This window comes from Vipera ursinii (genome assembly GCF_947247035.1).
Source record: "Vipera ursinii genome assembly, chromosome: 1".
Lineage (NCBI taxonomy): Eukaryota > Metazoa > Chordata > Lepidosauria > Squamata > Viperidae > Vipera > Vipera ursinii.
Window position 1 is genome coordinate 194,341,801 of NC_139512.1, and position 72,089 is coordinate 194,413,889.

The 72,089-nt window shown below is 40.7% G+C and overlaps 1 protein-coding gene across 1 annotated transcript; it reads left to right on the forward strand.

Annotated features, from left to right (window-relative positions):
• The first annotated feature begins 36,368 nt into the window (after positions 1 to 36,368).
• Positions 36,369 to 47,459, forward strand: LOC310644958 (serotriflin-like). Its single transcript, XM_083370302.1, has 7 exons — positions 36,369 to 36,519; positions 38,892 to 38,953; positions 40,990 to 40,993; positions 44,538 to 44,686; positions 45,863 to 45,957; positions 46,338 to 46,426; positions 46,920 to 47,459. The coding sequence occupies exons 2-7, from the start codon at positions 38,894 to 38,896 to the stop codon at positions 47,045 to 47,047; spliced, it is 525 nt and encodes a 174-aa protein (XP_083226428.1). The 5' UTR covers positions 36,369 to 36,519; positions 38,892 to 38,893; the 3' UTR covers positions 47,048 to 47,459.
• Positions 47,460 to 72,089: the final 24,630 nt, after the last annotated feature.

Consider the following 72,089-nt stretch of genomic DNA (forward strand, 5'->3'; position numbering starts at 1 on the left):
CTTAAAAATAATACTGATACAAAATGAATGGGATTTTAAAGTAAATCTGCATAAAATACACCCTAGCAGAGCTAAATCATGTTTAAGAACAGTTTTTAAGAAATCAGTTTAACTTTTCAAGTGAGTAGAATGCCTTTAAAAGCAACAAATGCATTAAATACGGAAAGTAAATCATTACTGCTGGAAGATTTCTGTATGCCACAAATTCTTTATTGTAAAACATCTTTATTTTATCAAATTTATATTTTATTTTGTAACTCTGGGCTGAAAAATGACTTATTTCAGAACTGTTGGAAATTTAATGTACTAATGCAGTTTAATATTACAAAATTATAATACTGGAAGGGGCATAAATATTTCTGCCCTTTTTATTTCAGCTTCATGTGCCAGAAGCAATTTTTCAAAAGGCTTCTTTCATCTCCAAGCAATGATAAAGTGAGAGAATTTTCTGTTCAGGAGCATTTTTTAAATCTACACTTATTAATCACTGATAGAAAAAATTTTCTTTTCACACACATGCGCACCAGTTTTATGTGATACAATTCAACTATCTTGGTAGTATAATGGATATAGATGGGGGAACAGAAGGAGATGTGAAATGCCGAATGGGTAAAGCAACTGTGGTCTTCCAACAAATGGTTTCAATATGGACCATGTCTGCTATAAACTCAGCAACAAAGATCAGATTATTTAATTCCATCATCATACCGACTGCCATCTATGCCAGTGAGACCTGGAAATCAATAACAGGAATTATTCATAAGATCAATGTCTCCCAAAAAACGTTGTTTCAGAAGGATTCTTTGTATCTCATATCAGGACCATGTAACAAACAAGGAAATTCTACAATGAAGTAATTCCCAAAGACTCTGCGATAGTAACAGAAAGAGAAATGAGCTTTGCTGGGCATGTGCTCTGCATGAGTTAGCAACATTCAGCAAAAAAAAAATCCACTGGATACCACCAGATGGTTGGAGAAAAAGAGGAAGAAAAAAAAACCCTGGTGCAAAACATTTCAGGAAGATCTGAAAAAAATCAACCTTAAATGGAAGGATGCAGAGATTGTAGCTCTGAAAATTGTGGGGAATACTTGTAGCCCAATAGGCTTAGCACAGGACATGATGATAGGAGTTCAGTAGTGAGTAAAATGGGGCTCATGGGTTTTGGTATTTTTTTTTATTCCCGTTTATCTCCCACCCTTCTCCAAAGACTCAGGGCGGCTTACTCTAAAGCACAAACCAATGTGCTTAGCAATAGCCTTCATTCTATGTAAATGCCTGCTTATTAGGGCTTTCGCCCCCCTCCCCCAAGCGGCATTATTACAAAGTCAGCTTATTGCCCCCAACAATCTGGGTCCTCATTTTACCTACCTCGGAAGGATGGAAGGCTGAGTCAACCTTGAGCCTGGTGGGACTCGAACCTGCACTAATTGTAGGCAGCTGGTGTTACTTAAGGAGGCATTAGCCCACTGCTCCACCACATAGTCACTATGGAGGCAACAGAGCCACTGGATGCAGCATAGTGTGAAGAAGTATACAAAATCTCTTGCTGCCTGCCTTATCTTCCTTGTAGAGTGCTGGTTCAGCTCAGAATGCTTACAGCTGTGTCTGTAATCAGTGCCTCCCTGATATCTCTTCCCAAGCACACCTCTGAAAGAGGAAGGGAAGCCCAAATTACTTGTGCACATGGGAGCACATCCAACCCAATCTCTTTTCTATCACATAATGCTCAACATCCAAAGGCCTGGAGTCTAAAACATACGAAGAATGGCTACAGGGCTTGGGTTTGGCTAGTCTAAAGAAAAGAAAAAATAGGGGAGACATGACAGCAATGTTCCAGTATCTGAGGGGCTACCACAAGGCAGAGGGGGCCAGGTTGTTCACCAGAACCCAAGGGGGAAGGACAAGAAACAAGGTTGCAAACTGATCAAAGAGAGAAGCAACCTGGAATTAAGGAAAAGCTTACTGACAGTGAGGACAATCAACCAGTGGAACAGCTTACCCCCAGAAATCGTGGGCGCTCCATCACGGGATTTTAAAGAAGAGACTAAATATACACCTGTCTGAGATGGTATAGGTTCTCCTGCTTGAGCAGGGGGCTGGACTAGAAGACCTTCAAGGTCACTTTTAATTATTAACTGTACTGGTTTCTCTGATTCCCTTCTACTTTCTGATATGAGCTTTTGTATTCTGAAATGTTATGACAAAATGAACAGCTCCTTTTACTTCAAGTGGCTGAAACTTAAAGAATAGCCACTAGATGGCAGCCCATCACTTCTTTTATTTTTCTGTAGGCAGAAAAGTTAAGAGGCCTACATAGTTTGTAGAGCTGTCAGAAGAACAGAACCCTGATAACTGATCCACAGGTATGTATGAAGTCATGCTCTTTTAAGTTAGCCTTTCATTGAACTGTGGTTAATTTTCTAATAAGGAAAATAAAGAGGAGTAGGAGTGTAAAAAATTCTCAGTATGGGTTCCACCTGTTACTGTCAGCAGGGAACAGATTCCCAAAGATCCATCGTTTCCTCCTCAAAAATTACATTAAAAAGTGCATACTTGGAGAATATAAATCCCAAAAAGAGTTTGAAAAAGGTGCATGTAAAAGAGTGCTAAATACTTTCTGCATACAATGCAAATATTAGGAGTAATTAGGTGTAATACACACACACACGCACACACAAACAAAACGTATTATCTTTTGGAGCAGCAACATTTTGCAAAGCAAGCAAAATAAGAACTAAGAATATATGCAAAGTTAGAAACAGTAACTTACAGCCTGCCTGTCTGGTATTTGGGCACATAGTTAGGCTGCTAATGAATGCACACCAAAAAAGGGCCCTATGTTAGCATTCAGTAAAATACCAGTTTTGAAAATATATTGTGATCTGTTCTTGTACAGTACAAGATAGAAACCAGCTCAGAGTTATGCAATATTCTCTGCCACTTCCCATACCTTGGGAGAACCTCTTTCACAAATATTAATTCCTTGGTTTGTACAATTTTTTTCCACATTTCATAGTATCTTAAAGAGATAGGGAGAAAGTACTGCCTTAAGCAATTTAATTTTATGTCATGCAAATTATTCCTTCTGAGCATTCAATTCAACTGTGTATAGGTCAGTGGTGGGATTCAAATATATGAACAGCCGGTTCTCTGTGTGGATGCTGCTTCCGGAATTCCATTGTGGGCCCGGGCAACAAAAATTTAGCATCTGGTTTTGCCGAACTGGTACAAACCTGCTGATTCCCACCACTGGAATAGGTACATAATTTATATTCAATAATCCAGAAAGGAAAAAAATAGTGCTGCATACAATTGATTTTAAAAGCTTCAGTCAGCTGGAACTGGATAAATCCAAGCACAGGCTTGTGAGTAAGACTCTGGTTTCTAGTCCCACCTTGGGCACAAAGCCAGCTGAGGAAATTTGGGCCAGTCACATATCTCAGCCCTAGGAAGGAGACAACAGCCAGTCACTTTGAAAATGCCAAAAAAATCTCCAGGTAATCTTTGAGAACCGGAAACAATTGAATAGGAGACACACAAAAAAACCTTCATGGTATATGCGGACAGAATATGTCTGCATAAAAAAGCATGATTGCGTATTTACAATATTTATTTAACGTACCATCACTGGAACCGTAACAAAATCATCTTTCTTATTCACAATGTCCATGTGCAAATTAATATCTGTATGTGGGTGTCTAATTTGACTATAGACTCCGTATGGACCTGAAAATTACCACCAGAGAGTGCCCTGGCATTCATAGGCAAAGGAAATGACTTTTTCCATCATATACCGGAGAGTGCAAAATATATCGACTGCTCTAGTTTTTATATTATTCTTACTTTTTTAAAGTGTTAAAACAGTGCAATAAAATAAATGGTAGCTTTATTAGAGATAACACTTTTCCCCAGAGCTAGAAATTAATCAGTACTGGAAGAATTTAGTGTTTATTTTTGCATATGTTGTGACATGCTGATTTACAGTGTAAATATAGTCAAAACTGCCTTGAAGCTCCATTGGTTATCTCTTAGCAGGACACAATTTGTGATAAGGAAGGTCTTCCTCCACTATATAATCCCTCAGTCACATGCATTGATCTTAAAGCATTTCTTGCATTAGGAAAAACCAGTTGACAGGCTAGGAAACTTATTTTTAACATAATGAAGCATTTCTTTCTTCAGAAATGTAAAATCCCCACCACACAAACTTTGCAATTTCTATCCTTCAAATTAAGAATTACACACTTGGGCTACTCTGTTTGAGTACTGTAATTTATTTATACCTAAAGAACCATAAATATTATAGGTAAGATAATAGATGCATTTCACATATGATGATGATGAGTCATGAAGCTCCTTTTAACTCTTAGCAACCACACAGAGACATTCTCTAGGGGATCTGTTCCCAACCTGTTCCTTCAGGTCTTCCAATGGATACCATCGTAACTGAACTCATCTACCTTGCTGGTGCTCTTCTTTTTTCTTCTACTATTCCCAGAATTATAGGTTTATGCAAAGAACCAGGTCTTTGCTTAATGCATGCAAAGAATCATAGTTTGAGCCTGATTTTTTTGCGTGTGCATTGAGTCAGAACTCTGGATTGATTTGTTCAGCCATACATTTGTTTATTTTCTTCCCTATCCAAGACATTCTCAACAGTTTTCTTCAGCATCAAAATTCATTGACATTTTTAAGGCTGATCACTATATCTGTTATCATTAATTTGGTCCTTCTTTATATTTAATCTTAATCCTATTGTTATTCTCTCCCCCTTACATTCATTGCTACAATTTACATTGTCAGTTACATTGTCAGTTACAGCATAGCACAGTTTATGTAGAAGGTTTTTTCTCCAGTATTAAAACCACGCTCGTCTTCTTTCATTCCTGAATTTATATTCCACATATAGGTTGAAAAAATAAGGGTACAATTCATGAGAAAATTAAGGTGCTGAACTTAGGCAGAAAAACCAAATGCATAGTTATAGAATAGGTGATACCTGACACAGCGGCAGTAACTGTGAGAGGGATCTAGGTGATCTCGTGGACCATCACTTGATGTCAGAATCCAGTTACGGTATATTTCATTTCTATCTTCTCTGATTTAAAACCAGTCATACTAAAAAAAGGGGAGGTGTATGCATGGGGGTTTTACTACTTACAGTTCCTGTATTCACTACAAAGTAACCTTTTGTTGATTCACTTCGGGTCTGCTAACCATAACAATTTGGCCATCTGCCTTTCATCTTATGCCCCTCTGAAGCTCTTCTCTTTACCGACAGTGAGGGAAAAGGGGAGGGGGAAAGATGCAACACCTGGAATCTGGGTAATAAGAGGATTGAATGATCATGCCAATAGAGCCAGACTTATTGTGTAGTGGGTCCGACGCAAGAGAGACGCCAGCCGGTGTGTGAGTTCAGCTCTTTATTGGAAGGGGAAGTGAACTGAGGAATGAGGGCTACCTGGCCTCTTTATATACCTGGCCAGGTAAGCTAACAGCCAATGGGGTTGGCCCTAGGTTTCCCGCCGAAACTGTCCAGGCCAACGCCCCCTGATGGCTGTTGCTATGCAGATGCCTGCATACATAACACCCCTCCCCCCTTAGAGAAGACCCACATTGCCTGCATACATAACAAGACTGATGTTACTTTTCCGGAAGTTGACACCTAGAAATCTGCCGGTTTGAATCGCCCGGAAGAACTGCGGGGTGGGGGGCTGCTTGGGAACACTTTAAAACATTGAATGGTGGGGGGGATCCCTCAGATCTTGTCTAGCATGCCTTCAGTCAAAAAAACAAGGGCAATTCAGAAATATTTATTATTTATTTATTTATTTATTGCATTTATATACCGCCCTTTCCCTGAGGACTCAGGGCGGTTTACAGGGAATTAAAATCAACCATACAAAAGTTAAAACCCAATTTAAAAAAAAATTAAATCGACCCTGAACTAATTAAAACCCCAATTAAAATGAATGTCTCCTCAGCCTGGGCCCGAGAGCTCAAAGAGCCAGGTCTTCAGGCCCCGGCGGAATGATCGGAGGTCGGGAGCAGTCCTCAGCTCCACTGGCAGCTGGTTCCAGAGGGCAGGCGCCCCCACTGAGAAGGCCCTATCCCTGGGTGTCACCCGCCGGCAATCTCTTACCGGCGGGACCCTGAGCAGACCCTCCCTGTGGGAGCGCACTGGGCGAAGGGCATTTGATGCCGGCAGCAGGTGTTCCCTCAAATACCCCGGACCCAGGCCATGTAGGGCTTTATAGGTGATAACCAGCACCTTGAATTTCACCCGGAGGGCAACCGGAAGCCAATGCAGCTCGCGGAGTAGAGGTGTTACATGGGAGTATCGGGAGACCCCCATTACAACTCGCGCGGCCGCATTCTGCACCAGTTGAAGCCTCCGAGTGGTCTTCAAGGGCAGCCCCATGTAGAGAGCGTTACAGTAGTCCAAACGGGAGGTCACAAGCGCATGAGTAACTGTGCGTAGGGCATCTCGGTCCAGATAGGGCCGCAACTGGCGCACCAGGCGAACCTGTGCAAAAGCCCCCCTGGTCACGGCTCCTATGTGATCTTCAAAATTGAGCCGTGAGTCCAGGAGGACGCCCAAGTTGCGAGCCCTATCAATGGGGGGTAACACCTCACCCCCCATCGTTAGAGGTGGAATAACTTGGTTAACCCGAGATGCCGATATGCACAGCCACTCAGTCTTGGCGGGATTGAGACGAAGCCTGTTTCTCCCCATCCAGACCTGAACCGCCTCCAGGCACCGGGACATCACGGAGAGGGCATCGCTGGGTTGGTTCGGGGTGGAAAGAAAAAGTTGGGTATCATCAGCGTACTGGTGATACCCCACCCCGAAGCCACGAATGATCTCGCCCAGCGGCTTCATATAGATGTTGAACAGGAGAGGCGAGAGAACCGACCCCTGAGGGACTCCACAAATGAGAGGCCTCGGGGCGGATCTCTGCCCTCCCGTCAACACCGACTGCGAGCGGCCCTGGAGGTAGGAGGAGAACCACCGTAAAACGGTGCCTCCCACTCCCAACCCCCTGAGACGCCGCAGCAGGATACCATGGTCGATGGTATCGAAAGCCGCTGAGAGATCTAATAGGACCAGGACAGAGGAGCAACCCCTGTCCCTTGCCCTCCAGAGATCATTCACCAGCGCGACCAATGCCGTCTCCGTGCTGTGTCCGGGCCTGAAACCCGATTGGTATGGGTCCAGATAATCAAATGCAGGTTCAAATAAACCTGCATTTGGTTATCAATGACAGACGCTCACAGATACAGAACTTTTATTATACACATTAGAAAACTACAACATTACAAAAACATCCCAACAGAACTGCTTCAAAAATTCTTGGGTGCATCTAGGTTCATGATAATGCTCACCCACGCACCACTAGATGCACCCAAGAACAGTTCCGTTGGGATGTTTTTGATCACCCCCTTACAGCCCAGATTTGGCACCGAGCAACTTCTACTAAGGAATTTCAAACCTTGTAAGACGTTATGACAGGTGCCTCAATTTGAATGGCAATTATGTCAAACCCGTAATGTATTGTTGTATTTTTCTAATGTGTATAATAAAAGTTCTGTATCTGTGAATGTCTGTCATTGATAACCAAATGGAGGTTTATTTCCGAATTGCCCTCATAATAGAAAATGAAGAAGCTAAAGTGCTCTGGGACTTTAGAATTCAAATAGACAAGCATCTGCCACAACACCCCAGACTTAACAATTGTCTGTAAAAAAAGAAGTAAAAGTCTGGATAATGGTTACTGCTGTGCTTGGAGACAACAAAATAGAAGAAAAAGAACTGAAGAAAAAGCACAAAGTGGAAAGATATGCAAATGAACAGAAAACTCAGACAAGACAGTAAAATAACGATTGCATTGAAAACAAATGGGAGGGGGGATAAAAAGTAAGAAAGGGGCATAATTCATCCTTTGGGTAAAAAACTAGGTCTTTAGGGTTCTTTGAAATACCAGTAGGGAGGTAGCCATTTCAATTTCAAGGGGGGAACTTCTTTCCAGTGGGAAGGTGTTTTTTTTTAAGTTCCATTTATATCCCGCCCTTCTCCGAAGACTCAGGGCGGCTTACAAGCTTAGCAGTAGCCTTCATTCTATGTATATGCCTGCTTATTAGGGCTTTCACACACACCCCAAGCGGCATTATTACAAAGTCAGCTTAATTGCCCCCAACAATCTGGGTCTTCATTTTACCTACCTCGGAAGGATGGAAGGCTGAGTCAATGTTGAGCCTGGTGGGACTCGAACCTGCACTAATTGCAGGCAGCTGGTGTTACTTAAGGAGGCATCAGCCCACTGCTCCACCAAGGCTTTTGCTACAGAGAAGGTGTGCTTCCATGTTCCAAAGGACGGCATTTTGTAATCAGTGGAATCCAGAATATGCCACCCCTCCTAGACTGAAACGGCTGTACAAATACTATGGGAAACTGGCATATTTACTTTATTTTTAACTACTACTCCTGGTATGTAAAGTATATTTTATTGTTTATTTTGGCTTTCCTCATTGTCTACCTCCATTCTTGGATAAAATATTATGTTGCTTTTGTTCCTGTTTGAGCAAGAGATCCATTTTCACAGGGAAGTCTTTTTTTCCTCATATACATTTTTGCCATTATTATTAATAGTTGGCAATCCCTCAGGCTCAGTAGTATCTTTCCTGACCTACACAAGAGATATGGCCTTCTTAACTTTCTCTTACAATAACCATTATTTTCTTTATGGTTTCTTCTTTTTGAATGAAGTCCAATATGTTCTTCTGTAACATAAAGGCGTTGTTTGTCATCTCTTAAGATATTTATCTTTCCTTGGCTCTGAAAATCAGTGCTGAATAAAGTATAAAGAATAAAGTTTGTTTGAGTTAAAGAACAAATACGGTAATCCTTTTCCAAAGAACTGAATATAATCTAGGATACAGACATTAACTGATGGAACATTTTTAATATGAAAATTTATGGTTTGTGGATACAGCATTTCTTCTTTGGTGTTTTAATACAACCACCTATTTTTTTCATTATGCTATAACATCCAGCACAGGGAAAAAAACTATCATCCGTGGCACCTTTCAGAAAGAGATTTTTAAAGTAAGTGAAGTATTTCTACAACCCATTCATACATTAGAATTCTTTATTTCACTATACAATTATTTATAAGGCCTTCCAGCATATAGATCTCTTAAGATCAAGGCAACAACTGATTAGCAAAAGTTGGTAGGAAAACATAGTAGAAGTTATGTAAGCATCATTATTTCACCCATCTGGCTTCATGAAGAATAACAGAATCAGAAGGGATTTTGGAGGTCTTCTAGTCCAACTCTATGCTCAAGCAGTAAACCCTATACTTGCTATATTGGACAAATGGTTATCCAATCTCTTCTTAAAAACCTCCAATGTTGAAGTACCCACAACATCTGGAAGCAAATTGTGTAGTGTATGCAGGTTTCACCTCCTGCATCGGAACAGAACGGAAGGAATGCATGAGATGTCCCAGGATGGTCAGGCTCAAATGGCTCAGGCAGGTCCAGCTCCCATGGTCCAGGTCAGTCAAGCCCCCATGGCGCCGGTCAGTGTAGCCCCCACTTTTAATAGCGCTCGCCCCGAAGAGTGGGAGGCATTCGTGGGGCAGCTAGAATTTTACTTCATCGCCAATAATATTACTGAGGACAGGATCAAGACAGCCATCCTGCTCAGCACATGTGGGAAGGACATTTATCAATTAGCTGTGGGCCTGTGCGCGCCCACAGCCATCAGGGTGGTGAAGTATGATGACCTTATGGACAAATTAAATCAGTATTTTAACCCACACGTCGGAAGTGGCATGGACGTTCGAATTCGAAAAAAGGAACCAGCGGCCGGGGGAGTCAGGGTCTGCATTCATGGCTGCAGTCAGGCAGGCGGCTCACCTATGCAACTTCAACGATTTAGAGAGGAGATTGCGGGACCGAATCGTTTGCGGGCTCAGAGATCAAAAATTGAGACAAAAGCTGCTGGCCAGACCGGGTCTAACCCTCAAGACGGTACAAGAAGAGGTATTGGCCTGGGAGCTAGTTGAGAAGCCAGAGACGTCCGACGCCAGCCGCAGGAGCCAGGGAAGCACCATGCATCAGATGCACGGGGCAGAGGAACCAGCGAGGACGAACTAGCGACTGAAGTAGACGCGGTTCATCTAAGACCCCCCCATCCATCCGGATGGCACGGAAGCCCAAAAGGACAACAACCAGCATCAACACCAGCCGCCAACAGCCAGGACAAAAGATGCTCTGTGCAAAGGCTGCATGTCCCAACAGAGATGTGCCATTTGCGGAGGGAACCATCACCGTTCTACATGCAAATTCCAGGGGGCCAAATGCAGAGCGTGCGGCAAGACGGGACACATCACGTCCGTCTGCCGAAGCTGGAGTAGAAACGTGTTACACGAGGTGGACGCTGAAACTCACCTGCCGGCAGGTACTGGGGATCCGAAGTGCAGAGTGCCTATCAGCTATACCAGGAGCAGATGGGCGGTTTGTAACATGGGGGTTCTCAATCCCTCACCCCCAAAATTAAGCTAGAGGTGCACCTCCAAGGGGTTCCATGTAAAATGGAGCTGGACTCAGGCTCCGCAGTCTCAGTCATTTCACATGAGCCTTATAAGCTCATTTGCAGTCGGAGCAGCCAGCGGGTTCCCTTGAGGCCATCTAGCATTACCCTTACTGATTTCCAGAATACCCCGATACAGGTCCGGGGGGAGGCCACTTTCTCTGTGAGGTACAGGGGGTTTCAGGGGCCCTTGGATGTCCTAGTGGTCAAGGGACAGAGAACCAGCTTGTTAGGGTTAAGCTGGTTCAAAGCACTGGGAATCCACGTCGTTGGAATTCACCAGACACAGACGCAGACACCCAGCATCGAATCTGTGTACAAGGCATTTGCAGATGTATTTGATGAGACACTAGGAAAATACACAGGTCCACCGATTGCATTCAAATTGAACCCCAACATTCAACCAATCAGAATTAAGCCCAGGAGAGTACCGTTTGCCCTTAAACATAAAATTGAGCGGGAACTCGACAAGCTAGTTGCGCAGGGGGTTCTGCACCCAGTAGAGGGGGCAGAGTGGGAGACCCCAATTGTCACCCCGCTCAAGGCAAACAGTGACGTCAGGATCTGTGCTGATTATAAATGCATGATCAATAAATCGTTGAACCCCCATGCGTACCCAGTACCCACAGTTAGCATCCTAGCATCACTCCAGGGAGGGGCCATTTTCGCCAAGCTGGATCTCGCTCAGGCTTATTTACAGCTCCCGGTCAACCTAGAGACTGCCGCGGCGCAAACAATAGTCACCCACAAGGGGGTATTCTGGGTACACCGGTTGCAGTTCAGAGTCAGTGTGGCTGCAGGCATCTTCCAGGAGGTGATGGAACGAACACTTAAGGGCATACTGGGCATCTGCCCATATTTCGATGATGTCCTCATAGCAGGGGACTCAGAGAAGGTTTTGGCAGAACGACTGCAGGCTGTTCTGGGTAGATTTCGTGCTGCTGGCCTTAAGCTTAAGAAAGAGAAGTGCTGCATTGGAGTGCCTGAGGCAGAATTCTTGGGGTTCAGGATTGACGCCGAGGGGGTTCACCCTGCAGCATCTAAGGTGAAAGTGATCAAAGAGGCCCCCACACCAAAAAACAAAGCAGAGCTGCAAGCTTTCCTGGGGTTACTTAATTTCTATCACGCTTTCCTACCCCACAAGGCTTCAATTGCTGAACCCTTGCATAGGCTATTAGATAAGAAATCAACATGGAACTGGACCAAGGCACACGGCACCAGTTTCCAATCTCTAAAAAACCTGTAGGCAAGCAACGCCACCATCACCCACTTCATAGAAAATAAACCAATTTGCATTTCTTGCGATGCTTCTCCTTATGGAGTGGGGGTTTGTTGAGCTACCTAGAGGAGGATGGCAGACAAATTCCCATCGCATATTACTCCAGGACCTTGTCAGCAGCCGAGAGGAACTACGCACAGATAGACAAGGAAGCTCTGGCAATAGTTGCTGGAGTAAAAAAATTCCATGATAGTTTGTATGGGAGGAATTTCACCATTTTTACAGACCATAAACCCTTGCTAGGTCTGTTTACCACAGATAAGCAAACCCCACAGATCTTGTCACCCAGAATGCTCCGTTGGTCCATCTTCCTTGCAGCTTACTCTTGTAAACTAGTACACAAGCTGGGCAAGGAAATGGGCCATGCAGACGGGTTAAGCAGACTTCCTCTTAACAACACGGAACCAGACCCAGCACCAGCAGCTCAAATATTAGCTATTCAGGATCTGCCAGAATGTCCTCTCAGTGCCCGAGACATTGCAGCAGAAACAACAAGGGATAGGATTTTGAGTAGGGTACAGACGTGGGTTAACACAGGGTGGCAAGACAAATCACCAGGGGCTGAATTCACGGCATTTTTCACAAGAAGATATGAGCTATCCTCACACAAGTGTTGCCTATTGTGGGGATGCAGGGTTATCATACCACAAACACTGAGAGACAGAGTCATCCACTCACTACACGAGGGGCATCCAGGGGTCGTACGGATGAAGGCATTGGCAAGGAGCTATCTGTGGTGGCCTTGACAAGGATATTGAAGAACAAGTAGTTGGCTGTTACACATGCCAAAAATCTCGGCCACCACAGCCACATGCCCCTGTCCACAAGTGGGAGGAGACACACACACCTTGGTCCCGGATACACATTGACTACGCAGGCCCCCTGCACAACCAATCATTCTTGATAGTAGTAGACAGCCACTCCAAATGGTTGGAGGTGGTGTCAGTCAGTATCTTGACCACATCAGGGACTGCCCAGGCACTCATGGGACTCTTTGCCACTCACAGCCTTCCTGATGTATAGGTCTCTGATAACGGTCCACAATTTACCTCCTCGGAATTCCAGGTGTTTTTGAAGACCAATGGGATTAGACACGTCGCCTCGGCTCCCTTCCACCCCTCCAGTAATGGCTTGGCTGAACGGGCAGTGCGCACCACAAAGGACGCATTGAAGCGCATCATCCATGGGAATTGGAAACGTTTGGCTAAATTCCTGTTGCACCAAAACACCACTCCCTGCACCACAACCGGGAAGAGCCCAGCTGAACTTCGTTGGAGAAGATGTCTCCTAACCACTCTTGACAGATTACACCCAGATAGAGTGGCGGCTCATGTGGAACACCCAAAGGTTCCCAGACAATTTACAATGAGGGACCTCATCTGGGCTAGGAACTATAGCTCCAGGGATACATGGGTGCAAGGGAAAGTAGTTGAGCGGACAGGACCAGTTTCTTACATCGTTAGGGTGGAGGGGGGTTTACAGTAGAGGAGACATGTTGACCAACTCAGGTGTCGAGCACCTGAGGGGCCCAGCCAATAATGGGCAAGAGGCCTCACTCCAACCGGAAGTGACTCAGAGTGACCAAAGAGACACAGTAAACAGGGAAATAGTTCCCAACTCAGAGGGGTTGGAGCTGTTCCAACCTCATCAACAGATGGATCAGAGTGAGGGAATGACGACACCTGGGGCCAGTCAAAGGAGGCCACTTAACCCAGGGGAGACCACACCCGAAAAACCATCATCTGCTTCACCAGCATCGGGGCAGCATAACCAAAAAATCATAAACTCAAAGGACAACATCAAGCCTGTGGGGGGGGATCCCCCTAGGCGGTCTGGCCGAGCCCACAGGCCTCCAGCCTTCCTCTCAGATTATGTATGTACTTGAGGGGGGTAGGGGGTTTTGGGTAAACCGTGTGATAGTGGGGGGTCAGGAAAAGAAGCAAATGGAACAAGGGTGTTTCCCGCCATGGGGGAAGGGGTGTTGTGTATGCAGGTTTTGCATACATGTGTGGGTCAGTGAATTAAGGAGGTGTGGAGCTGGACAGCTCCGAGCAGGAACAGCGTTCGGCGGGAAGCCAGAACAAGGGGACAGCATTCAGCGGGAGAGCAGGATTTAAAGGGATTGGCTGACCAGCCGGCAGGACGCTTGGATTTTAACCCATTGGCCAGGCAGTTACCTGACCAGGTATAAGTGACAGCTGAAATCCTTTGTTCCCCAGTTCGGCCATGTTCCTCAATAAACAACTTACTCCTGAACCTGTGTCGCCTCTGATTCTGGAACCAACACAACAAATTGTTTCACTGATTAATTGTTTGAACTATCAGGAAATTTCTCCTTAGCTCTAGGTTGGTTCTTTCCTTGATTAATTTCCATCCATTGCTTCTTGTCCTGCCTTCAGGTGGTTTGGAGAATAAGTTGACCCCCTCTTCTTTGTGGCAGCCACTTAGATATTGGAACACTGCTATAATGTCATCCCTAGTCCTTCTTTTCATTAAATTAGACACACCCAATTCCTACATATGTTTTAGCCTCCAGTCCCCTAATCATCTTTGTTGCTCTTCTTAGCACTCTTTTTTCACATTGTGGCAACCAAAACTGGACGCAATGTTTCAAATGTGATCTTACCAAAGCATTTTAAAGTGATACTAACTAACATTTCATGTGCATCTTGATTCTATCCCTCTGTTAATGCAGCCCGGGACTGTGTTGACTTTTTGGCAGCTACAGCACACTGCTGGCTCATATGATCTCCCAAACGTGCTGCTTTAACCACTACACCAAATCGGCTCTCATGTAAGCATCATAAGATTCTAAAAATGTGACTTGCAGATATACAGCATTCTTCCCAACTGACTTTGCCATTTCTTAGCTCCCAATACTATCTTGAAAATTGAGTAAGCAGGAACATGTAATAAAGTGGCAACATCTGGGAGACTGAGGAGGTTCAGGGTGGGAAGTGAGCTGTGCTAGGAAGATAGTAACTAGAGGTCTTCACAGAATGTTAGAAATAATAATAATAATAATAATAATAATAATAATAATAAGAAGAAGAAGAAGAAGAAGAAGAAGAAGAAGAAGAAGAAGAAGAAGAAGAAGAAGAAGAAGAAGAAGAAGAAGAAGAAGAAGAAGAAGAAGAAGAAGAAGAAGAAGTTGGAAGGGACCTTGGAGGTCATCTAGTCCAACCCCCTGCTAAGGCAGGAAACCCTATACCATTTCAGACAAATGGCTGTCCAGTCTCTTCTTAAAAACTTCCAGTGTTGGAGCATTCACCACCTCTGGAGGCAGGTTGTTCCACTGGTTAGTTGTTCTAACTGTCAGGAAGTTTCTCCTTAGTTCTAGGTTGCTTCTCTCCTTGACTAGTTTCCATCCATTGCTTCTTGTCCTGCTTTCAGGTGCTTTGGAGAATAGCTTGGCTCCCTCTTCTTTGTGGCAGCCCCTGAGATACTGGAACACTGCTATCATGTCACCCCTCACCCTTCTCTTCATTAAACTACACATACCCAATTCCAGCAACCGTTCCCTATATGTTCTAGCCTCCAATCCCCCAATTATCTTTGTTGCTCTTCTCTGTACTCTTTCTAGACTCTCGACATCTTTTTTACATCGTGGTGACCAAAACTGGATGCAGTATTCCAGGTGTGGCCTTACCAAGGCATTGTAAAGTGGTATTAGTACTTCACGTGATCTTGATTCTATCCCTCTGTTAATGCAGCCTAGCACTGTGTTGGCTTTTTTGGCAGCTGCAGCACACTGCTGGCTCATATTTAAGTGATTGTCCACTAGGACTCCAAGATCTCTCTCACAGTTACTACTATCGAGCAAGGTACCACCTATACTATACCTGTGCATTTGATTTCTCCTACCTAAATGTAGAACCTTACTTTTTTCACAACTGAATTTCATTTTGTTAGATAGGGCCCAGTATTCGAGTCTGTCCAGATCCTCCTGTATCTTAAGCCTATCTTCTGGAGTATTTGCTATTCCTGCCAGCTTGGTGTCATCTGCAAATTTGATGAGTTCCCCATCTATCCCCTCATCCAAATCATTGATGAAGATGTTGAAGAGCACTGGGCCCAGAACAGAGCCCTGGGGCACCCCACTACACACTTCCTTCCATGTAGATGCAGTTCCATTGAGGAACACACACTGAGTACGGCCTGTCAGCCAGCTACGAATCCATCTGGTGGTGATGCTATCTAACCCACATTTTTCTATCTTATCAAGTAGTAGGTTGTGATCTACTTTATCAAATGCCTTACTGAAGTCCAAGTAAATTATATCTACAGCATTCCTCTGGTCCACTAGTTTTGTCACTTCGTCAAAGAATGCAATAAGGTTTGTCTGGCATGATCTGTTTTTGACAAACCCATGTTGGCTTTTAGTGATAACTTTGTTTGCATAAAGGTGTTCGCTGATTTTTTGTTTGATTATCTTTTCCAGAATCTTCCCAGGTATTGAGGTCAGGCTGATAGGTCTGTAGTTTCCTGGATCTATTTTTTTCCCTTTTTTGAAGATGGGAACTACATCAGCTCTCTTCCAGTCCTCTGGTAGTTCACCAGTGCTCCAGGATCTTTGAAAAATATAGTTCAATGGTTCTGAGATCACATCTGCCAGTTCCTTGAGAACCCTGGGGTATAATCCATCTGGTCCTGGTGATTTGAACTCGTCTAGGCTGGACAGGTACTCACCATTTTCTTGCCTATCTTAACTTGCGTTTCTATTCTGTTTTTTATGGCACTGGTTTTGGTAGGTTGGACTGTTTTTTCGCTTTGTGTAAAGACAGATGCAAAAAACGAGTTAAATAGTTCTGCTTTCTCCCTGTTGCTTTTCACCTTCTTGCCACTTTCCCCCACTAATGGACCAATCATTTCCTTAACTTTTTTCTTGTTTCTTATATGTTGAAAGAAGCTTTTTTTTTGTTATTTTTGACTTTGGTCGCAAGCCTTAGTTCATTTTGAGCCTTAGCTTTCCTCACTTCATCTTTGCAGGCACGGGCTGTTTGCTGATATTCTGCCTTAGCTATGTGCCCCTCTTTCCACTTCTTATACTTGTCCTTTTTATCTTTCAGTTTATCAGAGAGTTCTTTATGCAGCCATGCTGGGTTCTTTTGAAAGCTGTTATTTTTCTTCTTTGTTGGTATTGTGCTAGACTGGGCCTTTATTATCTCACTTTTCAAAATTTCCCAAGCTTCTTGAGTTGTTTTCCCCTTTAGGATTCTCATCCATGGAATTCTTCCCAAGATCTCTCTAAGTTTATTGAAATTAGCTCTTTTAAAGTCCAAGACTCTAGTTTGGCTGTATTCTATTGCTTGTGTTTCCATAATGTTGAATTCCAATATTGCATGATCACTTCCCCCCAAGGTTCCTGTGGCTTTGACACTTTCTATTATTTCATCTCTGTTAGTGAGAATTAAATCCAATATGGCTAATCCCCTAGTTCCCTTCTCTACTTTTTGGGAGAGAAAGTTGTCTTCTAGGTTTGTCAGGAATCTGTTAGATCTTCCACTTGGTGCAGAATTTGTCTCCCAGTTGATATCAGGGTAATTAAAGTCCCCCATTACTATTGTGATGCGCTTCCTACATACCTTAGTTAACTGACTAGCAAAAAGTTCATCTATTTCCTCTGCTTGGTTGGGCGGCCTATAGTATACACCTATGGCAATGTCATTTTCCCCCCTTTTATATTGACCCAAATACATTCAAGTTTACAGTTTTCATCATTGTGCTCTATTTCTGTAGAGATAAAGTTATTTCTTATATAGAGAGCAACTCCACCTCCTCTTTTGTTTAGTCTATTTCTTTTAAATAATTTAAATCCCTCTAGCTGTGTGTTCCATTTGTGGGTTTCGTCCCACCATGTTTCTGTAATGGCAACAATATCATATCCACCCTCATTTACCTGAATTTCTAGTTCACCCTGCTTACTGTTCATACTCTGCGCATTGGTGTACAGACATTTGAGTCCTTTATGACTGACCCTGTGTTTACTTGCTATATAACTTGTGTGGTGCCTAAGTTCCCCTATTTTCTTAGATTGCCGGGGACAGTGATGTTCTGTATCAATTAACTCACTGTCCCCATTGTTTAGTTTAAATATTCCTTCAGAAAAGCTGTGAATTTATTGCCAAGTAACTCAGTCCCTTTCTTGGATGGATGCAGACCATCTCTTTTGTACATTTTTTCATTGGACCAGCTACAGACATCGTGACTAATATAACCAAAGCCTTCTCCTTTACACCACTCCTTCAGCCACATATTAAATTCTGCTATACGCTAGCCTTTTCCATTTTGCTCCTTATACACTGGTAAGACCTCTGAAAAAGTGAGCCTACAGCCTATTCTCTTCTGCCAACCTAGCAGTTCGAAAGCACGTAAAAATGCAAGTAGAAAAATAGGGACCACTATGGTGGGAAGGTAACAGCGTTCCGTGTGCCTTTGGTGTCTAGTCATGCCGGCCACATGACCACGGAGACGTCCTCAGACAAGCGCTGGCTCTTCGGCTTTGAAACGGAGATGAGCACCGGCCCCTAGAGTCGGAAACGACTAGCACGCATGTGCGGGGGAACCTTTACCTTTACCTTTACAGCCTATTCTGCTGAGTTCCTGCCCCAAGCTCTGGAAATCATTCTGCACAGAGAGTACATCATTATGGGACAGATCGTTAGTGCCAAGATGTACAATGGCATCCACATCACAGTCTTTGCTGGCATTGTTGATTATTTTAAAAATACACTTCTTGTCCCTACTGGCAGTAGCACCTGGAAGACACCTGACCTCTTTTGAAACCTCTGTATCCTTTCCTAAATTAACATCCCTTATAATTGAGTCACCAACCAGAAGGTGGCTTCTCTTTTTGGGTACCTTTCTTTTCTTGCATGACTGATGTGTAATACCTGATTCGCACTTCTCCCTGTCAGAAACAACTTCATCTCGGACCATGGTCCCCTGCTTATTTGAGTTATCACAATAACCTTGACCTGTTTCCTTAATGTCCTTGTTAAGGTCAGCAAGGGCACTGTATCTGTTATGCAAGGACACAGCTAAAGGTTTGGGTTTATGGTTCACAGCTCTCACCCTGCAGATCCCACAGTTGTCCACACTGCCCTTCTCCTGCAGGATCTTTGCGGTAGAGGGGGCTGATAGCGTGGAGGCTCAGTAGAATAGGAGGGCTGAACTGAACACCTGATTTCTGCCTGAAGAGCACAGATTACAGACCCTAGATGAATAATCTGTCCTTGTAGACTAGTAATTTGTGTACATATAGGACAGTTTCCCAGTTTGAAAAGAGTGCTGCGAAAGACAGCTGCAAAACAAGTGTTGCACTGAACTAAGCCAGACATGCTGAGATGAAAGGAATCTCAGATGCACTTGCCCTGAAAAGAGCACAAAGAATAAGAAATTGACCTATTTGAAAACCCCAAAGGATGCCTTGTGTACTATAAGTATTTCCAGCTGAGAGATTGCCAACTGACATGTTAGAGGAACTTAAACATTTAAAAATAGAAATAAATGGTATGGAAGAACATTTACACAAGAAAGCTTTCCTGGTGAAGATCAAAAATCCTAGCATCTATGGAGATAAGTAAACTGAGACATATTAAAGAATATGTTTCAGATAAATCTACACAGAATACAATGGTCCCATTCAACCTAAGATCTGCAGAAGAATCTTTTTTTTCCTTTTCATTGCTCAACAGCTGATATTAGCATTTGTAACTCAATAATTAAAGGACCAAATTACAATGCTTATTTTGTTAGGCCACTGCATTTTAAAGATTAAGGGATTTGTCTATGTTTGAATTTGAGTTCAGCCTTTTTTTATATGCAACGTACGTCAAGACAAGGGTCATGCTTGGCCATGAAATGCCATGCCAAAGGGACACACCCTCTTCCCCAAAAAAGGTGAGAGAATAGGACAAAAAACCATGAGAGGCCAAGATATATTTATAACTAGAACTTCATGAATTAAAAACAATTAATATGATTATTTTCATGGTAATTAATAGCTTCCTCTATCACAGGGGTGTCAAACTCGCAATGTCACGTGACCTTTTTTCCATTGCCAGCAATGGGGTGGGCACGGTTTTGCCACGACGCATCCGGCCTGTGGGCCGGCGGTTTGACACCCCTGCTCTACCATATTAAAAATATTATGTGATTGGCAAGGCACAAGAGGACCCGTGAGGCCTAACGCTAACCTTTGGAGTATGGAAAAAGTTTGTATCAGTTTGTAAAGTATCTGCAGTATCTATTACAATGTGCATAGAAGACACATTGAAGAAGCACCAACTTCAAACTGAAACCAGAAGGAAAAGTAGCAGGGCAAAAAACATCCCAGAAAAATCATTTAACTGCCCCAACATATCACATAAGACATATGGACAGTGTCCATTTTATTTGTTTTATTTCATTTGCTAAGATTCTGCTGTTATTAATTTGTAATATTTTTCAAATGAAACTAAGCTTGGATAATCTTATGCACGTCTTTTTTCACATGTGTTCGGTTGAGAAAGGTGATCCAGGAACTATTCTGGTTTAACAGGAATGTTAGCTAGCAGACTCAACTACTCAAGTCCAATTTGGCTTGAAAACCGAGATTTCAGAAGATAATCTTAAATTATTAATTGGCCAATTCTCATTGATGATGAAATGCCGTACATGAGCTATGCAAATATGGTTCGTTAAAACAGGATGTAGGGAATTATAATAATCTCATTTACTGATGTTTTTACCTAGCACTTAAAAATACATCTCAATAAATGTTACTTAAGTAAAAAGTAAAAAAATACATTTGTTTATAGTACACTAAGATGTCTCTATTAGGCATATCTGAATTTCTGCATTTTACTTTCAAATAAACATCACATAATATGACAAAAAATATATTGATACAGAACCATACGTATGTATGACATTTCAAAGCCAATAATTTTATAGACAGTAAGACCCACTAACTCATCAAACCACCAAACAGTGAAGAGTTTGATAGATGATAATAAGAACCTTGAATTGCACTGAGTTCAAGGTTAGGGCTCAGATTCTTCTGAAATGGGTGTAATAAACCTCTATCATATACACGATGATTGTACCTATGTAGATATTAATAGTGTTTGTGATTATATTTTTAGAAAACAATTTCTTTCTGCATAAATAGTATCAGCTGAAAATTCCAGCTTAAGAAAATACCATGTATCCTGGGAGTAATTTTGCTAGTACTTGACTTGAAAGGAAATAATGTTAATTGTAAACCAACATCAATCTTGTTTCAGCCCATCAAATCTAAATGAGTTGGCAAAGGAATGTTGCAGCAATGGTGGTGACAAAATAATTGCCAACATCTTGACTTATATTATTAAGATAGTGAATGCTTTTTCCTCAATGGAGCATAAGCCTAAGCTTTAGGGCAGCATTTCCCAACCTTAGCCATTTTAAGATGTGTGGACTTCAAATCCCAGAATACTCCAGCCAGCCATGCTGGCTGGGGTATTCTGGGAATTGAAGTCCACATATCTTAAAATGGCTAAGGTTGGGAAACGCTGCTTTAGGGGACAGAATTAACCAAGCCTTAAGCCTTAAGACATCCTGTGAGGTTTTTTGGCAAAGATCACCCCAGCCACCCTACACATATATGTGTATTCACAGAACCTGCAGAACCATGAGGGGGTGACAAAAGCATCACTGCACTGAAATGCAACTTCCACCCCTTTTGTATGCACGCCATGATATTGCATACACATACAAAGGGGTAGAATTTACAGCATGATGCCACTGTTGTTATTTGGATTCTATGGACATCTGTAAGAGAGGATTCTTCAGCTACTCACAATGAAGCTGAAGTGATGATGTGCCATGGTCTCAGAGCACCAGCTCCACCCTTTGTGTACTTGCAGAGAGCACAATAGCATGAGTGCAAAAGGAATAGTTTGTATTGTATAGTGGCAAAACACATTTCATCACTTGCCCCCTTCAGCAGAAATCTGACATGGATGAACGGAGAGAGAATTGGGAAGGGAGGATGACATATACTTGACAATTAGATAACACAAATTCCACATCTCAAGTACTTGTGTCAGATGTAAATTCGCATGGTACCATTTGCACAATGAAACTCATGTGCCATCGTTTGGGCATCTCTGTGCTTTGCTGTACACTCTCTTTCCATTTCATTTTCTGTACCTATCATTTGGTCTTATGTTTTGTTCTTTCTTAGTCATAGTATTGTCTGGGTAATAATGCTATTTACTGTATACAGTATCTCTATTAGCTTTTCTGAATGCATCTTGCCATTTTGAGGATGCTACAGGCTGATAGTTCCATTAATCTCCATTAGTTATTTTGGTGGCCAGCAATCCATTTTATAGTAGCCTCTATTAAAGGTCCTCAAACCAGCAAGAGAAGCAGGAACCTTCAAAAAATTGAGATACATTTCATTTTATAACCGTAAGATGGTGCTGATAAGTTTGCATAGGCAGCCATAGGCAATGATAAAGTGATAATAGAAGATTTGGATCCTGATCTTGATCACCAGCATGAAACAAAACAATAATTACTGAGGGAAACAATTGAAACCTATATGGAAGAATTGAATTAAATAGACTTTGGTGTTTAAAATATTCAACTAAAAATGAATATACATTTTATTCAAGTGTGCATCAGAATTTTTTTTAGATTTCACTTTTTTAATAACTTTGACTTTATATCACCAAATTCAAGAATGCAATATTGATATTTGTTATGTATGCAATCATAGTGCAGTTACCTTGAAATTTGTATTTTGGAAACTGGTTAAGGTATCAAGAAATTGCTGTTTCAACGTTTCCCTATTGAACCAATAAAGAATTTGTTCAGCAAATGCTGGTAGAGCCCTTACATACTCTGATTTGAATTCAGAAATATCAAGTGCCTGAATTTTTGAGTGGAAAGTATATAAAACTTATATTTGAAGTCAAATTATTCCTTATGCATCATACTAAGGTGAGTTTAAAAATAAAAGAGAAAATAATTTGGAAGATGAACTGAAACATTTATGGGCACAAATAGTTAAATGCCCATATTTTATACAGAAAAAGAAATACGAATTAACTGCTATAATATAACAGCAGACAGAATTCGTGCTGGCATGTTTATGACAGAGACACTGGGAAAACAGTGAAAGACCTGGCAAGATTTTACCTAACTGCTTAAAGCAGACATATCAAACACAAGGCCCAGGTGCCAGATCCGGCCCGCGAAGTGGTTTCATGTGGCCCGCGAAGCCACCCTGGAAACTGTGAGGGAACGGCCCCCACTGCCTTGGCCCTGGCCCAGAGACCCTCCTTCTGCCAGAGACCCTCAGATCTGTCCCACTCCTGCCCAGGCCCTCATGGGCACCCTTGATGCGAATGATGTAGAGCTGGCCACGCCCACCCAGTAGGCCATATGCACTCTAGCCATGCCCACCCAGGCCATGCCCACCCAGCCCCCTAAGGACAACCGCAATGCTGATGCGGCCCTCAATGAAATTGAGTTTGACACCCCTGGCTTAAAGCAAAGGAAAGATAGGGCATTGATTCCAATGATTGCAGGTCAAAAACATGAAATATATAAAACTTCAATGGGTGTTTAAAAAGCATTCAGGGAAGGATATCACACATTACACAACATTTGCTGGGTTTATTTCTTGGAGGCAGATTTCATCCCAGGAGGCAAGATGTTCCAGAGGGTGGGGCCCATGTCAGAGAAGGGTTTTCTTCTTGACCCCTTTTCCCAAGTATATAGGAAACTGCTCCATTTTTTTGCGAGGAATTTTTTCTTCTTCTTCACATTTTCCCCACAAGTTCAGGATCTGCTTTTTTCAGATCAACTGAGGGTTGTTCCATTGGTTGGAACAGGAATTAACTAACCAGCTTGTCTTTTGAGCCTGACATCATGGTTTGACAGGGAGTAACTAGCCAACTTTCCTGCCTTTCATGCTTTCTAAGGAAATTTCTTACATTGATTTTAAGAATCCCCTTTAAGAAGGCATGTGATTGTGAAGGAAGTGTGTATGACCTCTTTTCATAACTCTGCAATTTAGTCAGAGAACGGCAAAACTCTGAGCAGTCCACAAACATTTCAAATTCTGCCCTGTGGAACATTGTAGCACTGGAAGTGAGATCCTGCCTCTCTCTTCTGGGCCTTAAAACCTGGTTTTACCAGTTGGCTAGGGGGCTGCGATGGGGGCATTTTTTGATGGGGTAAGAAGAAAACCTCACTCCCATGCTGTCCATCTCCCTGGTCTTAGATTTTATTTAAATCTCCTTAATTTTGATTGTTTTTTAATTTATCATTTTACCATTTATAAGCTCAAAGTCACCTTATAGGTGAGATGGGTGGCACATAAATTTAAAAACTAAGTAAATATATTAGCATCCATTGTACTTCGGTAACTGCCTGAAGAAATAAATAATGTTAATTCAGAAATATCAAGAGTCAAAAGATGGAGAAATGGAGCAAGAAAGGTAAGGAAGCAATGAAGAAAAAGGAAGTGTGGCTTTTGATGAGAGGACTAAGTATGTTGCACAAGATGTTATTTCTGTTGGGAATATGAAGCCATTGATTGGGTGTAGCAAGAATACAATCTTTTTAACATGCTATATTTCAGGCTGTTGTTGTTGACATATTACTTTGTTCACAATTTGTTCTTCAACTGTACCATTTTATCAAACACCAGCACAATGACAGTTCCCAAAAGAGGAATTATAACATTGGAGTAGTGGTTTCATTCATAAGTTTCACAAAAGCAGATGATAAGCACGTGCCTGTAAATGCTATCTTCTCTGTTTTTTCCATGTAACATATCATACAGATATTGCAAAGCAGAAGTGATCAAAGCTCAATTTAAAAAAAAAATCAAGCAGCTATTTAATTTTTTTTTAAGAAAAAAGGGCATCTATCCAGATCTAGCTTTGCTATGGTGCAATTTTAAGAACACATTATGCTATGTTTTAGCATAACCTCAGTTGCTACTTTTTATTAATATTTATTAATATTTATTTTCTTTAATAGTGACAGAAAAAGAACAAAACACAAAAAAATTACAATGCAAATACATAAATTCACAAAGGAGCAAAACAATGCATAATAAGAGCTTTTTTAAAAAAAAAGTTAAAAATAAAGAAGCAAACTATAGAAGAAGATGTCATGGGTTAGGGTTAGGGAGATGCAGCCTCCAATCTGTAATTGAAGAGAAACCTTTGAAATACCGATAAAACTGTTCCCTGGGTCCCCAAAAGCTTCGTAATAAGCATACAGAAAGCCAAAAGGCAACTCTGCAAAACAAGTCTCTTATCTGTATGCCAGTAAAGTGAAGCCTGACATATTGATGAGCCTTTCACTACAAGCATTTTTGGTCCTTAACCATAAACATTGCTAATGAATGGCTTCTTTTCTTTTTCTTTTTCTTTTTCCTCCATTATACCTGCTGCCTTCTTTCATTCTGAGAAGGCTGGATGTGCCACAGGCTAGACGTGAAGTAGACAGTCCAATGAGGTTTTCCTGCAAGCAATATCTTTGTTGCCTTGCTATATTTAGCATATCTCTGTATACAAGGCCATAGAGTCTGTTTCTCTAGGGTGTCGCAATTTATAAAAATGTTTGTGGCTGGCTGGGGTTCTTCTGGTGAATTTAGCCTTTGTTGGGGATTAATTAATAACTCATATCTCTGCCTCATTGGTCATAGGCATCATTAAAAATAGTATCTTCGTAGTTGACTATGAATGTATTTGTTTTTCAACTCTATATTTTGAACTGGTTTTTTGAAAAGCCAGGCTTCTTCCATGTTCCAGGAAGAAGATAATTGTTTAATGAGATATCTGTTCTGATTTTGACAGAGCTTTTGAATTGTAGCCTGCAGCAGCGACGCCTTATCCTCATCACTCATATCTCAGTGACGGTGAACATGATGGAATGTAATCTTTCACCTTGTTCTTTAAAACACAGTACAATCTGAATAAAGACTACAGAACTTCTTCTATCACACCTTCCTAAAGAAAGCTATGCTGGTTATTTTTTTACTAAAGATATTTATGTTGAAAAAAAATGTATAAGGAAATATATCTGGAAATGTTGTTCAGAGTTAAAGTATGTGGCATCGTGTTCTGCCTGAAGAAAGTCTAAAAGCTAATATGACGGGCTTGAATTGAATTCCTGGACTTTTTTATTCTTTTTTAAATTTAAAAATATATAAAATGTCCAACTTCTCTGATCAATGACCAACAAAATAATGAATGCTGATGACAAGGTCCACTTGTTTTTCTTGCTTGAAACTATTATTCGTATTTTTTTCCTGTTCTTGCATTGCTGCACAAACCTTAGTCATATTGACATTCTTCTCTATCCACATTATCACCCCACTGTATGTTTTTCTTCTACAAATGTGTATTATGATAGTAATAAAATGAACAAATAGCAAATTAATCACTCTAGGAATCAACTGTCATGAAACTAACAAGAAAACAATTTTAGTGTACATATGTTTACTTACTGAGGTAGATTTTTTTTCCTGTCAATGTGCAGGACTGACTGCAGTCAGTCATGTCATTATTGTTTCCTTTCTGTTCCTCCCCTTCCCATTCCTAGTATCTGTAATGACAATATTAACTGAAAATTAGATTTTAAAATCATATTCAAAAAATAATTGTGAGTGCAAAGTGGGTAAAGAACAATGCAAACCTGGACATTTTCACTGTTTGAAAGCTAACAATCCTGATTGTGATGTGCTTCTGATAAAGATCTATCAGAAATATAGCTTTAGTTCAGTAATAGAAAGCTAGAAAAGTGGGGAAGAAAGATGAAATACTTAAATGGCATTTAATATCAATATACAATATTTTGATTGTTATATTGGTATGAGTTGCCTGAAACATCCAACAGTTTCCTTTGAAAATAGACAAAGAAAATTACATTTCCTACAACTTAAAAAAATCAGAGAAAAATCTAAACTTATTTATGATGAGTAGTTAATACATATGGCATCATAATAGCAGCATTTTGACTCTGTGAAAGATCATGGTTAATGAATTACAAGGTGTGTCTGAAGGACCTCTGAGTTTGGCATGATTCCTCAAAGGTATCTCATACCGTAATTTTTTGTTTATTTTTGCTTTCATTTCCTGATCCCAGAAACTCTTTCCATACTGTCCCAATGTTCCAGTAAGTATTAGTAATTACAGTTTAACTTAGTTTGCCTCTCAGGAGCTTTCAGCACATCCTGCGTTGCTCAATACATGTTACAAAAGGCTTGGCTCCATGATTTCTCACACATCAAAGATAATGCAATTGGTAGCCATTTCCAAGGATCACTATGAGTTGAGGACAAACGTATGGATCACTAAATCCAAGTCTCCTATTCCATTAGGATGTAGACACGAAGAAGAATATTTGTAGCTCAGGGTTGAAATGAGGGAAACTTGGTGCTATCTTAGATGTTTGCTTGCAGACATTTAATTACCCAAACTAGGTAAAATCATTAGGACTAGCACTGGTGTGGTTACCTAGTTTGGGTAATGAAACATCTGCAAGAAAACAACCAAGTTCAGAGAACACCAAGGACCCCTGAGACATGTACAATTTGTACATGTTGTACATGTTGTACATGCCTAAGGGTTGTTTTTACTACTACTACTACTACTACTACTACTACTACTACTATTCCCTCTTGGGCATCACTTCTTTAGCATCTCTTGTTGAGCTGCTGCCAGACAGTAGCTGGGCTGAAGATAGCAAATGGGGAGTTTATATTCGCCATTTGCTTTCTGATCTTCAAAAAGGAGATCAGCTGTGCTAAAAATAAATATAGAGAGGACGATTGCATAAACGTATCTCAGCTCCTCAAATCTTCAGGTGTATGACCAAGTATGCATTATTTGGAAAAATAGTCTCAGTATTTAAGCATATTGTAATAGATTTATCTTTTAAGTTTGGCAACTTGCTATTTAGAACACAGGGTCAGTCAAGCTAGCTATCCCAGGTTACATTGGTTGAGAAGCCAATGTAACATTAGCCTTTCTGTCACACCGGCCAAGACAGAAGAAGGTTTTCTGTTCTTTCAAGGTAGCACAGCTCCCTTTTCCCACTCAGAAACAGAGAATATTAGTGTCCTCGCTTACTAACTGCCTGTTCTCAGTCCCTCTTTCAAAGATGCCATCAATCCCTCACATGAGACATGCTTGAGACATTTTAAAATTGCTCAACATGAATTATAGGTATCACCCTCTATTTCTAAAGAAATGTACACCATCTAGTAGAGAAACCTTTAAGAAACATTTTTTTGAAGGGGATACAGTAATTCAATATTACATGGTTCTGAATTGCAACAAAAGAGCTTTTCACTACAGGTGACATATAGTTTCACTGTGTAGGATCATCCAATTCGCCAAAGGGAAGTTCCTCCATGAAAACGTTTCATCAATAAGACTTTCATGTCAAGTCCAAGTTCTTCTTAGCACAATGAAAAGCAGACTGAAGTCTGGATGTTCAATATTATCAAAGGAAAAATAATTTAAAACTTCTGAAAATAGCTGTTTATTTGTTCTTAAATAGTGCCTATAGAATGGCTGTTTTTCTGGATACAAAATAAATGAAAAACTAAAGACACTTAACTCTAATGAAGAAATTGTCATGAAAAGACAGACCAGTTATAAGGTAGCAAAAGATTATCAAAACTGAACAAAAAATATTACCTAGGACTTTGTTTGACTGAAAGTAGCAAAGATATATTTCAAGCAAATTAAAACAAATTATGGAAAGAAATAAAAGAAGTTACTGAAATATGATGTCCTTGGTGCTCTCTGACCTACAACCCTGAGCTACAGATACTCTCCCCTAAGGTGTTGAAAGGCAGAGAAATCTGAAAACCTCTTGGCTAAGAATTACTGTGCTAATAAAAATGAATAAATTGCCTAAAATGAGCTTTCTATTCAAAAAAGCATTGATTCCAATTTCAGACAAAAAACTGTATATGCCACAGAAAAAAGCCAAGATTAAAATTTAAAATTCTACATAATCCAAATGAAAGAGATACTACCGAATTTAAGATTGTACTACAGAGCAAGCTGTCTGTCATGGATAACAGAATGGATAAGATCTCCAATCAGTAGAATATCAACAATAAAATGAGCAGGTGCAGATAATGGACTTCATAGGAATATATGGTACAAAGAAACAAGACAACATACATGTTGACTGTAGCAAAAATATTTGAAAAGATATCTTACCTGGGTGACTAAATATGTTCCAAAGGCCATAGTGACAGGATCTATCAATAAATGAAATTTCACTAACTTCATATAAGAATGGTTTCCTTGTATACAATATATCACCAAGAAGGCAAACAGAAAACAACAATTTTTAATGTTGGACATAATGTTCATATCTAAATGATGGATACAAACAGAAGGGAAGGGGAACCATAATCTACTTTTAAACCATCTTTTCACTATGGTTTAATTTTTAAAATTTAAATATAGTCATCACCTTTTTTGTATCATCTTGCTGCTCTTTCTGTTTTTCTTTCTTTTTCACATACTTCAAATTTCAACACTTTAATAATACATATATTTTTAAATAAATGAAAAAATGAAATGTAATTAATATACTGAAAACAAAATTCCCCAGAACAAAAAAAAACAAAACCCTCTTTTCCAGCATTTGCAAAAGAGATACCAATAGGGCATCTTTGGTGCCCAATGAAGTTAGTTCCTGCCCTTGATGAAAAATTTGCAGAGACAGGTTTCTCTCTTAGAAGATGTTCATTACTATCCATAGGGAGTTTACTGTGGTTTAAACTATAAAATTTTTGCTTTGTGTATTTTGAAAACCTCAGAAATTTTTTAACAAGAGTTGGTTACTTGCTGCTGGAGAGATAATTCAAGAAGGTTAATATATAACATTGATATGACTTATTCCTGATATGACTACAGCCAAGAAATTAAAAGACGCTTGCTCCTGGGGAGGAAAGCTATGGCAAATCTAGACAGCATACTAAAAAGCAGAGACATCACCCTGCCAACAAAAGTGCGTATAGTCAAGGCTATGGTTTTCCCAGTTGCAATGTGTGGCTGTGCAAGTTGGACCATAAGAAAGGCTGAGCACCAAAGAATTGAGGCCTTTGAACTGTGATGCTGGAGAAGTCCCTTGGACTGTAAGGCTTTCAAACCAGTCAGTCCTAGAGGGGATCAACCCTGACTGCTCTTTAGAAGGCCAGATCCTGAAGTTGAAACTCAAATACTTTGGCCACCTAATGAGAAGGAAGGACTCACTGGAAAAGAGCCTAATGCTGGGAAAGATTGAGGGCAAGAGAAGAATGGGACAACAGAGAATGAGGTGGCTGGATGGAGTCACTGAAGCAGTAGGCGTGAGCTTAAATTGACTCCAGAAGATGGTAGAAGACAGGAAGGCCTGGAGGAACGTTGTCCATGGGGTCACGATGGGTCGGACACGACTTCGCAATTAACAACAACAAAAATTCCTGTGTTTTTGCTTGGGATTGGGATTTTCAGCATGCCTTTAGAACAGCATCCATTCATCAAAATGGTGGTCTTTTCATGTATAATGGGTGACCAAAGGCAATGTCACATGATATCAGGAAGATAAAATTATACTCAATATGCAGCAGTTGGGTTGCTATTGTATGGTATTTGTCTACATTAGAATTAGAGAATTTTTCAATAAAGGAGCAAGAAAAAGGATTTCCAGCTAATTTGGTCAAAGTTTCCAGAATTCTTTTGTATATAGATAAATTTCCAAGAATCCTTTTGTTCTATCAGTGTTAAGTATATTTTCCCCCTCACAAATTGATTTGCTGCATGCTCCCAGACAGTTCTTGGTAGTTCTCAAAAATGTAAATATAAAAAAATCACACATTAAAAATTCTGAAATGATTGCTTAAAGATATCTTTGAACCCTGTTCTAAACCGGAATAAAATGAAGAAAATCTTAATTCCAATATTCCAGTTTGTTTCATCCTTTAGGGCTTGTCATGAACAAAACAGCATTAACTGTTCATGCTAAATATGTCCATGGTGGGACTTGCAAGAAATATTTTGCTGAACACCTGCAAGCATGGGTTAGATATGTGAATGCATTACCCTGTAGGTAATTTCTGTTTAAGAACACTCCCTGTCCTGCACTCATGCCAGCTTCAGACTGACAGACTCTGAGGGCACCTTGCAAGTTATTCAGTTTGGATTACAGCCTACCATCTCTCCTCATTGGACAGTTCTGCTGTTGCTGGATCCTTCCACCATTCTCTTCTCGGAAAGCAGCAGCCAATCACTTTCCTTCCTGAGGACAAATCTTTCTGAACATACATACTTATAAACCTGTAGGTGTGGATGGGGGCGCACATCAAACAAACGCAAACACACAAAGATAAATATGAATTTACTAGGTTGAAGCATCAAAATATAGATATGTCCGAGCACAAGAATCTTTAAAAAATTGCTTTCCAGCATGCACTCTAATAGATTCTATGCCACTCCTTACCATACCAAGGAAATAGCAGAGTGATTAAGATCTTTGCTATCTCATAGGTTTCATTGCTATTATTAAAATGATTATAAAACTTGCTGATGTTATTTTATACTGGTGTATGACTGAATTAAAGATAGCTATGTGTGTACACAATCCTTATTAAATGTTGCTGGTTTGTTTTCTATAACATATATTTGACCTCTGTTACATATTCTGGCTTTGAAACTCAACACTTGCTTGTCTTTCTCTCTTTTAAATTATTTTATATTTCCCCTGATCTTTTTATATATTTTTGGCTTATGGCTGTTCAGTTAATAAATGCAAAATATGATGATAAGAAATACTACAACTGTAAAGAAGATTGGTGAACTCCAAAGAATATCCTGAAAAAATATAGTAATGGGCTATAGTAATAGTAATTTCCATACAGTTGGGAAGAAAATTGCATAGATATCTCCAGAATTCCCTTGGAGTCAAGCTGAATTCAAATGAGTCTTGCCTAGCTTTACTTTTAATTTTTTTTTGATCAATGTGGTTTATACTGACCAAGAATCACCCTTAGACCTGTTCTACAGGGACATCAAACGATACCCTTAGTGTTCTGCTTAAGCAACAGGACAATAATAGTAAGTTACAGCAGAAATCTGATCATGATGAAGATGATGATGGTGGTGAAGATGACAATAGACTGTGTTAGATATATTTAATATTGCTGATATGCTGATATGCAATAGAGTCAATTAGTCTTGAGCATTTCAAACATTAATTTTCATGGCCAAGTTAGCCTCTTCCATAATGGATGCAACTGATGTTGCAGTCTAAGCTAAGAACAGGTTCTTTTCACCATATCTGAGTCCTCAGTGGCAATGACACATCCAAAAGATCTTCCCAAAGTGAAGACTCATTCCACCAGAGAAAAATGTGGCCCCTTCTAAAAAACACAGTTCCCCTAATTCCAGGATTCAGAATGTATTCATCAAAAATAGTTTCATCTTTTTTTCAGAAGAGATGAGATAGCAGTGATAAGTAAAAGGGATTGATGTCATAACATCTCAGATTTCATTTCAATTTATGCTAGGAAGGCTTATATTAGATTATGCTTGGTGTGAAGAAACCTTCCAACTTTCTTGGTGCTAAGTGTAACTTGAAGTGTACACTGCCTTTACTCCAGTTTTCCAACATAGATTAAAATAAAGGAAAACTGTAAATAACTAAATTTTAGCACTTCAACTAGTTTCATATTTATATCACATCACAGTTTCCAAATTCAGGAGAGCCTTAGGTGACCCAGATGCCATAGAAACCACAGCCCATTTTTCCCATCAGTCAATTACCACTTTTTAATCTAAATTTCCGATACACTATGGTAATTTTTGCTTGCATTATTTGTTAGGCAACCAGGATAAATCTATTATGCTACGTTATGTACAAGCTTCACCCATAAGTAGTTGCCAACACCCATTAAAATTAGGGATTAACTTTGTTTAGTTTGCTTTATTGAATGTATTTTTATTGGTCAATGATTGAAATAAAGTATCTTCAAGTTTCCGACGTATGGGCTTTTTCAAGTGACTCTGAGGCATTGTTTACCTTAAAAGTCCTTTATGTATTTAAGTATTTAAACATTTATTTTTGTATACTGCACCAGGCTAATACAGAGTTTTACAATTAGGCTAGAGTGGACATACTCTTTGCAGAAAGGACTGAAAAGGGTTACAAATCTCCTTGTTGGCCCCTCTCCTCACAACATTCTCCTTTAGACATGAGTGACACATTCATACCTTCTGTAGTTTCTTTGTTCAGGTTGGTTTGGTGATTGCATCTGAGGTGAATGAAAAGTAACCCATGCAGACATCAAATATACATATCATCCAACATTTCTGGCAATCTGGTAAAAAAAGAGGTACCTGTTGACAAAAAAATGACTATCATTTTTATACTTGGTATCTGTATCCTTGCAAAATAAACTTATCCTAGTATTTTGTTTTTCATAATAAATTCCCACCTTCTAATGAAACTCTAATCTATGAAAGTAGGTAATAGTAACAATTCCGCACAAATATTTGCAGAAATTACATTTCCACCTTCATGCTAATTATGGCTTAGGTCTTTTTATTCCTACACAAAATCCAAGTCAGTTCCCAGCCAAATGTGGCTCTAAAAATAAAAAGCCTGGAGGAAAAATAGTAGAATGGGAATGAAAGGGCACTTTCCTCTGGATGCTCTTAGTAGTTTAATAAACATCTGATTCTTTATGCCTATTCCGTTTAGTGTAGAACATTCGTAAGAGAAATCCCATGACTGCCCTTTAGAGATAACAATGAAATGGTTATGTTCGTCTCCAGCAGGTGATGCTCCCTCTCAGAATGGGGAAATTCTGTCTGGGTTGTAATAAAAGGAGCCCTGTGAGAAACACAGAGTCTTCCTTTATTTGGATATAATTTGGCAAAGGCACATAGGCCCCCCTGATCTTTTTCTTGCCTTTCTCACTCCCAGTCCTTGCTTATATTTTACAAGGAAAAACTGGTTCTAGATTTTCTTAGTTGTCAGAAGAAGCAAAAAAAAAAAAGATAGAAGGATGTAATTTGGAAAGAAGACGACATTCCCTTAGATTAGCATGGTGAGCTTTACAAATATTTATTAAACATTAGATGTTTGCACCCGGGTTTTAGAACCAAGCCCCTCCTGGCCTGTGAAAGCTTCCAAGGAAGTAACATGCTGGTGGGTAATGTTTCTCTCTGGGAGGGGATAGTGCCCCAACATTTTAAGGAGGCCATGATCTGCCTCTTCTTAAGAAACCATCGCTAGACTCCACCCTACTGGATAATTTTTATCCTGTCTCCAATCTTCCCTTTTTGCGGAATGTTGTTGTGAAGCGGATGGAAACAGCATGGGTTTTTAATGGTCTCTGGTTGGAGCGGGATGAGGGTAGTGTATCCATCCTTGTTCTAGCTGACCTCTCAGTGGCCTTTATTTTATTTTTATTTATTTTAATTCCATTTATATCCCGCCCTTCTCCGAAGACTCAGGGCGGCTTACAAGCTTAGCAGTAGCCTTCATTCTATGTATATGCCTGCTTATTAGGGCTTTCACACACACCCCCAAGCGGCATTATTACAAAGTCAGCTTAATTGCCCCCAACAATCTGGGTCCTCATTTTACCTACCTCGGAAGGATGGAAGGCTGAGTCAACCTTGAGCCTGGTGGGACTCGAACCTGCACTAATTGCAGGCAGCTGGTGTTACTTAAGGAGGCATTAGCCCACTGCTCCACCAAGGCTCTTTCATTCCCATTCTACTTTGATACCATCAACAATGGTATCCTTCTGGAGCAGCTTCAGGGGTTGGGAATGGGGGGGAGGGTGTCTCTGTTGACCTGATTCACTTCTTTCCTTTGTGCTTGCTTTCAATCAATGTTGATACAAACCATGAGGTCCAACCCTCATTCCCTGCTTTTGGGGATCCCACAGGGCTTGGTACTTTCTCCATTTCTATTCAACATCTACATGAAGCAACTGGATGAGATCATCCACCATCATGGACTGAGATATCATTAACATCCTGATAACATCCAGCTATATGTTTCAACCCATGGTGAGTTAAGCAATGCCGTGACTTCCCTCTTCCAGTGCTTGGAGGTTATAAAGGGCTGAAACTGAACCCTGGCAAGTTGGAATGGCTCTGGCTTTGGAGTTCTCTGGTCCATAGAGAATTGCCATCTCTGGTCTTAGATGGGGTGCTGCTGCCCCAGATAGACCCAGTGTTTAATCTAGACTTTTGACTCCTGGACTCACAACTCCTGCTCAAGGAGCAGGTGGCAATCATGATCAGGAAGACCTTTGTACAACTATGGGATGTGTGTCAGTTATGCTTTTCCTGCACCAACAATACCTGCTCACAGTCAATCATGCCCTAGTCACCTCGCGTCTTGACTATTGTAATGCATTCTACATGGGGCTGCCCTTGAAAAATATCTGGAAGCTTCAATTAGTTCAAAATGCAGCAGCCCACACGGTTTTGTGCGGGCATAGATGTGCACCTACGTCATTTCTATTGTGGAAGCTGCATTGGCTGCCAAGTTGCTTCTGCATTCAATTCAAGGCATTGGTTGTCGTTTTTAAAGTCCTACAGGGCTTGGGACTAGGTTATTTAAAGGACCATCCTTTCCCAGTCACATCTACCTGACCCACCAGAGTGGGAAGGCAGGGAATGCTATGGATCCTCTCTTCAAAGGAGCTATATTTAGCAGGACCAAGATAAAGGGCCTTCTCCGTGCTGGCTTCCTCCCTGTGGAACACCATCCCCACAGAGTTAAGATTGGCCTCCACTTTGACACTCTCTCAAAAGACCCTGAAGACCTGGTTTTGCCAGCAGGCCTGGGAAACCCAGAGTGGGATGGAGCCCATCAAGTGGCTTCTTTGCTTGACTGTTGTCAGCAGGGAGTGGGAGCAATTGCTTTTTATTGTTTTTATATTTTATTGTTATCTTTGTAAGCCATCCATAGTCATTAAGACCCATTTATATGGGTCGCCATATAAATTTTCTTAAATAAATAATAAAAACTTTTCTTCAAATAGATTTATCTATACATATTAATTAAATCTTTTTCATAATTTCACAAAGACCTTGAGAAATAGGAAAACATGTTTCCACCTTGGACTCATATGTAAATTTGTGTAAACACATTGTACAATCAATGTAGCACTAAAAAAATAATAGTTTAGTGGAACATTTTATCTCAACTTCTAAGAACAATCAACTGTCTGCAGTTGTAAACACATTTTAGCTAGATTCCATTGTTACAAGTGGAACTTAATTAACACAACTGGAACTTACTTCCAGGTATGTTCAGACAGTTCACATAAATATCCATTTATTTCTTTATATAATTTACTAGGTATCTTTAAATAGATTCAGGAGCAGTTTTTCACCTGAGAAGTCATGAACCTGAGAAAGAAAGAAAAAAAGTTCTGACAAATCCAAACTTCTGTCTTATAAGGTTTAACGGATATAATTTACTGTTGAGCACTGAGTCATCCTGAACTACAGGAAGCTGTGAAGGTATATAATCATGGTACTGTCTGTCTGACTCCCACAGTTTTCTGAAAGCAACACAGGAGTTACACTGGGGCTTATTCAAAACAATAGGTAAGATTTATTATATACTGTAGCTTGGTTAGCCATTGTTTGTAATTAAGCAAGTTGAGATCATTTTAGAAAAAAAAGTAATTTAGGATTAGTCACATTTCATGCCATTCTGCAATGTTATTGTGTTTTATTCTATCTTTGAGGATATGTTACATCTAGTACCATAACACATTAGGTTTTATATTATCTTAAATAGCATGGCTTTCTTTTCAAAAATCTGACACTGCAATTTTTTGAGTTTGCCAGTGATCCTTTTAGGCATCTCTGGATCTTCCCTTAGTAAACTACCATTTCTAAAATTTCCTGGTAAGAGGAAATTAGAATTAAAACTGTTTCAAGGCTACAGAATTTTTTGTGCATTTATATGAATGAAATGCAAATTGAACTCAATAGGACTGACTTCCAAATAAACATTTGTACTACTGGTCTGTAAATGCATACTGCAATACGTAAGACCTCAAATGTTTAAACTTAATCCTACCCCTTTTTGTTTTTTGACTCAGGATGGCTTAATATTAAGAGCTCATAAAATACACTATTTTTTCTATTTCTTCCTTCCCTGATATTATGGATTTTGGCAGTCTGGTTTAGTGTCCCCCAATATTTTATGCATGGTGCTAGAGTTCTAACTCAACAATTTTGTTTTCTTTTTAAATTTATTATTAAATTTATACACTGCCCATTCCGCTATCTGTTTTAAAGTTCATCTCAGTTTCTGTTTCCTGTAGTTTCTCATTGGATGCTACAGCCATGGAAAAGGACCACAGAAAAGCCAACTCCACATACAGTGGTGTCACACCACTTCCTAGCACACCTGAGATGCAGAGAACTAAGTATCATGTTAATCCAATCTGTTTCAACACTTTCGAGATAAAGGCTGCCAGGACAAATTCTTACAATCTGGAACAAATTCTGATTGCATTGCCTCAGGAGCAGTCACTATTGCCAAATGCGTTAGCTGTGTAGCCTTTGCGTCAGCTGACATAGTCAATTATATTTGATATAAGGCAAAACATTGAGAAGCAATATATTCTAAATGAGCTGTTTCCAACCTGGGGTCCTTCAGACATGTTGAATTTTAGATTCAATAATTTCTGAATGGTGTGATTTTTTAAATTGGTTTTTATGGAAAGGGCTGAGGTGAAAGTTATCTTTTACTGCAGCAAATCAATGAGGGAAAACTTTAGGAACTATTGTAGGTTTATAGATTTATAAATAGATGATACAATAGTTATAAAAAGTCTGCAAAGCCTGTTAAAATGCCAGGTTTTTGAGATATAAAGAAATCAGACCAAGATAAATCACTTCAGATTTTTTTCCACCTTTAATATAAACTCTACAATTCAATGGGAAAAAACTGTAATCTTTTAGAGGGGAAAAATAAAAATAAAAAACGTATAATAACATGGTCACATAAGTGTACACACCCCTAAAACTAATGCTTTGTTGAAGCACCCTTTTATTTTATGACCACATTCAGTCTTTTGGAGTAGAAGCCAATCGACCAATCAGCATGGCACATCTTGCCTTGGGACCTTTGCCCACTCTTCCTCGCAAAAGCATTCCAAGTCTGTCAGATTGCAAGGGCTTCTCCTGTGCACAGCCCTCTTCAGGACACCCTACAGATTGTCAATTGGATTCAGATTTGGGCTCTTCCTGGGCTTTCCAAAAAATTGGTCTTCTGGTGAAGCCATTCTTTTGTTGATTTGAACATATGCTTTGGGTTGTCATGCTGAAAGGTGAAACTCTTCTTCACCTTCAGCATTTTAGCAGAGGCCTGAAGGTTTTGTGTCAAAATTGACCAATATTTGAAACTGTTCATCTTTCCCTTGACTAAAATCCCAGTTCCGGCTAAAGGAAAGCAGCCCCAAAGCAAAATGCTGGGATTTTAGTCACATATAGTACACAACCAATACTTGCCAGAAACTCCTGCAGCTCTTTTAATGTTGCTGTAGGCGTCATGGCAGCCTCTTGGACCAGTTTTCTTATTCTTTTTCATCGATTTTGGAGGGATGTCAAGTTCTCGGTAATATTATTGTGCCATATTTTCTCTACTTGTTGATGACTTGTTGATGAACCATGGATATGTAGGCTGCATACTGGAGTACAAAGGATTAAAGGAGAGAAAACACATAAGAGTCAGAATGAGTTTGGTACTCTAGGAGATATATATCTTCAGAGAGGCCATTTGCAAACATTCTGAACTACTTGTAGAAAGTTGGCACAAATTCCATTAAGCAAGTTAAGCACAGGTATGTCTCAATGTTGTCTGTAAGTAGTTCAGAAGATATCTGAACTACTTACAGAAAGTTGACAGAAATCTCATTAAGTAGATAAAACATTGATATGTCTCAATGTTCTTTTGTTTTTAGAAATGATTGCCTTCATTGTCTTGCTAAGCCTTGCTGCAGTGCTGCAACAATCTTCTGGAATTGTAAGTTTCATAATTTTATATCACATATAACAGATTTAATAGATACAGTACTTTCTCCTCTTACAATTAATCATTCATTAAACTGCTTAATGTGTTGGATTTTTCCGTAGAATAGAACAGAACAGAATATTGGAAGGTCTTCTAGTCCAACCCCCTGCACAGGCAGGAAACCCTATACCATTTCAGACAAATGGCTGTCCAGTCTCTTCTTAAAAACTTCCATTGTCGGAGCATTCACAACTTCTGGAGGCAGGTTGTTCCACTGATTAATTGTTCTAAATGTCAGGAAAGTTCTCCTCCGTTCTAGCTTGCTTCTCTCCTTGATTAATTTCTATGCATTGCTTTTTGTCCTGCTCTCAGGTGCTTTGGAAAATAGCTTGACTCCCTCATCTTTGTGGAAACCCCTGAGATATTGGAACATTGCTATCATGTCACCCCTAGTCCTTCTCTTCATTAAACTATGCATACCCAATTCCAGCTACCGTTCTTCATATGTTTTAGCCTTCAGTCCCCTGATCATCTTTGTTGCTCTTTCCTGCACTCTTTCTAGAGTCTCAACATCTTTTTTACATCATGATGGCCAAAACTGGATGCAGTATTCCAGGTGTGGCCTTACCAAGGCATTGTAAAGTGGTATGAACACTTCACATGATCTTGATTCTATTCCTCTGTTAATGCAGCCTAGAACTGTGTTAGCTTTTTTTGGCAGCTGAAGCACACTGCTGGCTCATATTTAAGTGATTGTCCACTAGGACTCCAAGATCCCTCTCACAGTTACTATTATTGAACAAGGTACCACCTGTACTGTACCTGTACATTTGGTTATTCTTGCCTAAATATATAAACTTACTTTTTTCACCATTGAATTTCATTTTGTTAGATAGCGCCCAATGTTGAAGTCTGTCAAGATCCTTCTGTATCTTAAACCTATCTTCTGGAGTGTTGGCTATTCCTGCCAACTTGGTGTCATCTGCAAATTTGATGAGTTCCCCATCTATCCCCTTCTCCAAATCATTGGTGAAGATCTGAAGAGTACTGGGCCTAAAGCAAAGGCTTGGGATACCCCACTGCACACTTCCATGTGTGTGATGGGTGGTAGAAATAACCTTGAGGAGCAAGAGGAAGAGAGGCAGCTGAGACAAGAGTCAGATAAATCTGAATCCAGAGCAGAAATATAATTTGAAAAAGCATCTCAGACAAGACCACTCTTAGTTCTCAGTAAAATGGAGGCTTGCAAGATTTTGTTGATGTGATACTGTAACCTTGTAATCAAATGGAATTAGAATTCAGTACTCTGCTTTCTTGGTCTGGTCAGTAAAGTTTGACCAGTCTTTAAATTGTAAATATATTCCAGGGCTGAACACACAAAGCAAAACAAGTCATGCTGAATGGGGGAGCCAAATCAATCAATCAATCAATCTGGCACATTTAATGAAAAGAATCTTACTAATTTTAGTGTCCATGGTCTACTGTATAAGAGAACTCACACAATTGAGATTTGAGGGATCCCTACCATTTCAAGTCTTCCGGAGGGCAGTGAAGACCTGGCTCTGCCCCCCTCCCCAAGTGGTGGGCTAAGATGGGGGTTCAATGAGGCTGCTTGGTCTGACACTTGGTGGGTAGGGTTGCTCTCCTTTTATTCCTGTTTCTATCAATTGTTTTGAGCTGCTTAGGATCATTATGTGAGATAGACAGCCATATAAGTCCTTTATATAAATGCATGAATGTCACTGCAGTATTCCCTCCTAGATGAGGAAAAAATGATTAATTCATTTTAACTTCATTCCGTGATCACCTATTTCCTATGTTTTGACTAGTCTCTTTCCAAATACATAGACAAATGGGGGCCACTGTTTCATAGTTGTGAGTCACGCTTCCCATTTGGGGGAAGTGAAGAAAGTTGCAGAGAGTAGAATGGTGATAGAAGGAGATAAGGCAAAGTCCATTCACAAGGAGTGAGCCAGTATTTCTGCTATTAAAACTTACATTAGGGCTATTTTAGGGAATATGCAAGAGTTGTGTCCTTCCTGTCTCAGAACGGTGAGGAATCATGGCACCAGTTTTCAAGAAAGGTTGTAAGAGAGGTCTTCCTGGATCTGGAAAAAAGAAGTTTGGGCCTCCATTCTGCCCTGAGGCCACTAGTTGTCTGTTCCATTTAGTCTTTTTCTTTTTTTGCTTTCTGTCTTAAGGTTGATTTTGCTTCTGAGTCAACTAACAAAAGAGAAATACAAAAGGAGATTCTTGACAAGCACAATGCTCTACGGAGATCAGTGAGACCAACTGCTAGAAACATGCTACAAATGGTAAGCTAAATATAATTGTATTTGTGTCCTTGTAAGAGAATTTGCAAGTTTATGTCACAGTGACATAAATGACACTGTCGTGATATATGCCTCATCCCTTTCTACATGCATCAGAAGATCCTGCGAGTGCTACTGTGTAAATTATCAGAGAAGAGTCACACATGAACTCATCATGCAGGAAACTTGATAAGTTTGGGGAGGAGAGAATCTGCCCTGGGCACCTAATGTGTGGGGTTCAAGGGGTTGGTGCTTCTCCTCTCCTATTTAACTTCTAAATGAGATTGCTAGCTGAGCTTATCCATCACCATGGAATGGTATATCATCATATGCTGATAATATTCAATTGCACGTGTCTGCCCTTGGCACATTAAGTGATGTCGTAGAAGTTTTATTGTGGTGTCTGGAGACTGTGAGGGTTTGGGTGAGGAACAATAGGATTCAACTGAACCCATGAAGACTGAGTGGCTGTGGGGTTTCAGACGCTCCAGTTCTGGGACTATGACATCTTTCCTGCTGGATTGCCCTAAGCAGACTCTGTGCACAATCTGGTGATCCTCCTGGATTCAAAGGTCCTGTTTGAGGAGCAGGTGGCAGTTATGGCTAAGAGGGTCTTCATAAACTTGATATTGTATATCAGTTGTGGCCATTCCTAGATTGAGGGGCCCTGTTCACAGTCCCTCATGCCCCAGTCACCTCCTGGTTGGACTTTTTAATGTGCTTTACATGGGGCTGCCTTTGAAGAATACCCAGAAACTTCAATTGGTGCAAAATACAACAGCATGAGTAGTTATGTGTGTTCTTCACAGAATAAATAATATACTTCTGCTGAGCAAGTTGCCTTGGCTACCAGGGCTGTCCCCTGACAACACTGGATGACATTGCCAGGGCTCGCTGCCTTGGAAGAGTGAGGAAAATTCTCAGGGATGACTCACACCCTGGACGGTATCTCTTTACTCTCCTACCATTGGGTAGGAGATACAGGAAGCTGTACCAACAGGCTGAAGAACAGCTTTTATCCATGGGCTGTTAGGCTTTTGAACAGGAAATAATTTTACAAACTTTATGGATGATTGACTTGCGAGGCTGGTGTGTTGTGCAATTAGCTCACATGGTGTAATAAGATGGAGGGTTTGTGTCACTGTGAGTTGGGGGTGGGGGCACAAAGGGAGGCTCAGCCAATCTCAATGTATACATGGTTGTACTTTGACAATAAAGGTTCATTAATTCAGTTTGTCTCCAGGTCCAAATCAAAATGCTTATTTTGACCTTTAAAGTCCTACATCAGTGGTCCCCAACCTTTCTGACTTGGTGCCCCAACGCCGGGGGGGGGAGGGAAGAGGGGATATTGGTGTGTAAGGGGTAGAATGAAGCTTTGCGCGCAAACACAACCACCTGCCACTCGCATGAGGAGAGTTTCCTGCGCAAGTACCCAACACACACAAGTGCAGTTGCCTACCTGCTTGCTCAACCACCTCTCGCATGAGTAGAGCTGAGCTGACACACACACTCACCTGCTACTTGCGCAGATGGGCTCCCAAATGGTCCATGGCCTGGGTGTTGGGGACCCTTGTCCTACATAATGTGGAGCAAGTTATTGGAGAATCCACCTCTCCCCAATTACATCTTCCTGTCCTACTTCCTGCCTCATTTCCTTTTGGCTATATTTTACAGTTTTTAATAATAATTGTTTGCTGTTATTGTGAATTACTTTTTTTTAAGTTTGTTGTATACCACCCAAGAGTTTTGTGTTTTGTGAGAAGGGCAGCTATATATAAGGGATGGGGGGGAGATCCAACTATTCAAAGTATGTTTTAGAGAATGTTGATGTAACTTCTGAATTCTTAACTACAAGATTTGAAGGAATACAAAAAGTAGTAACAAATGATCACACAAATATTTTCTGCAAATTTATCATATGCTTTTTTCCCCGATGACTGATTGTTGCTGTCAACTTCTATTCAGGAATGGAGCTCTAATGCTGCTCAAAATGCAAAACGTTGGGCAGACAGATGTTCTTTTGCTCACAGTCCACAACACTTAAGAACTGTGGGTAAGTCAGTCCAAAACCATAGTATAGTTTTAACTGGTTAGTGGATTAATAGTACATTTCACATTAAATAACACTTACAATCAATCTTATTCTTCAATATTAGCAGCAAGAGTACTATCTATGAATCACTTCGTAGTTACCACTCCCATGTAGATGATTGGGTTGGATTGAAATGTTAATAATTTTCTTAATTCCCCCCCCCATGGGTTTGCAGGAGAAATGATATTTGAACAATGATTTTTTAATTTCTTTTTTATATTTATTATTACATTTATAGCCCACCATCTCCCATGATACTAAAGATATTATCCTCACCACATGTTCTGTACCAGAAAAGGCAGGGACAACCCCTTACAAAACGGCAAGAGGCTGGAACTAAGCCTGCCAAATTTATTAACATAAAACAGAGCAAACAGAGCCAAACAAAACACAAACCATGGAACAGGAGCTATTCAAATGGTTGCCTTCAGCAAACCAGCCCTCCCACACATTCCCCTTTTAAACAGTTCAGGGCGTGGCTTCTCTCTGCCTCCTTCCAAGGTGCCCCATTGCCTTCCTCTGTTTACTCCTGCTTGACTGCCTCCTGCGTCAGGCGTCCTTGAACAGGGCCAGCTGTGGGTCATCTTCATCCACGCTGTCAAGCTCAAACAGCTGGGTCTGCGTCGTGACCAGATGGGAGGGGCCTGGCTGAGGGCTCTGCGGAGCCTCAAGGCTATCCTCAGCAAGCTCACCAACACCCCCCTCCTCCTCCTCTGAATCGTCCGACCCAACTGCCGAACCCACAGACTGACCCTGAATCACAACACCACAGCTGTTTGTGATGGTAGATGCTGAGCCCAAAGATGTTCAGAGATTTCCATGGTCAAGTGGAGAATTAAACCTAGATCTCCCTAATACCAATATCACACTATGTATTAACATATAGATGTCCCCACAAATTAGGGTATCTGGGCTCTAATTTATTCCAAATAAACTATATTGTTGATGCTCATCAGAAAACAAATGATTATCAATTTGCACAATTAAAGGTTCTGGAAAAGCACCACAGTATGAAATCTGGGTGCAAAATGTTTATTTCCTTTCAATTTTTAGCAAGACGATTGTATTAGTATTTCTGGAGAGATAAGAAATGCTCAACTATCTCCTTTCTGCTGTCCTTTTGCTTCTTTCGAAACATGTATTCACCTGTGATTTCTTGCTGGGTTTTTTTTAAAACCTTCCCCATTTTTAGGAAAATTAAAATGTGGTGAAAATCTATTCATGTCGAGTCATCCTTCCCCATGGACTAGAGTAATTCAGCTTTGGTATGATGAATACAAAAATTTCAAGTATGGCGTTGGAGCAAACCCACCAAATGCTGTTATTGGCCATTATACTCAGGTAGTACTTTTTTGAATCTTTGCCATTTCTATGTTCACCAAGTATAAATCCATAAAAATGAATAAGATAAAACAGGTAGACTCCCTTGAATCAAACTCAAGTTCTTGGCTGATCCTAAGCTAGACTAAGCCAGGCCTGATTGTTACATAGGAAAGCCATGGCTTGAAGCTAGACTAGAAAATTGAGAAAACATCCCACATAAAGATATTAATAAAACATGTTTGTGCTGTGGCCAAGAAAACCAAGCAACTGTGTCCTTACAATCTCTAAGTAATTCCATAAACATGAGCAAAGCAGCATCCTGGTTTAGAGTCCTAATCCCAGCATATGTTAAGGAAAGGCAAAACTAGACTAGGTTAAATGTTGCAATGTTTTTTTTTTGTGGTTGCTAAGTTCTGAGATGGCGTAAATGAAGGATGGCAAACATGCTAAACATGTTATTTGTTATTCACAGATAGCTGCAGATCATGGCTTTCATGCAGCTAGGAAGGAAGAACTAGCTTGCCGTCATAGCACTTGACATGTGGACTGCTTTGAATGGATGGGGCACTTTAGAAAGGGATGATCTATAAAGTTCAGGATGGAACAGTTTCATATTTTACATTTTAATTATATACATTTAAAGCACAGAGGATGAAGCCTCATTTGTTCTAATATTTCTTTGCTCGGGCAAACTTTTATATGAAATGATTGGAAAAGTTCTTTGTACACTCATGGCTGTTGTGGTATCCCATTTCACTAGCTAAGAGCAGACAATTCCGGCGCGATCTAAAGACTTACCTCTTCGAACAAGCTGGCCTGGCCTGATGGGATGGGGTTGGGTTTTATTAATGTGTTTTAACTTATTTTTAATGTGTTTTAACTTATTGTAAGAGTTGTGGGCATTTTGTTTAATCTCTTTTAATTTTTGTATTTTGTCTTTTAACATGTACTGCCCTGTTCACCGCCTGAGTCCTTCGGGAGAAGGGCGGTATACAAATAAAATTAATAATAATAATAATAATAATAATAATAATAATAATAATAATAATAATAATAATAATAATAATAATAATATATACTGCACCATGCTCACATTTGGGTTTATTTTCTTATATGCTCCTCTGAAGTCCGTATGCTTATTATCAATATTACGCTTCTAGCATGTCAACTGTGTGCATATTTTTGTATCTACAGGTAGTTTGGTACAAAAGTTACCTTGTTGGTTGTGCTGCTGCCAGATGTCCATCGTCCTCATACAACTACTTCTATGTTTGTCACTATTGCCCAGCGTATGTATCAACTATGATTTGTCTCATCAAGACAGAGAGATAGGAGAAGGAGAATGTTACAAAGAAAAAGGGGAAATGAAAGAGGGAAAGAAAACAGACACGAGGAGCAAGTCACAGTTTCCCTCAATTCTTTCTCTCTCTTAAGAAGCCAGGGAAATCCTTTTTTGCTCTTTCACAGAACTTGACAGGGTTTACTTCAGAGTCAAGTCTTCCCCTCTGATGGTGGTACTGTCTGCTCTCTCAAAACTGTAGACCCAAACCAGAGAGACCAAGACAATGCAACCAAGTCAATTATCCATTGATACGGCATGGGGGATCGGCGATCACAGATGTAACTATAATAATATATGGCACCTTTCTGTTCATCTTTTTCATTCCAGAGGAAACATCATAGGTAAAATTGCTACTCCATATAAATCCGGGCAACCTTGTGGGGACTGTCCTTCAGCTTGTGTCAACGGACTATGCAGTAAGTTTTTTTTTAAAAAAAACTTTTAAAAGATTATGCCAAACAGATTTTATTTGAAGAGCTGACCATCTCTAGGTAGAATAACAGGCATAATGGAAGATGGCCAGCCTCAAATCTATATGCTCCCATGCCAGTGGTTGATGAGCCCAGGCAATTGAATCATGGAAGACAAGGATGATATCAATCCATTTCAGTTTAGGAAGAACTTAAAATCCATACCAGCTTTTTGTTGGATTTTGTTCAGGATTATTGATGAAAGCAATAATTCAGCAGCTGCATATAATTACTCTAATATATACTCTAAAATAATAATCTAAGTACTATTTTCATTTTTAAAAAATTTCAGCTATAAATCATCCTATTAAAAAAATACATATGTTTGATTCTGAGTTCTAAAACTTTGCATACAATTGTAAAACAGTAGTTCCTAGCAGTTGTACTTTTGGTGATATCTCACTTTTATTCATGTTTCCTCTCTTTTTTAAATTTTCAGCAAATCCTTGCAGACATGAAAATGTGTTCTCAAACTGCAATGATTTAGTGAAACATCAAGGCTGCCAGAATAATAATATGAAGTCAAATTGCCCTGGCTCTTGCTTCTGCCACAATGAAATAAAATAGTGGATCTCATTCAATATTTTCTATCTCTGCCTGAAAAATCTAAATTCCTACTAAAATCATGGCATCTTCTAGCATCAGCAAATTCTTACTTGATATTTGATTTCATATACTTTGCATGAATGTCCTATGAATGTCTAAGAGAAACATGAACAGGAGTAGAGGCTAGGGATGAAATCTGTAAGTTCAAAGGGTCACAGGAAAAATCACAGGCCTATGTAGCATCAAAAAAGTGCCACAATGCAAGGTTGATTTAAAAATAATAATACCAAAGGCCTGAAAATAACATCACCAAAATTCTTTGCACTCACAAAGAATACCACAAGGATTTCTTAAATACTTGTACTAAATCTAACCTAGAACTGATCTGATGCCATTCATGCAAAGTATATGCCAGGTTTCGGTGTTTTTAATGTTTTAAATAGGTTATGGTTCATAGTTTGATATGATTTTACACGATTTTTAATTTCTGATTGGGAGCTGCCCAGAACTGGTTGGAAGATGGGCAGTTTTATAAATGTTTTAAATAAATAAATTCTGTGCAAGAGCAAAATGCCTAATTGACTGGTCAATGTATTATGTATATACATCTACAGTATATGTGAGTTTGTGTGTGTTTGTAAGTTGGTGTAACAGTCTATCAAAATATTATAGAAATGTGACCTTTATAAAGCAGTCTAATATCCCTGATGACATTCTTAAAACAGACATTCAACCAAAGGTTTTCCTTCTGCATGTTTTTTTAGGGTTTTCCTACTTAAAACAAGAATTTTTACATTAAAAATCCACCTTGTAACGCAGAGCATAAACATCACAAATTCAATAACATTTGGAAACAAATAATGTTGTCAGACTCGACACCTACTGACAGTGGAGATATGTATATATGATTTGCTTAGCAAATAAGCAAGTGGAAATAGCCTTATATTGCCACCTTCTGTATGTTTTTAACTTCCCAGTCATGCCCAGCTTCCCATCCACTAACCCAGTCTGACTCTGCTTAGCCAGCACAGGAATGACCCCATTTATGACTGAACTCTTTCTTCACTGAAAACAGAACTGCCAGTATGAAATTGCTGTTATACAAATCTATGGTGAGGAGAGGGGAGGGAAGGGATCATTTATTCTACCTTCATTTATTTAGATATTTACTCTGATGGTACTTTAAAGGTAAAGGTAAAGGTTCCCCCGCACATGCGTGCTAGTCGTTTCCGACTCTAGGGGCTGGTGCTCATCTCCGTTTCAAAGCCGAAGAGCCAGCATTTGTCCGAGGACATCTCCGTGGTCATGTGGCCGGCATGACTAGACGCCAAAGGCGCACGGAACGCTGTTACCTTCCCACTGTAGTGGTCCCTATTTTTCTACTTGCATTTTTATGTGCTTTCGAACTGCTAGGTTGGCAGAAGCTGGGACGAGTAACAGGCGCTCACTCTGTTATGCGGCACTCGGGATTCGACTCACCAAACTACCGACCTTCTGATCAACAAGCTCAGCGTCCTAACCCACTGAGCCACCGTGTCCCTACTTTAGTTCTACCTTATTACAATTATTATGCTTGCGGGGGGGAGGAAAGGGAAATGGACTAGAGCTGTGAAGCTAAAGCTAAGATTCCCATCGAAGCTGCTAAATGTATCACTCCGTGAATTTGGGAGACAGCCTTCAATTGAGTAGCTGCAGCACTTTTTGTAGTGGGCTGCACACTGGGAAAATGGCTTATTGGGTTAAAGGGCTCTGCAGAACTGAAGGATTGGCTTTCAGAAGGTGGAACACTGGAATCTTAAAAGACAGCATTCAGCATCATCGTAACTTCTTGTTTTTTTTATATCTCTTCCTGGTAAATCACTGCCTCTGTGTTACCTCTTCAGGAAATGCTTCAGTTTTGTTAAGTGTCCTTGGGTGCATGCTAGAGTCCCACAAGTTGAGCTTTTCCTCCCTCTCCTCTTCAGAGTTAAGGGCACACAGGGCAAATGTACCTTGAGAAGAGATGGGCCTGGCTCCCCTCCCCTCTCCTGCTGCTAATAGCAGCGGCTGTTCTGTATGCAGGCTTTGCAACTATTATTTAGTAATTACGCAAGGAACCTTGTCAGATGAGCAATCTCTTAGCAAACTATGGTGCATAGAGTCTGTTATGCACTTGTGTGTCAGAAATGTGTTCAGTGAAGCAAAGAAGAAAGGGTGTGCTGAACTGTGCCTGGCAATTTTTCAAAAGTTTTCCTACCCTGTGAAAAAAGCTTCTGTTTTTCTGACTTATTCTCCAGGTGATTGAGAATTTCTTTCCAATTCCTCCAGGTCATTCTTGAGTTTATTATAATACTGGAGCTGGTCATAAGAAAGTTCGTGCTTTCTGTTATGTACGTTGCATCATTCTGAAACCTCTGTCTCCTGGTACTTCCTGGTTTGGAAAAGCTTAAGACTAGCATTCCCTTCCTTGTCTTCTAAATGCTGATCATGCAGTAAAAGATTGCAGATTCAGAAACACACAGGCCAACAACCCTTGGCTACCTCATAACTTTAAAAAGTGGGGAACATCAAGTCCATCCTTGGGGATTTATTTATTGCAGTCTTTGTGCACTGCTTACTCCACATGGACACTCAGCAGTTAAAATACACATAAAACATTTTAAAAGCCCATAGCCACAACATCAGTAACTAAAAATATCACAACAGCAATGACCTCATACTTCAAAAAAACTTCATTTTAATGACTACATCATAATAAAATAAAAATTATTGAATAAAACATCCCCAGTCTGTTTTGGCCACCTTTCTAAATAGCAGAGGGAGTTGGTACAACCCATGTATTCATAGAGGTGTATGGCATCTCTCCACGGGGATGGAATTTGTACAAGAGAACATGTGCCTTCATCCTCACTTGACAACAAGGACTTTCAAACTTCAGTTAGTGATGAATCCACTGGATGGGTCAAGTCAGCCTGAAGGAAGTTGGCTCCTAAATGCTCAGAGGCCACAGAATTATTGTATCAACATATGCAAAGTGCATAAATAATCCACACACATACTGTACATCCATAAACGTATGTAAAAACTATGTGGAATTTGGCTTGCCAACATGATTACAAAATATTGTAATCACTCTGTGTGTGTGTGTGTGTGTGTGTGTGTGTGTGTACATGCACAATGTATACACACACACACATATTTTATATCATTGTTTAAGGACTGTAGAAAAAGCTACTAATAAAAGAACAATAAGCTAATTCAAAAGCAGGCCTACTTATAACTTATTTTAAAGGAAACAGATAAAACAGATGTTTGTTGGGGGGGAAAGCTACAGCGAGATATGACATTCCCAGTTCATACTAAAGAACAATATTTTTAATAAAAGGCTATGAAGGAATTCAAGCAAATATTTGCTGCTTATTAATTTGCAAGGAAGTTGGGTACAAGACGTAAAAAGACCGAAAAATGAGGTGCCTTGAGAAATTGCAAGAGGCAGGAAACTGGACCTTCTAACATGGGTAGCTCAGTAATTAGAGAGCAGATTTGGGGGGAAAAGGAAGATCTTCCTGCGAAACACACTGATGCCAAGTTATAATTGAACTACCCCAAGGCAATTACAGAAGGCTAGAAAACAGTGAAGGAAGAGAAGCTACTTTGAGAAAGGGCCTAGACCAGGGGTAGGCAACCTCGGCTCTTTTATGACTCATGGACTTCAACTCCCAGAATTCCTGAGCCAGCCAAGCTGGCTCAGGATGTTCTGAACCAGCCCTCTTCCGGCCTTGTAGTAAGGCAAACCCCTATTCAAACAGAAGAGACTGGAGAGCGTCCAAGGCTGAAAAGCGTTTGCCAAGATTTAATAGTCAATTAACAGAACAAGAAACAAAAACACAGGAACTTGAATCCTCAAGCGGAAGGGTTGCTTTCAGCAACCAGCCCTTCCCCAAACACTCCTTTTATTTAGAGCTCAGGGCGTGGTCTCCCTGTGCCTCCTCCCGAGGAGACCCGCAGCCTTTCTCTGCTTGGTCCTGCTCGACTGCCTCCTGCGTCGGGCGTCCTTGAACAGGACCAGCTGTGGGTCATCATCCTCCGCACTATCGGGCTCACGCAGCTGAGAAGAGGGCCCCGGCTGGGAGCTCTGCCAAGCCTCCAAACCATCATCAGCCGGTTCATCTCCCTCCTCCCCCTCATCTGAGTCATCCGATACATCGGAGCCGGCTGTCGGACCCACAGGCTGGCCCTGAGTCACAACACTATCCCGCACCGCAGGGCCCTTCCCCCGGGGCTGCCGATCCGGATGCGGTCGGGATGGGAATTGCTCGTGAAAAGCAGTCACCAACGCAGGGGCATGAACGGCGGTCGCGTCTTCCCATGTGAAGTCCTCCGGTCCGTACCCTTTCCACTCGATTAGGTACTGGAAGCGACCTTTCAGCCAGCGGGAATCCCGGATGCTGGCGACCTCGTACTCGGGGGTGCTGCCACCATCACGAGGTCCTGATGGGGGAGGTTCCGCTTGGCGAAGTGGACAAGCCGGTTGTTCGGGGACCAACAAGGACCGATGGAAGACGGGGTGCACGCGCAGGGAACGTGGCAGAGTTAAACGATAGGCGACCGGGTTGATGACGGCCTCGACTGGGAACGGTCCAAGGTAACGGTGGTCCAGCTTTCTCGCCGGCCGAGTGGATGGTAGGTTCCGGGTGGACAGCCAGACCCGATCCCCCACCGATAGTGGAGGCGTATCCCTTCTCGACCGATCAGCGAACCTCTTGTAGTCGGCCTTGGCCTTCTCCAGCTGCCGTCGCACCAACCGATAGATCGCCTGTAGCTCCGCCATGAATTCGTTCGCTGCCGGCTCCGGTGAGTCCACGGGAGAAAGGGGGAAAAACCGGGGGTGATAACCCACGTTGGCCAAGAACGGTGTCATCTGCGTGGAGGTGTGCTGCGAGTTGTTAAAAGCAAACTCGGCTATGGCCAAATAGTCCACCCAATTGTCCTGCTGCAGGTTAACGTAGCAGCGCAGATACTGCTCTAAGATGCCGATGACCTTCTCGGTACCCCCGTTGGTCTGAGGATGATGTGCGGACGAGAGGCAAACCTTAATGTCCAACGCCCGCATCAACTCCTGCCAGAAGCGGGCTGTAAACTGGGCCCCCCTATCGGAGACGACTCTATCGGGAAGGCCGTGCAGCCGGAACACCTGTTGGATGAACATGCGACTAGTGGCGCGAGCTGACGGTAAGCCGCGACAGGGGATGAAGTGCGCCATCTTGGTCAACATGTCCACCACCACAAACACTGTCGTGAAGCCGGAGGATGGGGGTAGATCCGTCAGAAAGTCCATGGACACAGCCCCCCAGGGTCTCTTGGGTGTTGGCAAAGGCTGCAGTAAACCAGGCGGGGCCCCTGTCGCTGACTTGGCCTGCCTGCATGGGATGCAGGAGGTGACATAAGACTGGACATCGTGTCGGACTCGGGGCCACCAGAAGGTACGGGAGACCAGGTTCAGAGTCTTGAACAGGCCAAAATGCCCCGCAGCCGGGTTATCATGACACTGGCTGAGGACGAGTCCCCTGAGTGGCCCTCCTGGAACATAGAGCCGGTCATGATAATACAGGAGTCCATCCGTGACCGACCAAGGCGAATCTGGCCCCACCTCTTCCTTCCGCTGAGCCACCCACGCCTCCTGCTGCTGCGCCTCCCGGATCCGAGCCCGTATATCCACCGGCTCCCGCACCGCAGCAAAAGACTCGACGGGGATCACTGTCCTGGGTGGAAGCTTGTCTTCCACTCGGGTGTACTCGGGCTTCCTGGACAGAGCATCCGCTCTCTGGTTGTGCCCGCTTGGTATGTACCACACCCGGAAGTCAAACCTCGCAAAGAAGAGGGACCACCAGATCTGGCGTTGGTTCAAATTCCGAGCGGTCTGCAGGCTTTCCAGATTCTTGTGGTCCGTCCGGACCTCGATTTGATGCCGCGCCCCCTCCAGATGGTGCCTCCAAACCTCGAACGCCGCCTTGATGGCCAGCAGCTCCTTCTCCCAGATGGTATAGTTGCGCTCCGAGGGATTCAATTTCCGAGAGTGATACGCGCAAGGGAAAAGGGTACCGTTGGGCGTCGCTGCCTGGAGTAACACGGCCCCAATGGCAATGTCGGAGGCGTCCGCCTCCACGACAAACGGCCGTTGCAGGTCAGAATGCTTCAAGATGGGCTCCTTCATGAAGGCGTCCTTCAAAGCTTGGAACGCCTGTTGTTCGGGGGCGTTCCACTGGAACCGAGTCTTCTTCTGCAGGAGCCGGGTGAGGGGGGCTGTCAAGGCAGCAAAGCCAGGGATGAATGTTCGATAGTAGTTGGCAAATCCAAGAAGTCGCTGAACATCCTTCACGCGACGCGGGGGTTGCCAACTCTGCAACGACTCAACTTTACTCGGTTCCATGGCGATGCCCTCAGGAGAAATGCGGTGACCCAAGAAATCGATGGTCATCTGGTAGAACTGGCACTTCTCCAACTTGGCAAACAGCCGATGTTTCCGGAGGCGCTGCAGGACCTGACGGAGATGCTGATGATGCACTTCACGCGACGGGGAGTAAATCAGGATGTCGTCCAGGTAAATCACGACAAACTGGTCCAACAGATCTCGAAAGATGTCGTTCATAAAATGCTGAAACACAGCGGGGGCGTTGGTCAGGCCAAACGGCATCACCGTGTACTCGAAATGTCCATAGCGAGTACCAAACGCCGTCTTCCACTCATCACCCGGCCGAACCCTGACGAGGTTGTAAGCTCCACGCAGGTCCAGTTTCGTGAAAATCTTAGCCTCCCGGAGTCGGTCCAAGAGCTCGGGGATGAGGGGCAGCGGGTAGCGGTTACGCACCGTGATGGCGTTGAGTTTCTGGTAGTCACAGCAAAGCCGTAACTCGCCCGACTTCTTTTTGACGAAGAGCACGGGCGCAGACACTGGCGAGGACGAGGGCCGGATGAAACCACAAGCCAAATTCTTTGTCAGGAAGTCCCGCAATGCAGCCAACTCGGGCTCCGACATGGAGTACAAACGCCCCACTGGGAGAGGCGCATCAGGGACTAGATCAATGGAGCAGTCGTAGGGCCTGTGCGGGGGCAATTGGTCCGCCTCTGACTCGCTGAACACGTCAGCAAAGTCGGACAGTTCGGGAGGCAAGGAAACCCCTGGGGAACCCTCCACCTGGCCGGCACAGATATGGCGGGTGTGGTCCACGCACTGCAAACTTGGGAAGGTGACCAAGTTCTGAGACCAATAGATCTGTGGATCATGCGCCCGGAGCCACGCCAGACCCAAGACCACGGGGAAGTGCAGTTCCGAAGTGATGTAGAACTGGATGGCCTCCACATGAGAACTGATGGCCATACACACGGGTTGCGTGGCGGCCGTAATAGGCCCGGACAGGAGCACTCGACCATCGATGGTCTCCACAAGCATGGGCGGATCCACCGGACACTGGGGAACAGCCCATTTGGCCACGAAGGCCGAGTCCATAAAGTTAGTGGTAGCCCCAGAGTCAATTAAGGCATGGACCGGAATCCCCTCTGGCTTGCCAGGAAGGATCAGACGTGCCTCCAAAATCAAATGCCGTGGAGGTTCACAGGCACCGTCAGAACGGCGTCGCTCGGCGTGGTCGTTGTGGGTCGCCCGATCTATCACACCGTCTAGATCGGGCTCGGGCCGTTTCCCGACAGCAAAGTAGAAGACTTTCTCGGGGCAGGCTTGGTCACTGATGCCCGCTGACGCTTCTTCGGGCAAGAAGCAGCCAAATGTCCAGGGTCCCCACAGTAAAAACACAACCCCCCCGATCGTCGTCTGTCCATTTCCGTCACCGAGAGACGGGACCTGGCGGCACCCAGCTCGATTGGCTCCTCCCTCTGGACTGGGGGCTCACGCACAACAGGAGCGGCAGGGGTCTGTGGGGTGGCACGGCGACTCTTTCGCTGCTGCAGCCGGGCATCGATCCGCAGACAAAGATGGATCAGCCCATTCAGGTCTGAGGGAATGTCCACGCGGGCCAGCTCATCCAACACCTCCTCCGACAAGCCATCCTGGAAGGCATCCACGAGCGCAGCCTCATTCCAGGCGGAATCCTGGCTAAGCAGCCGGAAATCACTGATATAGGCCTGTAGGGGGCGCTGACCCTGCCTCAAAGCTTTCAGGCGTCGGGTGGCGGTCTGCGCCTTAATTGGGTCCTCGTACATGAGGCGCATATGGTCACAAAACCCCCCAAAGTTATCCAACAAAGGGCTAGGCTGTGCCAGCAAAGGCGTGCCCCAACGAGCTGCATCCCCCGACAGAAGACTCAACACGAACCCCACCTTATCCCGGTCAGTGGGGAAATCAGCTGCTCTCACGCTGATAAAAAGCTGGCATTGTCCCAGGAAGGCAGGAAACAGTTCTGGATTACCAGCAAATTTATCCGGCATAGCTATCTGACATTTCCTCCTGGGTGGGGGTGCAGCATGTACCTGAGCTTGCAGTTGAGCCACCTGAGCTGCCAGCAAAGTGAGTTGCTGGGTGAGCTGAGCATTCTCGGCACGAAGCTGCTCCATCGTAGTAATAAGGGGTGGGAGGCTGAAAGCAAACTGTTCTGAACCAGCCCTCTTCCGGCCTTGTAGTAAGGCAAACCCCTATTCAAACAGAAGAGACTGGAGAGCGTCCAAGGCTGAAAAGCATTTGCCAAGATTTAATAGTCAATTAACAGAACAAGAAACAAAAACACAGGAACTTGAATCCTCAAGCGGAAGGGTTGCTTTCAGCAACCAGCCCTTCCCCAAACACTCCTTTTATTTAGAGCTCAGGGCGTGGTCTCCCTGTGCCTCCTCCCGAGGAGACCCGCAGCCTTTCTCTGCTTGGTCCTGCTCGACTGCCTCCTGCGTCGGGCGTCCTTGAACAGGACCAGCTGTGGGTCATCATCCTCCGCACTATCGGGCTCACGCAGCTGAGAAGAGGGCCCCGGCTGGGAGCTCTGCCAAGCCTCCAAACCATCATCAGCCGGTTCGTCTCCCTCCTCCCCCTCATCTGAGTCATCCGATACATCGGAGCCGGCTGTCGGACCCACAGGCTGGCCCTGAGTCACAACACAGGAATTCTGGGAGTTGAAGTCCATGAGTCATAAAAGAGCTGACGTTGCCTACCCCTGGCCTAGACTGAGGAAAAAAAACAAACTGGAAAAAAGCAATGCAGACAACTTGTGTATTGGTTCCAGTTTTCTGTTTCACTATCAAGCATCTTGAGGAGCATTCTAATTTAAAAACTGATATACCTTCACAAACAGTATAAGAAGTGGTGGGATTCAAATATGTGAACAACCAGTTCTGTGTGTGGATACCATTTCCGGAAGTCTATTCTGGGCCTGGGTAACAAAAAATTAGCTACCGGTTCTGCCGAACTGGTGTGAACTGGGTGAATCCCACCACTGAGTATAAGTCTGTAAAGATTTGAGTTGGAAATTGTTTTCAAAAGCAATATCATCTATCTGATGAATTAATTACATTTCCAAAGGATTCTCTGAAACAAATTCAAATACCAGAGTGAAATTTGACAGGTTTTGTGCACGCATGCACTTTTTCTGATGTTCCAAATGGATTCACACATACAAATCAAGTAAATTTAATATTTCAAGTTGATCTGGAAATATAAATGGGGTCAGGTCTTGTCCATGTATAAATATAGGAAACCAAGTATTCAGTATATAATTATAATGATCTGTTCAATAATTGATAGGAAAACACAATGCAATTCAAGAATGATAAGAGTGACTAACAGGGAGAGAAGAAATGGAGTGACAGTGAGTTTCCTGGCTTCACTGCAGTTACGCTGGAATTATTACACCTTTCTGAAAAGGAATATTTCACTGAAGCACAAATTCTGAAATGAGTGGATGTTAAAGATTCTAGTGCTAAAAAGAAATGTTCTAGAAACCTCCTAATTATTTGATGGTTTTCAGATATTTCAACCAAAGACTTCAAGATCGCATATCTCGATTCTCTGCAAACATATACACGCAAAAATCCTATGTGATGAGTAGGACTTATTATTTACCGCAAATTACCTAATCCCTTTCAGGAATCTGAATTGTTTTGCCAAAACTATTCTGCATTTTTATTACCTTATAATATTTCGATTGTCCTGTTGACCACTCAGCATTTCCATTTGTTATTTAAGGAGAGATTTTTAGCTCCGTACTGTTCTATTTCTTGCTTCTCAGATGATAAAATTTGGAACCCTATTAATAGGCCAAATATTGAAATATTCAAGAGCTTTTTCTTTGAGAACCTTTCCCTTTTACCATTGGCTGTGAACCCAATCCATGTGGTTTAGCTCAACAAATCCAGATCAAGAATAAATAGGCTTTATTTACTGAAAAAAGAAGAGTATGTGAGGTTGCACTTTTAGGAACCACACTTTCAAATGATAGAAGACAAAGAAGTGAGTGGTCCTAGAACAATATTAAATGTAATTAAATACAAATAAGATTAAAATTAACCAAATATTTATATGATTACTTATCAGGTATTTAAGGAAGCCACACTAAACTTTCCAATTGCACCCAGGGTTTTGCAGATCTCTCTATTTCATGTTATGAAGCTGAAACTGAGCAAATGCCGTCTAGCTAAAAGAGAGAGAATTTTTACCTGAGATGAGACTTAAACTAGAGGTTTTCTGACATATAAGGCAGTCACTGAACCACATCATTTTTAATTATTAATCGGTTTCTCCGATTCCCTTCTACTTTCTGATATGAGCTTTTGTATTCTGAAATGTTATGGCAAAATGAACAGCTCCTTTTACGTCAGATGGCTGAAACTTAAAGAATAGCCACTAGATGGCAGCCCATCACTTCTTTTATTTTTCTGTAGGCAGAAAAGTTAAGAGGCCTACATAGTTTGTAGAGCTGTCAGAAGAACAGAACCCTGATAACTGATCCACACGAATGTATGAAGTCATGTTCTTTTAAGTTAGCCTTTTGTGGAACTGTGGCTAATTTTCTAATAAGGAAAATAAAGAGGAGTAGCAGTGTAAAAAATTCTCAATATGGGTTCCACCCGTTACTGTCAGCAGGGAACAGATTCCCAAAGATTCCTCAAAAATTACATTAAATAGTGCATACTTGGAGAATATAAATCCCAAAAAGAGTTTGAAAAAGGTGCATGTAAAAGAGTGCTAAATACTTTCTGCATACAATGCAAATATTAGGAATAATTATGTGTAATACACACACACACACACACACACACACACACACACAAACACACCGTATTATCTTTTGGAGCAGCAACATTTTGCAAAGCAAGCAAAATAAGAACTAAGAATATATGCAAAGTTAGAAACAGTAACTTACAGCCTGCCTGTGTGGTACTTGGGCACATAGTTAGGCTGCTAACTAAAGGGCCCTATGCTAGCATTCAGCAAGATACCAGTTTTGACAATGTATTGTGATAGTTTTTGTACAGTACAAGATAGAAACCAGCTCAGATTTATGCAATATTCTCTGACACTTCCCATACCTTCCTTGGGAGAACCTCTTTTACAAATATTAATTCCTTGGTTTGTACAATTTTTTTCCACATTTCATAGTATCTTAAAGAGATAGGGGGAAAGTATTAAATTAAGCAATTTAATTTTATGTCATGCAAATTATTCCTTCTGAGCATTCAATTCAACTGTGTATAGGTCAGTTGTGGGATTCAAATATATGAACAGCCGGTTCTCTGTGTGGATGCTGCTTCCGGAATTCCATTGTGGGCCTGGGCAACAAAAATTTAGCATCTGGTTCTGCCGAACTGGTGCGAACCTGCTGATTCCCACCACTGGAATAGGTACATAATTTATATTCAATAATCCAGAAAGGAAAAAAAATAGTGCTGCATACAATTGATTTTAAAAGCTTCAGTCAGCTGGAACTGGATAAATCCAAGCACAGGCTTGTGAGTAAGACTCTGGTTTCTAGTCCCACCTTGGGCACAAAGCCAGCTGAGGAACCTTGGGCCAGTCACGTATCTCAGCCCTAGGAAGGAGACAACAGCCAGTCACTTTGAAAATGCCAAAAAAATCTCCAGGTAATCTTTGAGAACCAGAAACAATTGAACACAAGAAACCAAAAAAACCTTCATGGTATATGCGGACAGAATATGTCTGCATAAAAAAGCATGATTGCGTATTTACAATATTTATTTATCGTACCATCACTGGAACCGTAACAAAATCATCTTTCTTATTCACAATGTCCATGTGCAAATTAATATCTGTATGTGGGTGTCTAATTTGACTATAGGCTCCATATGGACCTGAAAATTACCACCAGAGGGTGTCCTGGCATTCATAGGCAAAGGAAATGACTTTTTCCATCATATACTGGAGAGTGCAAAATATATCGACTGCTCTAGTTTTTATTTTATTCTTACTTTTTTAAAGTGTTAAAACAGTGCAATAAAATAAATGGTAGCTTTATTAGAGATAACACTTTCCCCCAGAGCTAGAAATTATTCAGTACTGGAAGAATTTAGTGTTTATTTTTGCATATGTTGTGACATGCTGATTTACAGTGTAAATATAGTCAAAACTGCCTTGAAGCTCCATTGGTTATCTCTAGCAGGACACAGTTTGTGATAAGGAAAGTCCACTATATAATCCCTCAGTCACATGCATTGATCTGAATGCATTTCTTGCATTAGAAAAAACCAGTTGACAGGCTAGGAAACTTATTTTTAACATAATGAAGCATTTCATTCTTCAGAAATGTAAAATCCCCACCACACAAACTTTGCAATTTCTATCCTTCAAATTAAGAATTACACACTTGGGCTACTCTGTTTGAGTACTTCTAATTTATTTATACCTAAGGAACCATAAATATTATAGCTAAAATAATAGATGCATTTCACATATGATGATGATGAGTCATGAAGCCACTTTTAACTCTTAGCAACCACACAGAGACATTCTCCAGGGGATCTGTTCCCAACCTGGTCCTTCAGGTCTTCCAATGGGTACCATTGTAACTGAACTCATCTACCTTGCTGGTGCTCTTCTTTTTTCTTCTACCGTTCCCAGAATTATAGGTTTATGCAGAGAACCAGGTCTTTGCTTAATGCATGCAAAGAATCATAGTTTGAGCCTGATTTTTTTGTGTGTGCATTGAGTCAGAACTCTGGATTGATTTGTTCAGCCATACATTTGTTTATTTTCTTCCCTATCCAAGACATTCTCAACAGTTTTCTTCAGCATCAAAATTCATTGACATTTTTAAGGCTGATCACTATATCTGTTATCATTAATTTGGTCCTTCTTTATATTTAATCTTAATCCTATTATTCTCTCCTCCTTACATTCATTGCTACAATTTACATTGTCATTTACATTGTCAGTTACAGCATAGCACAGTTTATGTAGAAGGTTTTTTCTCCAGTATTAAAACCACGCTCGTCTTCTTTCATTCCTGAATTTATATTCCACATATAGGTTGAAAAAATAAGGGTACAATTCATGAGAAAATTAAGGTGCTGAACTAGGCAGAAAAACCAAATGCACAGTTATAGAATAGGTGATACCTGACACAGCGGCAGTAACTGTGAGAGGGATCTAGGTGATCTCGTGGACCATCACTTAAGTGTGTTCCAGCAGTATGCTGCAGCTGCTAAAAAAGCGAATACAGTCCTCGGTTGTATCAAGATCACAAGAAGTGATAGTTCTGCTGTATAATGCACAGGTAAGACCACACCTGGAATACTGTATCCAGCTCTGGTCACCACAAAACAAAAAAGATGTGAGAAACTAGAAAGAGTGCAGAGAAGAGTAACAATGATAAGCGTTCTGTAGCTAAATCGTATGATGAATAGTTAAGGGAACTAGATATGTCTAATCTATTACAGAGAAGGACTAGGGGTGATGTGATAGCTATATTTCAGTATTTGAGGGGCTCTCATAGAGAAGAGAGGGTGGACTTATTCTCCAAAGCACAGGGCAGGACAAGAGTTAATGAAAATTCGTTAAAAAGATATCTAATCTGGAACTAAGAAGAAATTAGTGACAATCAATGGAGCAGGTTGCCTCTCAGAGATATCTGTGCTCCATTGCTGGAGCTTTTCAAGAAAAGATTGGGTGGCCATTTGTTATGATGGAATAAGGCTTCCTTGGGCAAAGGATTGGACTAGAAGACCACCAAGTTCAAACTGAACTTGATTACAAAACTCATCAGACTCCTATTCTTCTCTATCAGTGGTTGGAGCATTAACTTGTATATCGTCATAATGAAGAACTCTCCAAAATAGATTATTATTTAGTGATTGACTGGATTATAGCCAAGTACTGTATCTGTAGAAGATGACCAGGCTGAGCACAAGGGAGGGGTCAAACACTTCATCTCCTACAATATTGTTTTTGCTAAATCTTTCCTAACTATAAAAGCAATGCCTTTCCTTCACTGTTTTTCATATCCTGAGTAACAATGTGCTCTTCTAACTGAAAGGGTCCAGTTCTTCTCCATATCAAATATTAGTGTGTGGTCAATTCATTTCATCCTTCACTGTGTTGAGCTTTCCCATGCTCATGCTCCTTACATCCCATATTCTCACTGCTTTGGATTTTCATTTCCTACATGGCAACTTCAGCAGCTAGATATCCTGAGGAGTCTAGTTTAGCCATGTCATAAACACCATTAGTTCTCTGAAAGATTCCCAGCACTTTCTCAGTAGCATGTTAAGTGCCATCCAACCAAGATATCATCATTTATATCATCAATCACTTTATAATTTCTATCCATGTAGTTTTGTTGGTAAACTATAGGAGTTGCCTTGAACACAGTATGAATTGATGGTTTCACCATTGTCACTAGGGGTATAGGAGGAAGCAGATACAGACCCTCAGCACAGAGGTTGGGTTTCATCTCTAATATCCATCCTGTCCCTATCTCACTTCTAGCACTTCTGGGAGGTCTCAAGGAGCTCTATTCATGTCCACTTAAGTACTTATATAATGCTAATATGTATTACTGGAGGAGCCATGGTGGCGCAGTAATTAGAATGCAGTATTGCAGGCTAATTCAACTTACTGCCAAGAATTCAATCCTCACCAGCTCAAGGCTGACTCAGACTTCCATCCTCCGGAGTTGGTAAAATGGGGACCCAGATTGTTGGGGGCAATATGCTGACTCTGTAAACCACTTAGAGAAAGCTGTAAAGCACTATGAAGTGGTATATACAGTAAGTCTAAGTGCTATTGCTATTACAGACCAATCAGTCTGACATCTATCTCTACACTGCTGTGGACCATTCAGGGTAACCCTGAGGGAGATGAAAACTCGTATATTCAAAGGCCATCTGGGTAGGGGGAAAAATAATAAAACCATAAAGAAAGTCCAGATTCACGAAAGCTCAGTGGCCATAATTCAACTCTGAGGAGGTTATTAGGAATTTTCTTCCACAAAACACAGACCTGTCTGGGCTGCAAAAGTTAGGTTTTCCATTGTCAATTTTCATTTTTCCAATCTTTCTCAACCTGAACCTTAAATAGGCTTATGTCTTTTCCTTACAAATAAAATTACTTTTGTTAATGTAATCATACATTTTTTCAGCATCCAAAACTTCTGCTGAGACACTTGGAAACTCCAGTTGGACTTCAGTGAGCTAAAAGGGAGGGAAGAAAAGATATCCCACTATGACAGACCTATCTTGGAAAGTAGAAAAACAAAAAGGACATTCAGTTTCCATTCTCCTTAAACAACGCACCATTTGGCTCATAAAAAATCCCCACTCAACGTTAAAGGGAACAAGAGGAGCAAATCTTTTATCTTTTATATTGTATTTTATGCTGCCCTGTAAACCGCCCTGAGTCCTTCGGGAATAGGGCAGTATAGAAATTTAAATAAATAAATAAATAAATAAAATCTCTTCCTTCATTACTGGACTCCAAAGAAGCTTTTACTTTACAGGAGATCCAGTATCAATGGCTGCCTGACATAGTACATTGAACTTGGTATGGTGGCTTCTATAGCTCCAACCATAATGAAGTAGGACCTGAGGAATGTCTTTTCCTTGGGTAAAGATAGACAGCCCCCTCCCTCCAGAGATGCTAACTGTTATGTACTTGGCTTTTGGAATATCACCACGTGCGTTGCTGGAGAACTAACGGTTCTCCAGCAACCCAGACAGGACGTCTCCGGTCCTGCAATTGGTCAACTTTGGGTGGCAAACATGGGTTCAATCCGATTGGTTGCTACCATAGGGTCTGGCTATATATTGTGGCAGGGTGACTCCAAATCCTCAGTACAGTTTCAGCTTAAAGAATGAGTTTCTCTGTACTCAACTGCGTATCTTCATTCCTGCTCATCAGAGCCCATGACATAATACTAACTATACCCAATAGGTGAGCAGGTCCATGGCTACTGGGATCTTATTTTTAACAGCAAAAAAAGATAATTGAACTGGCTCCAAGCATTATGCTTTTCATGTTTTTTGTGGTTCGCAGCATCACTTTATATAATGGTCAGTTTCTCCACTTCACCCTGTTTCTCTTATTGATTTATATGTTCTAACTGGGTTTTAGGGATTGTACGCAGGGCTTTTTTTCTCATAGAACGCTCAGAATGGCATTCTGGCACCTTTTTTTGCAAACAAACAAAAAAACCAGCTCCCTTATTGGCTTTCCTAAGCCTATTGCAGGGCTAGCAATCTTGGCTTTTTTTTATGACTCATGGACTTCAACTCCCCAAAATCCTGAGCCAACCATGTTGAGCGGAAAGGGAGAGGTTTCCAAGCTGAGCCATGCTGGCTCAGGAATTCTGGGAGTTGAAGTCCTTGAGTCATAAAAGAGCCTGCACTAGAGGAGGACATTAAAATTATTTACAGGATTACTTCTTTAGGAACTAAACTTTTAGAATCTAAAACAGCTAATTCAAAAAAGCCAACAGGAAAGAACCTCACATTTTTCATCTGCTTCTGTCTTTTGGAAGGTAAAATTAGATAACAAAATAATCTATTTCTTATGTTAACATCTATGCAATGAAATCAAAGGTAACAGGAAAGAAATGAGAAACATTTTTCTCAATGTAATATGTCTAATTTAGCTGATTCTAGAAAAAAATAGTATCTTTTATACACTCTTGAAAACTATTTTGAATCTAAACAATTCTTAAGAATGAAATATTCTTAATTTGGACTTTACTTTTACTGTTTGGACTGTTGTGTGTTTTGAAAAATAGATTACTTAGAATCCAGTTATGTTGCACTTCAGGCTTTAAATAATTAACCTAGTATATACATAACAATATTTGATGTTTTCCCTGGTGAGCTTAACATCAGTAACAACATTTATTAAAAAGGCTAAAATAATTTCTGGTGGTATTATCTGTATAGTAAAATTTTGGACAAGCAGTGATTATGTTACATATGTGCATAAGCGTAGTCAGTAGCATATGCCATTTTAAAAATATCAAACATGCAAAGAAACAAAAATAAGTCCAAAATATTTGTATTACATCCAGAAATGCCAACTTTGCAACCAATATTTCTCATCCATAACTATGGCACCCTAAGGATACCTGCATACATGCAAATGTTTCTCTGGGATCAGTAACACAACAGGGATTGCTTTTTCCTTCTAGTAACATATACCTAAAACCAGTTTATTGCATTTGGCAATTGTACTAAAAAAAAAATCTCATTGTCAACCAATATAATTCATTTAATTTGAAATCAAGTGAAAAATTAATTTAAATTATTTTATTAAAACAAATTAATGGCAATTCTTTTATAATAAGTTGCCTCAAACAAAATGAGTTTGACATGTCTGCTCTAGATAGTTGAATTATCCAAAATAAATTCTAGACCAGGCCTGTACATGCAGCCTACCAAGCACCCTTGGACAGAGCACAGACTTTTTTTTTAAAGTAATAAAATCACCACTACTGCCCTGAAAGTCATGTTGCCTAGTGCCTCTATGGCTTACCATGACCACAAACTCCAACACTGTAGATGCTCCTCTAGTCACCAAATCACTGATTAGCCCACCAGCATTCCTTTGCAGACCACAAAGATTTTTAATTTATCAGTGTGGGCCTTTACCTTCTACAAGTTGCACAGATCTCTTCTAGATTTTCCTCTTGCCTTTCCAAGTTAACTCCTTGGTCTGTCATTGAGCAAGAATTGACTTTGTAGGGAAGCATATTATCATTTGATGTATATTTAACATATGTTCTACCTTTATTTACCAATTATATAATATTTGTATGCAATCCACATGGTGAGGTTTGGGGAAACTTACAATACAAAAAAATATATTTTTAAAATCATAAGACTCAGCCCTGCCATATAGAGTGGGCTCTGCTGCTCCCACAGCACCAGCCACGCTGGCTCCAGCCCCGGGGGGGGGAGCCTGCTGCCAACACCCTTCGCACCTGTGACTGCAGCAGCGCCCCACCCCCACCCCCGCCAAGATGAGAGTTCCGGCACCTTTTTTTTTTTAAAAAAAAGCACTGATTGTACATAACACTTTTGTTGCAGTTACTTTGGTCTTCTGTGCATTATGTTCTTCAAAGTTTTTGTTCTTGATGTCTGGCAAATTCTCCTGATCTTCCAATAATGTATTCTTGCTTGCTTGCTGTTTTTGCTTTCAGCTTGTTTGTTGCTTTTGGGATTGTCCTTGAGGGACAGAAGAACAAAACCTGAATGAAATCGTTTCCAAAAGGCCATAGAATTGCAACAGTCTACCAGTTATCAGATTTTTATGACAACTGGTAGGAAAGTATAATCAGGAGAAACTGGGCAGCTATTTAACACCAAATAAGCAGAATTTAGGAATGCATTTAATGACTTTTGGCTACTCTTCTAGGGGTGGGGAAGCTCCTGAATTGCTCTTAGGTGGTTGAACATTTTGGATTGCAAATTTTGCTGATTGATAATTGTAGGACCCCTGAGCAGAAGAACTATTATAAAATATTGCTTTTAGTAATGGATTGACAATTGGAAATTCACTGGACTATAAAGGCCATAAATAAGGATAAGAACTATTCAAGACTTTGTTGTTTGGCCCTTAAGATTGGTTGGTTGGATAAGACTAATATACAGGGATTATGGTACTGCGAAAGATTATTTGGAGGGGGGAGATAAAATGGATGTTGCATATCTAACTAAAAGTGGTAGGAAACCACACCCAAGATTCTTTTCTGAAGCTCCCAGCCTGGAGTAATACTTCAAGATAAGGCAAATATCTTCCAGGGGAAAATACATGCTGTGTTGCAACTAATTCAAGTTGATTCAATTCAAATGACAATTGTTTCAAATCATAATGAGATTAAAAATAATTTATTTATTTTTTAAAAGTTTTTATTGATTTTTTCCATACATACAGTAATAATTTTTCAACCAACGTGCTGACTGAGTTTACATTTGTTAATACATATTTAATTCCTAATCCTTTATTTTTTCCTCTAGCCATCGATAGAATAAGTCCCAAGTTTGATAATATTCTGTTTCTTCTTTTTCTTTCAATCTCATAGTCAATCTGTACATCTCTGTGCATTCTAGAATTCCTTCATTTTTCCAATATTGCGCATATATAATTCTTGCCACTGTTGTGACATGTAACGTCAAATATACAGTAGGCTTTGTTTGTTAGTCTTTGCTGGCATTATACCTGATAAAAAAAAAGTTCAGGTTTAAAGTCTACATGTTCTCCCACCATCTTTTCTAGCCAATTATGTATCTTTTTTCAATATTTCTTTACTTTATCACAGGTCCACCAAACATGATAATATGTGCCTGAATTATGTTTTCATTTCCAACATCTGTCTGACATATTTTTAAACATTTTTGCTAATCTTGCTGGTGGCAAGTGCCATCTATAGAAAATTTTATATAAATTTTCTTTATGAGAAGTTGACATTGTCAGTTTATAATTTCTTTCCCATAAATTTTGCCATTTTTCTAATTCTATATTATATCCAAAAATTTTCGCCCATCTTATCATTGTTTCTTTAACTTGTTCGCTTTCCCCAATGTTAACAGAAAACTATACATTTTCTTAATTAGTTTCTCAGCAAAAGTTAACTATGTCTTATCAAACACAGTTTGCGTAATGTATTGGCCTCAACTGCTGAAATCAGTTGCACAATGTGTTGACCTTAATTGCTATATTTAAGTGAAAGATTGCTTAACGATTTCTGTTACTGCAACCCAGACTGTCTGTCTCCAAGCTGTTAATTATGTTTTGGGTGGGAAACTGTTACTTTAAACCTATTGGTTGTCACCTAGAGGCGAACCGTATATATAGCTGTTCAGCAGTCACTAGGGCTGCTTCTGTTGTTAGTTAATAAACTTGCTTGCTGTTTCAACGCTCTGCCTCGTCAATGCCTAACCAAACTAAGAACATAACAGTTTGTTCCTTATAAAATCCATACAATTTAACATCTGTATCATATCTAGTTTGCATTTGTAGATGTGCCCACCCTGATAGGATGATACCCTGATTTTCCATTTCTTGTTTAGATTTTAAATTCCCTTCAGAATTTAGAATATCTCTATATGTCCAGATTATTTCAAAGTTCACTAAATTTGGGTGTACAAATGCTTCCATTGTTGAGAACCACCCTGGAATTTTCAAGTATATTTTACTTTTTATTTTTTCCCATGTTGTTAATAATGCATTTCTTATATAGTGATTTTGGAAATATTTATGAACTTTGCTTTTCTCATAACATAGGAAGGCATGCCACCACAATTGTAAATCATGCCCCTGCAAATATAACAGCCTTTTATTACTAAGAGTTATCCATTCTTTTACCCATGTTAATACAGATGCTTGGTAGTATAAAACCCACTCCGGTAAGCCAAATCCTCCATTTTTCTTGGCATCTTGTAATATTTTCATCTTAATTCTACCTTTCTTTCCTTGCCCAATGAATTTCAAAATTAGTGTATTTAAATCTTCAAAAAAAAATTCTCAGGTTTTATAGGTATTGTTTGAAATAGAAATAAAATTTTCAGTAGTATATTCATTTTCACTGTGGCGATTCTTCCACGTATTGACAATTGCAAGATTTTCCATTTTTCTAAATCAAGTTTTATTTGATTCAATAATTTTATGTAATTATCTTCTTTTATCGTTGAACATCTTGCTGTTAAATATACATTTAACTATCTGCCCCGAGTCCCTCGGGAGAAGGGCGGTATATAAAAACAAACAAACAAACAAACAAACAAACAAATAAATAAATTCTGTTTTTTCTGACATTTGTGGGGTTTTTTGTTCATCTGTAAGGTTTTTAACTATTACTTTAGTTTTTTCTCTGTTTTTTTTCAGTCCTGCCATTTCTCCATATCGTTCTATCTTTACCAGTAGTTTAGGCATCATCTCCAAAGGTTCTTCTAAAATACCAAATCATCAGAAAATGCTTGTAATATTAGTGCCAGTTGTTTCCCTGAATGTAACTCATGATATTCTAATACGTCCATTATCACTCTTAAATTGTTTTTAATTTGTCTCTTTGGTAAAAAGCCCTTTTGGTCTGAATGTATAAATTCAGTTAAGTATCTTTTCAGTCTCTCTGCCATTGTTGAAGTAAAAATTTTATAACCCACATTCAATAACGATATCGGTCTATAATTTTTTATCTGTGTCCAATCTGAATCTTCTTTTGGTGTTAAAGTAATGTTTGCTTCTATCCATGTATTGGGAAGTTTTGCCTCCAACAAAAGTTCATTGCAAACGTCTTTCAATGGTTCACTTAGTATATTTTGTAAGGTTTTATATAACTCTGCCGGTAGTCCACCTGGCCCCGGTGTTTTCTCACTTTTTTTGTTTTCTTATGGCCTCTGTTATTTCCATCATTGTTATTTTTTCCTCTAATATAGTCTTATAGGTTTCTGGAGTTTTTTGAAGGTTATTTCCTTCTAGATATTGAATCGTTCTCTCTCTTGAAATTTCTTCTAGGTCATATAATTTCTTGTAATATTCTTTAATTATCTTTTTTATTTCTTCACTTTTAAATTGTAGACAACCTTGTTCATCTACTAAATTATGTATCATTTTCTTCTCCTTCTGTTTTTTTAGTTTATAGAAGATAAACCATCTTCCTGGTTTATTTGCATTTTCAAAAAAGTTTTGTTTTGCTCTTTTTATTTGCTAAAAGAAAAAAAGAAAAAAGCTAACTATCAAGCAAAAAGAATGAGCCAACTACTTTAGGCCAAATCCAACTCCTCCAGTCAGGTCTCAGATGTAAAACGTTCACTGTCTCCAAATAATTCCTGTTTTTGTTATGTCCAAAGTCAACAAATATAGTTATGTAAAGTCTTTTCACTTGCAAACTCACACAAAGGCACTTTGTCAAGATCAAGCAGTTTCAGATTCTTTTATTATTTAGTGCTACTGTAGTATCTTCTTTCACTACTAAAAGCCCTTGTGCCTTATTTTATCAATATCTGTTTTTTAAAAAATTGTTACAAAGTTTTTTCTTTTCGAGTTCTTTATACATTATTTACCCTTAGAATTATGCCAAAAAATTTTTTTCCACCTCTTGTAGATTAAGCATTCTTTCTTTAAATCAATCTGAATTCAAATTTTTAAAAAGTTCTTTTGTATTCCTTACAAGTCTTCCCCCTTCATAGTTGCTCACCGCCTTTAATCCTCTAGTTCAGGGGTGTCAAACTGCCGGCCCGCAGGCCAGACGTGACATAACCATGCCCACCCCATTGCCGGCAATGGGGAAAAAGCTCCAATACGTCGCTCAACGTCATGTGACGTCATGAGTTTGACATGTCTGCTCTAGTTAGTCCTTCTGGGGTCTTTGCTTTTTAGCTCTTCCCAGTCAGGGGATCAACATTTCTTTCTAAATCCAAAAGGGAAAGGAAAAAAAACTGGCTCACCCAGTTTCAGCACGCTGTTGACAATCAGCTGTGTAGTGGAACGCCATGGCTCCTCACTTCTGTTCCAGCTGGTGATGACTTGGGCTCCCTGAGCTCACCCAGCAGCCTTTCCTCCATCTTTTCAGAGGGTTTCTTCAGTCCGCCCGGACTGACTGCCGCCTGATCTGGACTCGTGATGCATCCCTCCTTCTTTGTTGCTCCTCCAGGACAACTTTCTGACCCCTTGGGATCACCGGACAGAATGAAATTGGGCTGAGAAACCAGAGCCCCAGCTTCTTTCACCCGTCTTGTAGGACGCCAAACCGGAAGTTGTCTCAGATTAAAAATAATTTAGATGTCATAAATGAGCACATCTTTAACCTAAGCTCACAAGTAAAAAAAGCTCTCAGAAAATTATGATAAAGATATGAACAAATAAATGAGTCCTATGTATATATACTGTATATACACCAATCAGTAAATTGACTGCCTTTTCCCCTGTTGCTACTTTCCATCTGTAACTTGTTCTAGGCCATCCCAGCTTACTGAGTGGTGGGTGATCCAAATCCTATAAGCCAAGACTCGTCCTCTTACCTATATGCATCATTTCCACCATAAAGGAGAAAAGTCTGGGGCAAAGGTCAAATATTTCAAACCTTTAAAGCCCTTCATGGCATCCTAAGAAATAAGACTATTATTAGACTTGGGCCATGTATCATTGGTATTTAATGCCCATGAAATTGTCAAAGATATATAAAGGAGTTTCAAATGCATGCTGGAAATGCCAAGTGTAAAGAGGATACATTTTATCACCTCTGGTGGACAAAGCCAAGATACCCTGAGATCAGATTTTTATCTTGACTGAGAAGAAAGTATGGATAATGAAGGTGGTAGAGCTGGCTGAGATGGAAAAAATGACTGTTTTAATGAAAGAGCAGAATTTATCTAGTTTTGTTTCTACTTGGAAACCCCTTCTGGACTTTTTGCTTGTAACTGAAAAAACATAAAGCTTTGATTTAAAACTTTTAAGACTAGAATGACTGTATTGTAATAGAAAGAGCTTGAAATACTCAGAAATGTGAAGCAAAAGGTTGAGGCTAAAACTGCTTTTGTACCGTATTGCTGTAGTCACTACATTTTTATTTCCTTTTTCCCCTCTGAACATGTCTTCTTTCCTCTTTAAGATTTCTAATTTTCATTTTTATTTCTATAACAAACTTTAATAAAATGTTAAAAAAGCATATTTCCCTCTTTGCAGGCAATGTGTAGTAATTACTCATGTCTTCATTGCTCTTTAATTTTCAAAAACAGTATAAAAAAGCTTAACGGATATAATTCCCTATTTATTCCTCAAATGTTTGGTTTCAGAGTACATGTAACAGGATATAGTTAATCCTGGGTAGCCTTATATGAACTTTTATATTTATTTAATTTGGAATGGGGAATACAACGTCAAAGAGAAATCTGGCATGGGCCCAACCTTGGGAACAGGATCTGAATCCAAATTGGATTCAAGCCCTGTATTTTCAGACCTCAGCACTGCATTGCCAAAGTTATTTCCTTATTTTTCCTTCCCTGCCTCCACTATTAGAATCCTCATAGCCTTGTAAAGTAAAATAAAAGAGCTTTCCGCTCCCTTCACCTTTCCCCACCGTGTGTTTTTACTTGATGGATCGGGGGAAAAGACTTTGTGCCCACCTACTGCAGTTCTTAAACATCACACAGCATGATATTACCAGAGTTTTTTGTACCTTTATTGTGAGAAAATGGGGAACTTCATTTTCAGCTTCTCTCATTTTATTAATTTTGACAAAACACTAAAGCACTAATCCATAAAGGGTGTAAGTAACAAGTAAGTAACTTGTATGACAAGGCATGCTCAGTTTTGAGAGGAACCCCTAGAGTCAACACCCAGGGGGAGGGCCTTCTCTGTGGGTGCGCCTGCCCTTTGGAACCAGTTACCCGTAGAGCTCAGGACTGCCCCTGATCTTCGTTCGTTCCGCCGGGACCTGAAGAGCTTTCCGGCCAGGACTGAGAATTTTAATTTTAACTTATTTTAATTGGGTTTTAATTGGAGCTATAGGCGTTTTATATTTTACTCAAGGATAATTTAATTATTTTAATTGTTATTACTTTTTGTATTTGTAGCGTTATTTTAATTACCTTGTGAACCGCCCTGAGTCCCATGGGAGAAGGGCAGTATATAAGTTCGATAAATAAATAAAATAAA

What these genes read in the sequence shown, in the direction of transcription:
- LOC310644958 (XM_083370302.1), top strand. Translation starts at nt 38,894, where the DNA reads ATGATTGCCTTCATTGTCTTGCTAAGCCTTGCTGCAGTGCTGCAACAA. An exon ending in GTTTGTCACTATTGCCCAGC is followed by an intron (nt 45,958 to 46,337) that starts GTATGTATCAAC and finishes TTTTCATTCCAG; the next exon opens with AGGAAACATCATAGGTAAAA. An exon ending in TTGTGTCAACGGACTATGCA is followed by an intron (nt 46,427 to 46,919) that starts GTAAGTTTTTTT and finishes TTAAATTTTCAG; the next exon opens with CAAATCCTTGCAGACATGAA.